Genomic DNA, 72,089 nt, shown 5'->3' on the forward strand with positions numbered 1-72,089 from the left:
TCTCAGCTATTTTAGTCATCCCAGCTGAGGCTCAGAGAGTGGTAAGGAAGCCATCTTACATGTCCAGCTAACAAGAGCCTTCAGATGCCTGCCTCTAACCCAGCTCCATCCAACTGCTAAAGCAGAGCGGAGTCCACGCAATCCACAGAACCTAAAGAGATAATAATAAGTTGTCATTTTACGTGTCTGTTTTGGAGATGGTTCATTAAGCAGCAATAGAGAACTAGAATAGAATCCCTGTAGATACAAAATCTTTGCTACAACTCCCAGCAAACTCCCTGAAGCTGAACTGGCCTAGGACTGCTCTGCCAATAGAGTACACCAGAGGTCACACAATGTCAGTGCTCATCTTTCCAAATATGAGCTGATTCCATTGCTCCAGTGTATTGGAGCATTGAGCCACTTTGTAGAAAGTCCAGCAACCACACGGAGAGGTCCTGATACTACAGGGAAAGGGAGAACATCCCAGATGAATCCCAAAATATCCCAGCCTAGGTATCACCTGCATACTTCTGAGAGACTTAGTAGACACTATGAGGAGAAGAATTGGCCAGCCAAGCCCTACTCAAATTCTTTTTTTTCTTTCTTTCTTTCTTTTTTTCTGGTACTGGGAATTGAACTCAGAGTCACTTAATAACTGAGCCACATCCTCAGCTCCCCCCTTTTTTTAAAATTTTGAGCCAGGGTCGCACTGAGTTGCTTAGGGCCTCACTAAGTTACTGAGGCTGGTTTTGAACTCATGATCCCCCTGCCTCAGTCTCCTGAGTCACTGGTATTACAGGTATGTGCCAACGTGCCTGGGCCTACTCAAAATTCTTGACCTACAAAATTGTCTGATACAGTGAGAAGGTTGTTGTTTTAAGCTACTAAATTTTAGGGTAATATGTTATATATAGAAATAGATAATAGACACAAGAAATTTCCACAAATTTATGCAGCATTACCAATAAAGAATTCCGACTATAAATTGTAAAGCCAAAAGAAGATAATCCAAATTATCGATAAGAATTTTATTTATGTATTTATTTATTTACTTATTTATTTTCTTTCTTTCTTTTTTTTTTTCCTACAGGTGTAGGGGTTTGAAATCAGGGCCTCACACATACCAGGGAAACACTGTACCACTGAGCTATACTCCCAGCCTCCAAAATAAATTTTAATCATCTATGCTGAAGTAAAGACTGAATTGCCTTTCTATTCTTATTGTGGAAAATATTGCAAAACTGTTGTCATATGAAGAAGATATTAAAGAGTAAACAATTGAAGAAGTAGACAAATGTATGATAGAGTTATTTACTTATGATAAAGTAGATAAAGACAGTTAATTAATAAAAACCATGATATTCTTCAATGTTTTGTGAGAGAGATTTGTAGTATTTATCATTTATTTGTGAACATATGTAATTTGCTGATTTTTTTCATTTAAAATCTTTACTTTTTTACCTAATTTTATTTTTTGTACTCTGATATCCTTTTTTTTTTTTTTTCCTTAAAGAGCTTCTGGAAATTTTCAGAATATTTCAAAAACAACTGTTCTTATAAACTTCCAAATAGAAAAAAAAAATACAAATTGTCATTTATAAAATATCAGGAATCAGAATGACTGGACTTTTCAACAGCCCTGGAGGCTCAAATATAATAGAAATATAAAAGCCTTTTAACTCCTAACTGGAAATAATTTCCAACCTAGAATCCAACATACCGTGAAACTCTCAACCAAATCAGAGAAGAATAAAAATATTTTCTGATTGGTGCAAAAATTTTCACCATGTACTCTATTTTAGGAGAGTATCAAACAATGTGTTCCAATATATTTAAAGTCATATAAACAGGATGTAACCTAATGCTGACACACTTTTATTTCCCAAAACGACGACTCTTTGTCCTAGATTGTACCTGGTAGACTTTGCCAGAAATAGCACGAAGACACAGTATAGGTACTTCAGGCAGTAGCAGCCAACAAAGGCCTCTGAAGTGGAATAACAAAGGTCGCCTTATCACTACATTTCCTAAAAAATAAGGAACATTCTAAAGAAAATATGTTTATGAAATTAAGCTTGAAAAAAACCACAAAGATGGCTTTATTATTTTTTTATAATAGCATTATTTTTATAATCTAAAATTCAGATTAGTGGTGCATTAGACTCAAAGTACTTATCTTCCCCCTCTGAACTCTTTTATAGCTTAATCTCAAAGTGACCAGACAGTACACTAGCATCACCCCAGGAAGCCTCTCTGGTCCTCCTTCCCCATCACCTCTTCACACAACCTTCTCCAACATGCGTGAATCTCCTGATTTTAATGATTAGCAATCCCTTACCTTTATTTATAATGTCAATTTTTGACATTTCATCTCTAAATACTGCCATTAAAGTTTATGTTTTTGAGCTTTATATAAATGGAATCATACAATATACTTGTTGTATTTCTGTTTTCTTTTACTCAAGTTGATGTAAAACACAGCCATATATAAACATAGATATAAATATAGATATAGCTATTTTCTCCCTATAGTGGGGATTGAACCCAGAGGCCCTCTACCACTGAGTTACACCCCCAGCCTTTTAAATTTTACTTTTAGCCAGTGTCTTGTTAAGTTGCTGACAGTCTTGCTAAGTTGCTCAGGCTAGATTCAAACTTGCGATCCTCCTGACTCCGTCTCCCGAGTAGGTGGGCATTACAGGTAGATGCCACCATCCAACTGACACAGCTATATTGTTGAGGTGGCTATATTTTATTGGGGGAGGTTTTCATTATGTAAATGTGCCATGATTTAGTTATCTATTTCTACTGTTGATGGATATTTGAGTTGTTTCCTGCTTGAAGGATTACCAGTACACCAAGAGCTGAATCACATTGTAGCAAATTTTTATAATTCCTAAACTGTTCATAGAGAAGAGGCAGAAAGATACATTTTTATAAAATGTAATAACACTTAACCACCCTTATAAATACCAGGTTTACTTCCATTTCCTCAAACATGACAGCATATTTAAGTATATGCAGCTGGACACCTTAATTGCTCCTTCCCCACTCATTTTTACCTATCACTTCCTCTGTGTGTTAGGCAGTATTATTTATTACCTTTCAGATAAAAAACTTGTACATGTTTGTTGAAATAGTTGTTGGATAAATAAATACAACAGCTATTGATCTGCCATAATCATACTGGAAACAGATGCAGGCCTCAGTGTCCAAATAGGGCAGAGTTGCAGAAAATTCCTCGTGTGTGATAAAGTATTAAAAATGCCATCAATTCATTCTAAGTAGTGATCACACTGGTGCAATACTTTTATGAATAGAGAGTTGGAAGGGAGGATGTGGAGGAAAAAAGAGGTAAAATGCAAGTGTGTTAACAGGTAATGAAAGCTGATTTTCTCCTCTCATCAAAGAGAGGTGAGGAGTGGTCAGGCTGGAATTGTCAGTTCATCAAGCTAGTTTTACCCATTGGGCCCTGAAATTGTGTGTAAGTTGTGATAGCTAAATATGCCACTAAAAAATTCAATATGGAAATTCAGAATTGAGATGTTAGTGCCAACATCATATAACACTATAGTTACACTTATGTGTGTGATTTAGTCCCACTGGCATATGATGGAGAGGAAGAAAAGGAGCAGCATTTGCATATGACAGCAGGCTGATAACAACAACAACAGCAGCAGCAACAAAAAACTTCTAGTTTAACTTGTGGTTGGAAGAAAAACATTTTTTAAAATTTGAGTTACGGTTGGAAGTTCTCTGGCATACATAGTGAAATATCCTGCATGGCAAAAGGGAGGCTGATATTATTGTAGAGGTGACAAAGGTGTTGCATTTAATTGTTTAAGTCTGACGAAACATCAAAAAGAATAGGATCACACAGAAAATAGAGCAAGAGGTAGACATGGAAGGGTAGAAATCTACTGTGGATAAACTTCTTGTCTCATTGTTGGGTGAGAACTCCTTGCTCATGCTTCATTTAGTTCTAAAGATTGCAAATTATTACAAAGGAAAATTTTCTCAGTTCTATCCTTTGTTTACTCAGGACACACAGGAATCATGGGCCAAAAAAATTATAATAAGAAATCAATGTGTTGTTGTGCCAGGTGGTGCATGCCTATAATCCCAGTAGTTTGGGAGACTGAAGCAGGAGGATTGTGAGTTCAAAACCAGCCTCAGCAACTTAGCGAGATGCTAAGTAACTCAGTGAGACCCTGGTTCTAAATAAAAAGGGGCTGGGGATGTGGCTCAGTGGTTAAGTGCTCCTGAGTTCAATCCCTGGTACCCAAAAAAAAAAAAAATCAATTTGTTATTAGAAATAATTGAACCTCCATTCCACTTAAAACCACTGACATTTAAAAAATTGGTATTTATCTAGTAATGATATTGCAATATGGAAATATTGCAACAAGATTTAGCTGTAGCATGGTATATTAGAGGAAAAACAATTTGAATTTTGTTGTATCGCTGATGTTTTATGTGACAACAAATTTTGTATGAACAATTTTGTTTTATCTAATTTCATCTTCATATCTCCGAGAAGTCTGGAAAAGTATTTTGGTAGAGTAGTTAACAGTGCTGTAGGTATTTAGGAGTAGCTATTTTGCCAAGATTGAGCAAACTCAAATATGGAATTTGAATTATCTTTAAAAAATGTTGATCTTAAGTTTCAATAATGAGAGTTTAAAATTTTTGAGAAAATGTCAAGCTAAACCTAAACAATGAAGAAAGAGTTTTTATTATTTATTTATTTATTTATTTTTTAATTTTTTATTGTTGGCTGTTCAAGCATTAGAGCAGATTATGCTAAGTGAAGAAAGAGTTTTAAGTAAGGATCATTTTAGTTTTTGTTTTGTCTGTCTTGTGGTGCTGGGGATCTTACTCACGGCCTCATACATGCTAGATAAGAGGGATTGTTCAAACCTGAAATGGATTACCTAAAGTCAGAGAATTTCCTTCTCAGATAAAATGAGGAGGACTGCAAACTGCAAGCTGCTTTGAAATATGACTAGAGGGGCTAGGGTTGTTACTCAGTGGTAGAGTACTCACTTAGCATGCGTGAGGCACTGGGTTTGATCCTCAGCACCACATAAAAAAAAAATGTGCCCACCTAAAACTAGAAAAATACATAAATAAATATTTTATTTTTTAAAAAATAAATACGACTAGAGAAAATGTTTATAGGACATAGGGGAAAATGTAATTTGAATTAATTTTTCAAGAAAGATACTTCTTGTCAGGTGTAGTGGCATAAGCCTGTAATCCCAGATGCTCTGGAGGCTGAGGCAGGAGGATGGTGAGTTCAAAGCCAGCCTCCACAACGGTGAGGTGCTAAGCAACTCAGTGAGACCCTGTCTCTAAATAAAATACAAACTAGGGCTGGGGTTGTGGCTCAGTGGTTGAGTGCTCTTGAGTTCAATCCCCAGTTACTTGACCCCCTCAAAAAAGAAATGTACTTCTCAAATCTACTGTAGGGAGCATAATTGAAGATGACCTCACCGTGGTACAAAATTCATCACAGAATTTGTGGTGATGTTTCCTGCCAGTAATGGAGTATGGCTGCATGATCGGCAGGCTCAATCCAGAGAGGCGTGCAGGATTTTCATGACATTCAACTTTGCCTCAGAGATTCTGCATTGGTTTTTGCATCAGTTTTCTGTTGTCAATAGCACAATACACAGACTGAGTACATTTTAACAAAAAAGAAGTTTATTTTGGCTCCTGGTTCTGGACGAGCAAGGTGGAGGGGCTGCATCTGTGATAGTAGGAGCAAATGTGACTCCATTTTGTTTTATGACTTCATCCTGTAAAACAACCATGCCAAGTAGAAGAGTCATGACTGGGGCAAGTTGTTCTTTTCCTTTTGCTATAGAAACCTTAAGAACACAAAAGTACCTAATGGGGTATTGTTTCTGTAACTAGGGTAACGGGGCTCTGTTTCTGTAACTGGGGTGACTGGGCTAACTGTGATTGGTTAGGCTTCCCTCCGCTTGACTACACTGTCCCGCTTCTGTAACCTGGCTTGCTTGCATTGGCTAGACCCCCTGAACATCCCTTTTGCGGTTTTCAGGCTTATAAGGAGTGCCCTTACAATTGTTCAGGGCTGATCAGGGGAACAGCTTTATGTTCTGGTCAGCTGCCACCGGTGTGCTTCAATTCGATTATACGTGAGTGGTCTGGAAGTCAGTTTATGAAACCCTGGGACGAAGCTTTAACTATAACACATCTAGTCACAGACTTCTTGTTGGCAGAGTCCTGAGGAAGCACAGGGTATCATATGTCAAGAGACTGGATATGAACATGTGTACCTGTTTCATCATCTCTTCCCCCCCCCTTTTTTTTTTTGGTGTTACTGGGGGCTGGCCTCAGATATTCTTTACCACTAAGCAATACCCCCAGCCTCTTTTATTTTGAGGCAGTCTCACTAAGTTACCCAGGCTAGCCTCAAACATATCATCCTCCTGCCTCAGTCTCCCAAGTTGCTGGGATTATAGACATTCATCACCATGTCTGGCTTGGCTTTCTGTCCCTTTTATTATAAACCCACTAGTATTCAATCAGGGGGGCTTTGCCTCACTGAGCTTATCTAAGGTTAATCACCTTCTAAAGGTGCCACCACCAAACATCACAGTTAGATTAAGTTTCTACCCTCTTAATACCTCATGGTTGAAATTAAATTTCAACACATGAGGTCTTGTGGTGACACTAACCATATCCAAACCAGAGCAGCCTTGGCCAAATCTTAAAACTGCATCACCATCTGAGACCCTTATTTTTTTCCTCTCTTTTTTTTTCTCCTTCCTCTCTTAATCCCTTTTTTCTTTTCTTTCCTTCCTTTCTTTGCTTCTTCACAGTTACCAAACTTGCATTGTGGCCATTCAGCCTGCCCAGCCTCCTGTAGCTCTCTCCTTGTGTCCCCTTGTAGGGATTTCTCCTAATAAATCTCTTACACATTCCACCCCATCTTGGCATCTGGCCCTCAGAAGATCTGGACTCTTGCACAAGGATTTTCTTTTGCCCTGGCTCAGAAACATACTGAAAGAGGAAGAAGGAGGAGGAGGAAAACAAGAGGGGAAGAAGGAGGGGAAGGAAGAAGGGTGTAGGGGAGGACAAAGAAAATGAGAAGGAAGAGAGCAGGGGGAGTAGGGAGAGGAGGAGATAATTCAGCAATCTCCTAAATTGTTCAAAATTCTCCTTTTAGTTCTGAATCAAACTTTTTTGATCATCCAAGTCTTTCAGAATTTTCTATTGTGTTTCAGAGAGTGTGTATAAAAGATAAACTGAGACCAAAGTCAACATTTACTCCCAGAAAGTGGTACACCCCTTATTTTGTTAGGCTGCTAGTGTGGGGACCTCAGTCAGCACACACTTAAGTTGAGCTGGGTCAGGATTTGTTATGGTTTTGTAGGTTGGGTCCATCATTAGTGCCAAATGTTTTTGAAGGTGATTAAGACTTGTATAGGAAGAAGGTCAGTACACCAGTCACTTTGAGCTTTATGTCCTGGCTACCAGGATGTATTTCTGGCCTTGGGAGTTCTCTGTGCTTAGTGTTCTGTTGCTTATTTGCTGGAGACTCTTCTTTGCTCTCTAGTCATGTCCTTGGCCTTCAGTACCTTGTGAAATCTCTCCCTACCTTGTTGTTCTGTATCAGCCATTGAGGGATTCTTGCATACAGTGGTGATTTTCCTTTTCTGCTACTATTTCAGTCTTGGATTAGGTAAATACCTGATTGCTTTGTTGGGATTTTAAATTCTTCCTGCCCTTTCCCCAGATTTTAGCCACCATTTTGTACTGGGGAAGGCCTGTGTACCTTAAGGTAGTAGGGGAGGGAGAATGTCTCTCAGTACTCCAGCCTGACCCCAGCCTTTGGTGCTTATAATCCCTGTTCCAAGTGAAGGGTCTTGGGGTCGAGCTGGCAAGTAGTTACAGACTCACTCTGTGGCCACAGCTCCTTGGATTATATTTTGATACATGACTCTACATATTTGAGCATTAAAAGGTGGTTAAATGTTCCACTAGTTTCTTCTGATCCTTCTCTATGGTATTATCTTCCTTCTTAGATAATCTACAAGGGATGGAAACAATAGTAGGGTTTTTTTCTTCCTGAGAATAGCTCATTACTTCCTGGATTCTAGTTCCTTTAGATGTCTCTAGTTTCACAGTTCTTTGATAGTCTTTTTTTTTTCCCCCTCACACTTGCTTTCTCTATTTTCAAGAAGTCTTGGTTATAAAAACAAACAAACAAAAATCAACAACTTTACACAAAGGATAAACATTTTCACAAAGGAGAAACAGCCTAATTAATTTCTTTTTCATTCATACATTTCTTTTAATATTAAAAAATGTATCTTTTTCTTTATAGCTCAGGAAGAACTTTTTTTTTTTTTTTGGTTGATTTTCTTCAAAGGTTTTCTCTCCTCATCATTTTTGAAAAATTTCACTCCTAAAATGTAACATAAGAAAAGCACATGGGCAAAATCTATTTTGTTTTTACATATATTTGGTTAGAAATGAAATGCTGAGAGGGAAAAGCTAGATATCAATAAAATAACTATGATTTTTATAGCTTATCTAACTTGCTGTTATTAAAGTGGGAGCAAATGTTCTTATGAAAAAAAAATGCCTACACCCAAAGTGGAAAGAGAAATCCCATCATAGCTTTTATTATTAATATTATTTTGCTTATTTGTATTAATTCCTCAAAGGCCATAGCTCCTTGCAGATGCTTTCTACAATTACAGCTCTTGTCTGGCTTCTGTAACTGCTTCCTTAAATTATCCCTTAGTCTTAGGGGTAATTATAAGTTTCTGTTCTTACTGGCCCTGGGCTACGTCATCATACTTTGTTGGCTTCCTTCAACATGTCCACACTTAGAAAATGGTCCCTTTATCAAACAATTATTTGAATGTACCATCTACTTCCTGGTGGGCTCTGGACCCATAGGTGGTACTTCTCTGAGAAAAAGAAAGTGATTCAACCCACAGGGAGATAGTGAAGGGCACTACAAAGAAGGCAGAGAGGGTTGCCATAGTTAGATGAATAGTAATTGAAATTGGTATAATGTACATGACACCAAGGAGAGGAAAAGGATGAACAGATTGCCCGCCAACATTTCTTCTTTAATAAACTTCTGGCTTTTAAAGAGGAAAACTGAGTATTAATGTACTGTTTAGATTTGAGGATTATTTTCCAGATTAATTTTTGGAATATTTCTATATATACATAAAAGATCACAAAAGGTAAAGAATCAATGAGACCTTGGTGTGGTGGTGATGGGGGAGGTAAGAGGAGGCTAGAAGAAGACATTATTTTTTCATTAACTTGTTTAATGTTTTCCTTTTGTTTTGTTTTGTTTTGTTTTTTAAACCATTGCTTGAATGAGTAACCAACCACCTAGCCACATCTTAACCCTTTTTATTTTGAGACAGGATCTCACTAAATTGCTAAGGCTGGCTTTAAATTTGCCATCTTTCTGCCTCAGCCTCTTGAGTTGCTTGGATTACAGATGTGCACAACCATGCCCGCATGGCATAAATCAATATTTGAACATATTTAGCATTTTCATTCATATAACTCACTCTATTAACTGTAGGTTTCATATAAGTGTTATAAATTCAAAAATCTCTTTATAAAAGCCTCTGTTAGGCAAAAGGTACTACAAAATAACTGAACTTTTATTGGTTTAGCTTCATTCCTGGAACACAGTGTTTAAAACTATCAGATCTGGCTGGTTGTGGTGGCCCAGGCCTGGGAGGCTGAGAGGTTGAGGAAGGAGGAAAATAAGTTCAAGGCCAGCCTGAGCAACTTAGCAAGAGACTGTCTTAAACAAACCAAACCAAACCAAACCAAACAAAAAACAAAAATAGACAACCAATCGTCCACCCCCCAAACTTCAGCAGCTTGACACACTTTTAATATCTGGATTACAGGTGAGGAATTGAGGATTCAAGATGCATTTCTGTAAGTAGACATGTAATGAAGTGATAATTAACTGAGGTGAAAACTTATTTAAAGGTTTTCACAGTTCCTATTCGTGAAAAACAAAAACAAAACTTACTGAAATTCAGGAAATGACCATAAAAATAATCACTCTTGATTTTCTTTTGCATTCATGTATTCATACTTTATTAGTATTTTGCAAATCCCTATAGAATAAGTCTTTCTGATCGGACACTGGTCATAATTATAGGCCACATTCCTTACCTATTTTCTGAAAGAAAAAAGATTTTACTTCTTCCTTTTATTCTTTCGCTTATTTTCTTCCTCTCATTTGTCCCCTCTTCATCCCTTCTTTTAAATCGTTCACATTCTTGCGTTCATTCTTTCATTGAAACAAGGCCAGGTGCTTAATTTTAAAATCTCATTCAAAATGGTGCCACGTCATCCGCCGGGTCCAAGAATCGAAAGGCGCTGTCATATTTCTCCCTGCCAACGTGGATCTCTTGGAGCCCCACCCTCGGCTCCTCACCTGCTCCGGGGGAAATGACATGGAGGCCACAAGCTCTGGCCTCCGACTCCCTCCCCAACGGCCCCCGCCCCTCTCTTCCTAGCCCAGGACCGCCCCTCCCCTCCCGGATCCCGGCTGGCAGAGCGCATTTATTTGCATATTTCTACCTTTGTTCCCAGCCAGCAGCCAATCAGAGCGCGGGGCGAGGCGGGGGAGCTGGGCGGGACTCCGGCTCCCGCTGGAGCTGCGGCGGCCGCAGGTTCCACAGCGGGTCTGTGCAGCCGCGGGCGTGCCGAGCACTGCAGCCCCAGTCCCTAGCCCCCAGCCCGCGTTGGCGCTGCCGTGTAGCCTCGGCCAGGCCCTCAAGGCAAGGACAAAGAGGCTTCCCGGAAGGCCCCGCTACAGTGGGGCATTTACCTGAAGCTGCCGGCAAACACAGGCTCCAAGATGGTTTGCGGGGGCTTCGCGTGTTCCAAGAACTGCCTGTGCGCCCTCAACCTGCTCTACACGGTAAGTTTCCCGAGCCGGCCTGGGTGCTTTGCACCTGCTTGGGCGCCTCTGGTCTTCCCTGTCTGGCCATAGACTCGTTCGCTTCGTCCCAGCCACCTCCCCCACTTCCCGTCTTCCCACGCTCTGCGCGCCCCCGGCCTAACCATCAGTCCCTGATCGGGACCTGGAGCCGGCGCATGTCGCAGTCTCTTCCTTTGGCTCATTGTGAAGCCGCGGTCTTTCAGGCTAGCTGGCCGCGTTTCTGCCACATTGCTCCACCCCGCCCCCTCACCCACCGCCTTGTTTTTCAGGCATTTAACCAGACCTCCCCATTTTCTCATCCTGATTCCTTTTGCCGCTAGCTCCTGGCTTCCGAACCCATATGGAACGGGTTTGGAGACGGGAGAGCACCCGGGGTCTGAGGACAGTTTTGCTGAATGGCGGGGGCGTACAGATGGTGTACCTCTAGGTTAGCTCTGCGTGCTCTTGTAATTTGAATTGAGGCCACCGAGTAGGTTCTGAGGATATGCGCAGCTTCCGAAGTTTGGTGCTTACATAAAGGGCTGTCTTTTTGTAAATGTTATTGCCAGTTTTGCTCATACTTGATGGTTTTTCCATGTGTTCCCCACCCCTCCCCCGCTTATCAATATCCTAACTCCATTTTAAGAGAAGTCCTCCAGTAAATAAGATAGCCTCCACCCAAGTCGTTTCTTCTCTGCCAACCATCGTAGGCCTCATAGTTTTAACGCTGCAAGCTATCTTTGTGATTTTTGAGGCGCAATTCTGGACTGACAAGAGGATGACAAGTTGACATTTATTGCATGTGTATCATATCCTAGGTTTCATGCACGATATTTGTTCGACTTCCTGACAACCATTCGAGGTAAGGGGATTTGTCTAAATTGTATACACAAGGTAACAGACCAAAAAAGGTTTTAATAAGTTTTCATAGCTGGTAAGTGGTGAATCAGAAAAGAGATCTATGCTGTGGAATCCAGATCTTTCTACAGGCTCTCTCTACTGGGTGAAACTTCCTCTTCTGTCATCATCCCTCCATCATATCTTGCTCCTTTCTATAAATACACCTGGTGCTTTGCAACACCCACCCTGAAAACAAACCCAGCTCCCCTGCATTAGCAGAGAGCTAGGCATCTGTGCAAGCTTAGGTTACGTCCTTGGAATAGAGAGGCTGTCTTGTGGTCACCAACACAGAGGTTGGGTCATTTTACCATTTTTTCCCCCTGTGAACATGATGGCAAAGCTTGGAAGGCAGGGCAAAAACAGGCATAGAGTATGCTTTTCTAGCTAGTTAGTAGGGATCTCCTCAACATAGTTCTTACTTGTCTTGAGGAAAAAAATACTAGAACATCTGGTGGTTCAGCTGCTTGTAATTGTGGATACATGTCAATTTTTTTTTTTTTTTTTGTCAAAATTTGCCTGTTTCACCTGAGGCATGCCTATCATTATTTGTTAAATAAATGCTGATGAACACTTAAGGTATTTTCTTTTATTAGCATGAATGGTCTGCTTAGAACTTTACATTCTATTTTGTGTTCTTATTTGTTTTTTCCTCCTATTGATGCTTCCCCCTGCTCACCAGACATTTACTCTTACAGTGTCTGATTGTACACAGTAGAATGTCTACGGAGTCTATGTAATGTTTATACATACACACACACACACACACACACACACACATATATATATACACACACATACACATACACATATATATGCATGCAAGTTATTTTTAAATCAAGTTCTATTGCTTTTTTAAGATATATCATTTCTAATTGTATTTATAGCATATCAGGACAGTAGGGAGATAGAAAGTTTTAAAAAGGAATATATTAAGACTAATATCTATTCTAAATTATTTTCCTCCAAAGCATATTCTGTTTATTTAATAGCTATGTGGTAAAACTTAATTGGACCCTGGTACCAAAAAAATTAATTGGAAATTCATGGGAATATAAAAATGGTTTGTCCTTTTAAACCCTAGACTTTTTAGATAGACAAAGGGACATTTCTTAAAATGAATTAGTGGCCACTTCTTATGCTTTTGGGAATAGGCTAAAATAACTTTGGCAATTTAAATTGGAGATGAATGACAGGCAAAGTTATACTAGATCTTAAATAGATGTGGGAAATATTCTATAGCTATTATTTAGATTCTGTATCTGCCCTGGTCTCTCTCTCAACATTTTAACATGAAAAAAATGTGAGGTGGGTGGATGTAGGGTTGAACTTGGGGACTTGGAAGGCATTTATTTATAAAACATGAATAAAAGAATCTTTTGTAGGTTCTAATCCTACCTTGGTCTCTGCCTCTAAAATATGTTCAAAGCTGCAGGATTAGGTTTGAGGTCATTTCTAAAAGAATTAGTAAAACCAGGATTGCTTATGGGAATGGCAGGTGTAAAGACCGTGACCTATCCAGGGCATCATTCCTTGCGTGGAAGCGCTTTTCTGAGGAACTAAGGACTCTACAACTGGACTCTGGATTCTCAGGTAGGCTTCTGATGAAACTGAGATTAGTGCTAGATTCATGATTAGCCCAGAAACATGTCACTAGAACATGGTGGAAGGAACATCCCCAAACTTGTCTTGGATACTTGATGACTATGAGAAAGTTTAATGGGTGATTTTTTTTTATTGTTTTTTTTCTGTCTTAGTTATTATTATTAAAGGAGATCCCTAGTAGTGAACAACCATAAGTTATTGTGGTATATGTAAATAATTTATAAGTATAGAATAAAAAGTGAAAGTTACAGTCTCTTAATCCATCTTCATGGTGTTGTCAGGGAAAGTGACTTTCTTCAAAACTTCCAATATTTTTTTTATTTTTTGAGAATTTTAATGTTTATTTATTTTTTTAGTTTTCAGCAGACACAACATCTTTGTTTGTATGTGGTGCTGAGGATCGAACCCGGGACACACGCATGCCAGGCGAGCGTGCTACCGCTTGAGCCACATCCCCACCCCAAAAAACTTCCAATATTTAAAGATGATTAAAGTTTCTTCATTCAACAAATATTGTTTGAGTGCCTACTGTATGACAGGCTTTATTTCCTGACTGGAAACACAGCAGCAAATCAAACAGGGCTTTAAAATCAATATGTTTTTATGAAGCCTCTTTTTTGAGGGATGGGTTACTAGGGATCTAACTCAGAGGTGCTTGACCACTGAGCTACATCCTCAGCTCATTTTTTATTTTTTATTGTGAGACAGGGTCTCACTAAGTTGCTGAAGCTGGCCTTGAACTTATGATTCTCCTGTCTTAGCCTCCTGAGCCATGGGGGTTTACAGGTGTGTGCCACTGAGGTTGGCCAAACCTCTTGTGCATATGAGGTCAAGAACTATATTTAGTCTATAAACATTTGCCTACTGTGTGTACTGTACTAAAAATTGTGGGAAATAAATACATACAAACATGAAGGCTTGTTTGGAAAAGACAACATCTAGTTGAAGAAATTGTGTGTAAGGGTTTAGGTGCCATGAAATTTAGGAATGGGGAAGGTCTTTGTGGGAGGGGAATAAAGGTGTGATTGAATTGGGAAAATATAGAATTTAGTGTGTAATTTCTTTGAAATTATTTAGGATATAAATAAAACATGTTTGGGAAAATGATTTATTTTAATAGTATGTTTTTATATGAATATTTTAGATTGGAAATATTTTGACAAATAGTAGAAAAGAACTTTTAAAAATATACATAGTGACTTATTGGAAAAATATGAAATGTATTAAAATATGTAACATTTTAAGGTTTTTTTTTTTTTTTTTTTTTTTGGTTGTTGTTTTTTTGTTATTTTCTCCTGGTGTTGGATGGAGATCAAACCCAGGGTCTTGTACATGCTAGGCAAGTGCTTTACCATTGAACTACATCCACTGCCCTATATTTTGAAGTTTTATAGTACAACTCCTTGTACTTCTTAACCTGAGAATAAAGATCTATTTTTTTTTTTAAATGAAAGAAAGAAAAGTAGTTGGGTAGCTGACTTTGTTAAATGGAACCAAATTGAAAGTATGACCACAAATGTGTTTACTGTGTTGGGACCTTTAAGAGTTGAACTGACGGATGATTCATATATATGTATGTGTATATATATACACATACATATCTATACACACACATACACATTTGTAAGAAGTATATATGTAAAATGTATGTGAAAAAAATATAAATACTAATGGGTTAATATATATGGGTTTTAATTAAGACTGTAAGGAATAAGCCAGTTACAGAGGCACATATTTGTAATCCTAGTGGCTCAGGGAAGCTGAGTCAGGAGAATGGCAAATTCAAGGCCCAGCCTAGGCATCTTAGCAAGACCCTGTCTCAAAATAAAAACAACTAAAAAGACTGAGGATGTAGTTCAGTAATAAATTGCCTGTAGGTTCAGTCCTCAGTTCTGCCCCCCCAAAAAGAAGAACCCAAAGAACAAATAACTCATGATCTTAAAATCACGAAGGAAATTTCAGAAGTTTATTTTTGTGTGTTCATTCTTCTAACATCACTCCAAGTTTGTCTCTTTTTCCCCCTAAATATTTGATTATTTTGAAAAAAATTCTCACGTAACATCAAAAATTATACTAATTTAAGGCCGGGCACAGAGGCACAAGCCTGTAATCCCAGTGGCTCCGGAGGCTGAGGCAGGAGGATCCTGAGTTCAAAGCCAGCCTTAGCAAAAGCGAGGCACTGAGCAACTCAGTGAGACTCTGTCTCTAAATAAAATACAAAATAGCCCTGAAGATGTGGCTCCGTGGTTAAGTGACCCTGATTTCAATCCTTGATACTTCCCCTCCCCCAATTTTATCAATTCTGAGACACGTTGATTTACATTTTAACATTTCTGAAATTGAGATGCATTTTATAATAGATACAGTGTGCCATGTTTTCCAGATTAAAAAAAAAAAAGACTAATTTATGGAGAGAAAAATCATCAGATTTATGAAGAAAACTCAACTTTTCTAATTCTACCCCTTAGACTTAGGTAGAATTAGAAAATTATTTTATTTCATCTTCAGTTTCTTCATTTATAAATCAGTAATATTTTCTATTCTTCCCTCTTGCAGTTGCAGTCAAAGTAAGATGTATATAAATGCTTTGGATATATTACAGAAATAAAATGAGTTGTTACAGGTTCTGGTGGAAAAAGGTGAATTATTTTACATTTCCTAATTATAAATCAGCATGCTACAATAAAAAGATTTTTAAACTATTGGGATTTTTTTTTTTTTTGGTACGGGGGATTGAATTCAGGGGCACTGAACCACTGAGCCACATCCCCAGCCCCATTTTGTATTTTATTTAGATACAGCATCTCATTGAGTTGCTGAGCACCTCATTTTTGCTGAGGCTAGCTTTGAGCTCATGATCCTCCTCCCTCAGCCTCCTGAGCCACTGGGGTTACAGGCATATGCCCCCAAGATCTAAATTTTTTCTTTTTTCTTTCTTTCTTTCTTTCTTTTTTTATGGTGCTGGGGATTGTGTATGCAAAGCAAGCACTCTACCAACTGAGCTATATCTCCAGCCCTCTGGGGTTTTAAACACATTCAGGCTTCAGTTAAGTCAATGGACTCTAGAAAGGAAAAAAAAGTTCATATCCTCAAAATGAAATAAATCTTTTAGTTCTAAGAAAAAAATTATTAAGCTGTGGGAAGCATAAATTTGGAATTGCAAGGTTTACATTTTAGACTTAGTTTTGTGCATTTTTTTTTTCCTGAGTCCTAATGTGGTCACTAGAATGCTGGAGATTTGTAATTTTTGTTCAGTCATAACTCAAATGAAGAAATACTAGTACTTCAGCCAAAGAAAAAAAATGTACTTACTGCAGTTGCTTTCAAATTATTGCATTTGACATTTTTAAAAGTTCTGGCCATTTAAAAAATTATTCTAGTTTAATATTTTAATGTAATTAGATTCGTAGCATTATCTCTGTCATTCAAACTACTGGATGAATGAATTTAATTGGTTCTGAATATTTACTTGCATTTTAAGTAAAAATGATTCACTACTTACAGAAGGTGGAATTTTCAGAGGATATCATTATGTTGATATTTATAATCTGGTTTTGTGCCAAATATATTCCTAAAATTTTCCACCTTATGATTTAAAAAATACAGTAACAAAAATGTCCTATTCATGCCATTTTTCATTTAAAATGAGCTTACTGACATTCACAGATTTTAACTACAAAATTATTAAAGACATTTCCAAAGAAAGAAATAATTAATTTTGGGGAAAATTCAGCCCATTGTTGAAAAGTGAGGTTTGAACATCTTATTGTCCTAATGTAAGTCACCATGGGTGTCATCATTTCAGACACATTTGAGTTTTTGGTGAAGGCAGGTTGGGTCTGATCCATATTCCTTCTTACATTGAGCTGAATTCACATACAAACCATTTTACCACACTGTAAAAGAAATAATCCAAATCCACTTTTAAAAACGTATGAAAACCAGAGGAGAACAAGTTCTTTAGCAGGCCATTTGAGATTTTTCACCACCCTCTGACCTCCTATGTACATTGCTTTATGCTTGGATTGGCAATACAATTGTGCCCTTTCCTACCTGTTTTTGCTAATACTAGGCTCTTCTCTGTCTTTGGAAAGTTATTCAATAAAGCCTGCTCTATCAGGAAGGAATCTTTATTTTATTTTATTTTTTTGGTACCAGGGATTTGACCCAGGGGTATTTTATGACTGAGCCACATCCCCAACTCTATTTGTTTTACTTTTGAGAGAGGGTCTTGCTGAATTGCTTAGGATCTTGCTAAGTTGCTGGGGCTGCCTTTGAACTTGTGATCCTCCTGCTTCAGTGTTCAGAATCTCTGGGATTATATGTACCACTATACCTTGCAGAAATATTTATTTTCAAATTTTCTCTCTGTTCTCTTAATACTTGAGTGCTGTCCCAGAACAGTTTGGGGAGACAGAGGGCATGCAATTTTTCTTTTTCATGTTTCTTTAACTACTTGTGGATTACAGTAAGAGCTGAGAACTTCTGTCGTCAGATTTTCTTTTACTCTGTCGTTGCTGTTGATTTACCAGTGCTGTGTATTGTAGACAGCTGTGTTCTTGTCCTCTCAGTGAGACCATTATTTTCTGGTTGACATAAAGCATAGCTTTCTCTGTGATCTATATACTCCCTCTTTTTGCATTATTAAGCCTGTAGTTATTTTTTTAAATATATTTTTTTTTAGTTATAGAGGGACACAATACTTTTATTTTATTTGTTTTTATTTTTATGTGGTGCTGGGGATTGAACCCAGTGCCTCATGCACGCTAGGCAAGCACTCTACCATTGAGCCACAACCCAGGCCCCAAACCTGTGGTTATTTTTATTTTGGGGTAACACAGAATTGTTTTCTAAATACTTTGCAAGTCAAATTTACAGAATTGGTTGCTCCTTTTCCAGCTGTTCTTTCTCACATCAGGAAAACTTCTGGAAAACTGTATCTTATTCTTTTTAGCCCACTGTGATCAAAGTTAAATCCAGGGCTGGGAATGTAGCTCTGTGGTAGAGTTCTTGCCTATCATGTGCCAGATTTGAGGTCCATCTCTTGCACTGGGAGTGGGGTGGGGTGGGGTGGTGTTAAATCCAGAAGCATAGTCAATCATTTATTTATTTATTGTTTGCTTCTGGGTTATCAAACCCAGGGTCTCCTACATTCTAGTCAGGCTCTCTATGCTGAGCTACACCCCTAACCCATGGCCTGATGTTTTAAAGCATGTAAGTTAGCAGTAGATTAAAAATTAATATTAAGTAGGAATCGTTTTTTTTTTTTTTTTAATCCACTGTAGAATCTAATTTTTCTTGAATTACTTTTTTGTTCCATTGTTGGACAACCTTTTAAACACTTCTGAGAGTTTTCTGTAGCCTTTCACATGAACAAATCTATTCCAGTAAAGTTATAAATTATACCATAATTTTTTTGGCAGGGGTTCTTTATATTGTGAGTCTAATATGAATATGTTATAAGATGAACCTAAGTCATTTTCTTTTATTCTTTCCAATCATAAATACTAATTGAGCAACAACAGCTGGAAACAAAACAAACCAAGATGCCCTTTATGGAGCTTAATTATATAGGGGCAGACAGATTATAAGTAAATAAGTAAATTATACATCATAAAAAAGTGTCCTGGAGAAAAATGAAGCAGAATGTAGGGAATGAACATGGTGGGGCAGTGGAGTTGGTGGGGAAGAAGGGATATAGAGTTTTACCTATGATGGTTACAGTTGGCTCTCTTGGGAAGACCACATTGGAAGAAAGGTTTGAAGGAGGTAAAGGATAAATGTCTTGAGAAAGTGTTTCAGGTAGAGGGACCAGCCTTTGAAAAAAAACCCTGATGCAGAAGTATTCCTAGTGTGAAGAGTCAGGTGTGGCTGGAACACCAATCCAAAGTACAGTGGTAGAACTGAGGTCAGAGAAATTAAGGGACCTGGAATGTAAATGGTCTGGAGGGTAGTATAAGGACTTGAGCTTGTATACCAAACAAAAAGGGGCACCATTGGTATGTTTGGCCTGAGGGTTGATGATTATCTATCTATCTAATTCTCATAAAAGGGATTGAACTCAGGGGTTCTTTATCATTGTTCTACATCCTCATTTTTTAAAAAATTTTATTTTGAAGTAGTATCTCACTAAATTGCCCAGGCTGGCTTTGAACTTGAGATCCTCCTGCCTTACTTCCTGAGTCGCTGGAATTATGTGCCACTGTGCCTGGCTATGATTTTTATGTAAAAGATTGTCTGCTCTTTTATTGAGAATTGTATTCAAGAGCCTGGGCTGAAGCAGTACAACTAATTAGAAGGATATTGATGTAATTTAGGCCTGAGATGATGGAGACTTGGACCAGTATGGTAGTAATGAAAGTGAAAGAAATAGATTCTGTATCTTTCTTTAGGGTGAGGTCAACAATATTTCCTGATGGATTGGAAATGGAGTGTGAGAGAGAGGGATGAGTTTCAGATTACACGTAATTATGACCTAAGCAACTGGCAGGATAGATACACCATAAACTGGGCCGGGGAAGGCTATCAGTTAAGTAGGATTTGGGATGAAAATCAGGGGTTTAATATTAGATTTTTTGCCAATAGGTACCCAAGTGGAGAGGTCAGGTGGCACAGACTAAGAACATTGGTGTTCAGGTGAGAGGGCTGTCAGGAGATTTAAATTCAGAGAGCTGTCAGCATAGAGAATGTTATTTACAGAGTTGAGATTGAATTAAACCAACAATTTAGTGAGGTTATATAGAAAAGGGCAGCCATGGATTGAAGCAGTGACATTCATCCATTAAGTGGTCTAGGAGACAAAGCAGATTCTGCAAAGGAGTGGAGAAAGGAATAGTTGGTCAGGTAGGAGGAAAACCTGGTAGGGTTTGGCATCCTAGACACCAAATGCAAACTGAGTTAAGAAGGTGGTATTGAACATGTGTGTCAAGTGCTGCTGCTGAGATGAGGACCAAAACTTAATTCTTGAATTTAGCAATGAAGTCATTGGAAAGAGCAGGTACCCCTTTTATTTTTCTTGAGATACCTATAAGCCTGTCAACAGTAAGGACTGTGTCCCAATCATTCTTGCTTTCCTTTGTGCACAGCACAGCCATGGCATATGGTTGGCATTTAGTTAATTGAATGCAGGGATCAGTGCAGGGTTGTCCTGCCTGTAACTTCACTTCTTGTCATTTAGAACTAACTGCTGCAAAGAAGGAAGGGTAGGGTGGGATAGGAACTTTCTTGCCAGCTGTGAGTGCCATTGCAAACTAATTAACCTTGGAGAATGACAAGTCAGGATCCCTCACTTTCAGTTCCCTTTATGTAATTTCTTTTCAAGAGTTACAAGATGCTCTGTATTTTCTGGCTAGTAAAAATAAAAGCAATGGCACTATGGAGAACCATAAGGAAGAAAAATATGTGCAAGAACACTTTGGGGTTTTTCTATGATTTAAAGAATGAAAGCAATGAAAGAACTGAGGTTTTGGCTTTCACACTATTTAGCAATATCTGGATTATTTATAGAGTTTTCACATTTCCATCCAGATGTTTGGCATCATAGAAACACATGCTTGATCTCTGAATTGCTTTTTTATTTTTCCACATTTAATAATTTAGGAAAGAGTTTAGTTTTCAAACGTGTTTACTCATAAATGGTGAAGCATCTGGAGGAAGGTGGTCTGGGACTCTTCTTCCCATGTCAGTGGATGCTGCATTACATTTCGGTGGTGTAGTTCTCCTGTATCTTAATAATGACCTAAATTTTCTTGCCTTATACTACCAATGTAACTTCTCTCTTACTTTATTGCTAGAAAAACATTTTTGAATAATTACAACATCTAATCCAGTGTTTTGAAATATTTTAAGTTTTTTTTTTTAGCAATTTACTTACTCTAGTAGAACTTTTGTGCTCAGAAAAATGTTAACTGTTTAAGAAACATTCAAATCTGATTTTTCATCTTATTTTTGAAATGTGGATATTTGATCAAAGAATGAAAATCACTTTTATAGGTTATGTATTATGAAGAATAATCTGGGACATTATCAGACTGAATTTCTTCCCCCCAAGTATTGTATAGGCTGGTGAATAAACATTTGCCCATCCTTAAAGTATAATGAGCCATATCTAGAACTTTTTCATTCAGCAGTGTATCTTGAGTATCTCTTCAGTACTAGGCACATAGCCAGGTGCTAGGAATATAAGATCAATATGTGCCTTGATTGAATGGCACTTAACATGTAGAGGGCCCCTTAAAGGAATTCAACGAATGGGGGTGGGGATTAATGACTAATGAATTACCTCTAGGAGTCATCCAGGCCTTTCACATGCTGGAATTTAAGAGCCTAGGTAGACTTTATCCTAAAACAAGAAACAAAGGGTAGCCAGCCCAGGAATGACCTAGTTGGATTGGCTTTAAACAAAGACCACCATGTGAGTGTTTTAAGTTTATTTGCTATTGCTAAAACAGAACACCACAGACTGGATAATTTATAAAGAAAATAAATTTATTCCTCACAGTTCTGAAGGTTGGAAAACTCAGGATTGAGGGGCTGCATCTGGTGAGGGTCTTCTTGCTGCATCATAATATGGAGGAAGGTATCACATGGCAAGAGAGTGGGTATATACAAACTCAGGTCCATTCTCTTCTTAAAAAATTCCTTCCTTCCTTCCTTCCTTCCTTCCTTCCTTCCGTACTGGGGATTGAATTCAGGGGTGCTCTACCATTGAGTTATATCCCTAGTCTTTTTTAAATTTTAGGACAGGGTCTTACTAAACCTTGCTGAGGTTTACCTTGAACTTTAGCTCTTCCTGCCTCAGAGTCCCAAACCCTGACACTTGGCTGTTATAAAGCTTCTAATCCCCTCCTCAAGGCCCCCCACCCTCAAGAATTCATCTAACTCTAATAACCTCCCCAAATCTCCACTTACAGATATCACCAAAACATGGATTTGAGGATCCTGTTTCTAACATTTCAAGTTTTTGGAGGACACATTCAAGACAGCAATAGGAACATTTCAGTTGCAAGAATAGCTGCCCAGCTATACCACTGCTTAAAATGGCCAAGTTCATTGTTTCCATTGAGAAATAGGTGAGGAGGTGGGCAACCCCCAGGCAAGGTACACAACCCAAGCATGCTGTCAGGTACCTAGTCTCCATCTGTTTTTCTGTCCAGTCCTATTTGGCATGTGCCTTTCTTAGGCACCAGAATTTGTTCATGCCAGAAGAAAGATGATGCTCTAAAATGCTTTTCCTTCTGAGGTTTTGTCTTGCTGGGGAGTGGGGCAGATTTATTGAGGTGTTATTGACCATGTAGACTTAAAGTGTAGCATTTGGTAAGTTTTGGTATATGTGTGCGTCTGTGACCCCATCACCAAATTCAAGACCTTAAACATTTTCATTACCCACAGAAATCTCCCCATCTTTTTTGTAATTCCTCTCTTCTCTCAACCTCAATTCCAAATCTGTAGATAACTACTGACCTACTCAGCAGTAAAATTTAGGATGGAGGTAAAGTTAGTAAGCCAAGGGAGTGTGTTTGGAGAAAAAATATGGCCTAGGATGTTACTGTGGCTCATTAACACCTTTTTTTTTTTTTTTTTGGATCAAGAAGCTTTAGAGAGCTCTTCTATAAACATTTTTAAAAAGGTTTTTAAATGGACACGTAGCAATTGTAGGTATTTAATGTGCTACAGTGTAACATTTCAGTTCATATATATATACAATGTGTGATGTTCAGATCAAAGAAATTGACGTCATCACCTCAGATGTAGATTGTGCAGATCATTCAGAATCCTCAATTAGCTATCATGGAATGTTCAATTAATTGTTGTCAACCATAGGTAATGTACTGTGCTGTAAAGCATTAGAAGTTATTTGTCCTATCCAACTATACCCCTGACCCATTAGTCATCTCTATATTTCTCTTCCCTTCCTCACCCCATCTCTTCCCAGGCTCTGGTAATCACTCTTTTCTATTTCAGCAAAAAAGTGAAAGCACTAGGATAAGAAATATATGTGCTAAGTTGCAAAAGTGACGTATGTCCACTACAAAGGTTATTCTTCTTCTGGGCAGCAATTGTTTGGTTCTCTTTAATTCTAGAATATTCTAGAAGTTTCTTCTTTATTTGAAAGACAGTGTCATGGTTTAACATTTTAACACTTAATGCTAGATAATAAAGAACCTTGTGTATCTATTTTTCTTTTTCTTTTCTTTCTTTCTTTCTTTTTTTTTTAGTAGTATTTCAAGTATCAATCCAAAAGGGGCATGAACACATAGTTGATTAGTTTCAAACATTTTTTGTTTACTACAGTGACCTCAGAGATAAAGTCTCTCCATTCTAAGGAGAATGTCTTCCTCCTCCAGCCTAGGTAACCCAGTGTGTACCCTTGTGTTTGTGTGTGAATGTAGGTGTATGTGGCAGAATTTTTTATTCAGATAAAAGAATAATAAAACACAAAAAGGGTAAGATAGCATTTGGTAGTTAACTAATGGAAAGGTCATATGAGAAGAGGGATTTATTGTTCTTTTACACATTACTGTGCAGTCAAATCTCATAGGAAGTAAATTAAAAAGATGCTATTCAAACATTGATCTGGGATACAGAGCAAGAACTGCAGTTTCTTATATATTGTAATGGCATTTTTGATATTGTGTTAACTATTTCTTAAGTACATTGCTAGGCACTAGGATATAGTCCTATGTGGAGGGAAAAATGCACCAAACAGGAAGTTTGCTACAACTCTACCACTGCATCATTTGGATGTCACCTTGCTACTGTGATGCCTTCACCTCTAAAATGAAGGGCTACATTAAGATGACTGACCAAGTACCTTTGGGTCCTGGGGTTCTGTGTTTTTGTGCTGTCTTACAAGTATTGGCTGAGGATCTCTATATCCCTTTCATGAGATTCTATTTATTTACCTTCAGAATCTACTCTTGCATGAGCTGGTAGTTTTGCCGCTGCTACATACATCTTTGGGATTAGCTTGGCGAAACTGTAACAGCTTTACACATCTTGCTGTGGTGTGCCTTTTCCATTACAGCTTTTTAAACTCTCTCTTAAAGCTCTTTTTACATGGTCAACTTTTCTTTGTTTTAAAGAGAAAACAGGAAAGGTCGGTGCTTCCTGCTCATAAAAACATCACTATCAAGGAGTTAACAGATCCATAATCTGTTTTTATCAGTATTCTGTCTCCCAAAGGAAGGAAACTATTTGTCATGGGTCTAAATTTACTTTCTATTACAATTGGTTTCATAAGGAAACTGTTATTATAATTGAACAAAGGATTCTTTGCAGTTCCTTTGTCTACCAAGTTACAGTGACAAGCTTAGACTTTTTAATTATGCAATTAGGATTAATTTATTTGAATCAATAATTTTTAGATCACTAGTTTGTAAGAATTCTTTTAACTTCCCCTTCAAAATTGCAAACCAATGATAACATGTAATTACCACTGCTCAGAAATAAATTGTTTCATTATTATCTTTAAAAGGATCTCCTTTAGTAAAAGTTAACAAAATACCAGTAATCAAATCTTAGGGGCATATTTAAAGTTTTTATGTGCAATTTTTAAATTAAAAAGTTAAACAAGTTATGAACATTTGGGAGATTTTTGTTGTGTCATAGAAATATCACTCTTACACAAATACATTGTTTTCAATTTATGAAAAATATTTGGGGAGTTTAATGAGAAAATGGATCACCTCAAATAAGTTCATGTTGATAAATTTCACTGTTATAGTGATGGAAAATTTGTTTTTGGATTAGACAGTTGACTCTGTTCTATACTACCTTTGATGGCTCTTATAAATGACTTGTGTGTTCATACTTGAGACCAAGTGTGATGGACTTTTTGTCACACATGTGTGGAGACTCAAGAAATTATTTCTTGCTGCTTTCAGGTCTGTATGTACCACCATCATTTGAAAGCTTTTTTTTTTTTTTTTTTTCTAAGTAGGAGCAAATTAGAGGAGGGAGTGTGGGCCACACTTGATGATTCAGATTGGAATTGACACAAAATATTTGAAAGAAAAGCAAGACTATCTTCATTCAAATTACTGGGTATGGGAAATGGGAGGAACGAAGGCTAGATGAGGAAAAAATGGACCGATTTGTAGAGTAAAGCCAAAAAGCAGAATTTAGACTTGGTGTTCCTTTAAGAAGCAGTTTTAAATTTTTTTTCTAGTTTTAATTAAAAAGTAATTGATATGCACAGAAAATAACATGCTAGAGCCCTGTGAACCCACCAGAGAGACTTCGCAGATGCTGGTACTCTGCCAGGCTCCTGTTTTGAAAGGTGAAGGATTGCCGTGGTGCGACAGGGCCCCTTTCCAGCCCCTGCCTGTTTCCCCCTCTTCAGGACTTCATTGTCCTGAAGTCAATATCTGTAGGTTTATGAAATCTGTGACAACTTCACATATTGAACTCCATAGAGAGAATATTGAGTGTTTTTTGTGTTTGAAATATATACAAATGGTATGTTTCATCTGTATTTGTACAACTTATCTGGTTTATGTTTTAGAAGTTTATTATTTCATCGGAATAGATTAAAATGTCATTTGGGGTTCTGTTGTGTGATGATACCAGAGTCTATGAATCCTCATCACGAGTTTGAGGTTGTTTTCAGCTTTTCACTATTAACAAACAAGGCTGCGGCAGAATCCTGGTGTATAGCTAGTTGGTGAAATGCATGGTTCTCTTGGGGATTAACCTAGAAACAGAATTGCAGCGTTAATATGGGATACACATCTTTAGCTTTCCTGCCAATTTTTTTCTATAAAGTAGCAACAGCATTTCATACTTCTGTTTGTAAGGTTTCTGGATCCCCATGGCTTTGGGGTCCTTGGACCTAATTTTTGACAATCTAGTGCATGTGAGTTCATGTACGTGGATGTAGCTTTTGATTTTCTGATTTTTAGTGAGTGTTAACATCTTCCATGTGTAGTCTTTTTGGATTCTTCTTCAGTGGATGACCTCTTATTACCTTTGACGACTCTTCAGGGTGCTTTTTCCCATTTTAAATTGATTTGTAAGGGTTGGAGATGTTTAGTCCTAGGCTTATCCTATATTTGTTGTATCTTTCATTTTATAAAATTTTAAAAAATTAACATGTATCATGGTATACAGTGGGTAATAGTACAGAATCAGCAGCCAGAAAGCCTATGTTTATATTCTACTTCTATCCCTTACTTGCTGTGTAACCTTGGGCAAGTTACTTAATATCTCTGTGAGCAATTTGTTTTCATCCGGGAAATGAAAGCTGTAGTACCACTTACTTCCTAGGGTTGTTATAAAGATTAAATTGGTTAATAAATGTAAAACACTTAGAATACTTTTTTCATACATCAAATGTCATATTAGTGTGTACCTTTTTGAGTCTTGTTAAAAAATATTTCTTTAACCACAAGGTTATTACAATATTCTCTGTACTTTTTTTTTTCTTTTAACTTTCAAGTTATGCTTCTTTTATTTAGGGTTAAATTGATTGGAGGAGGTAGGGACTAATCCTATCCTCTTTCACAATGGAAAGTAATTGTCACAGAGCTGCTAATTGAAGCCGTCTCCCTACTGATTTAGAATTCCAGCTCTCTCAAACACCACACTGTTGACTTATTTAGATCTGCCTGTCCTGGTTTTAATTACTGAACCATTAAAGTAAGTTCTGACTTTTGTTAGGATGGTTTTTAACTTCTTCACTTTTGATTTTTTTTTTTTTTGTACCAGGGATTGAACCCAGAGGTGCTTAACCACTGACTCACATCCCCAGCTCTTTTTAGTTTTTATTTTGAGACAGAGTCTCATTAAGTTACTCAGGGCCTTGCTAAATTGCTGAGCCTGTCCTCGAACTTGTGATTCCCCCTGCCTCAGCCTGTGGAGTCCCTGGGATTATAGGTGTGCCACCGTGCCCAGCACTTCTTTGGCTCTTTTAATTTCATTTATGTACTTATTTTTACTAATGTTTAAAGAATTAAGCATTCCCAAAAGATGCAGAATCAAGCATAAAGTTTCCAGAATAGGATGAAAAGTCAAAGGCAGAGTTCAGGACAGTTGGATTTAATGACTTAGCAAGGTGTGATTTGCCCGCAGGAACATTTCTTCTACCTGGAGCTGGTGACATGGTTGAAAAAAGTATAGTAAATATGGGCATTTATCCTTAATGTTCAGAGTGTTCCCAGCTCATTTGTGCCATTCTTTACACCACATGAATTAAAACCCTACTGTTTTGCCTAGAATTACTTTGAATTTGTGGGTTAGAAGGGGATGAGTTAGTGCCCTATTGTGAGTGTCCCTTCTTGTATGCACAAGATATAGCTCTTAATTTAGATCTTCATCATGTTCTTCAATTCATTTCACAATTTGCTCCAGAAGGTCTTATGCTACTTTTGTTAAATTTATTTGTATGTACCTTGTACCCTAGGGGCCTATTACAAGTTGAATCCTAAGAAAAATATTTTTAAAATATTTTTGTTGAATGAGCATGCTATTGACTTTTGCATATTGATCCTGTTATAGCAATTTTGCTGGTTCTTATCAATTTTAGTAATTTGCAAATGTTTAGGATTTCCTGTTTACATATTTGTGCTAATTTTTGAATAATGCCAGCAGTGTTTCTTGTGCCCCACACATTTTTTTTTTTCCTGTTCACTCTTTCTCAGTTGTATGAGACCTTGCTACAGTGCTGTGTAGAAGAAGTGAACTTATTCTTGAGTTTTGAAGGAAGTATTTGTTTTGTAACTGAGTGATTTTTGCTCTGAAATTTTGATAGCTATTTGTTACGGAAATTTTAAGGTATTTACTCTTATTCTTTTTCTTAAAAATAATTTTGCTTAAGGTCCATTGTTATCTTTGTAAGTTATGTTTTATCTTTTCTACTATGTTTCTTCTTTGTGTTTTGTTGTTTTTTTTTTTTTTGTGGTGGTGCTGGAATTGAACCCAGGGTCTTGTGCATGCAAGGCAAGCACTCTAACAACTGAGCTATATCCCCAGCTCTGGCTCTTTTTTGAGTGCATTTTAAAAATATGTTTTTGTTTTTTTTTCCAAATCGTGTTGTTGTTGCTCCTCCTCCTCCTCCTTCTTAAATCTATTTAGTTAGCTTAAGTATATTAGCTTAAGTATATATAGTTCATTTATTTCTTTTCACTTAAAGTTCTTGGAAACTCTAATTGTTCTGTGTATATTGCCTCTCTCATAGTTATTTATTTTTTTCTCATGGGTTTTGTGTTTTTTGCTAAGGTTAGCAATGGTCACACATAGGTGTATATAATTATTTTTTTAACAAAATTTGGGGGAATGGTGTTGGAGTTGTCATTTGATAATGTCCCTCCTGAGTCATTTTGGAATTGCTTCTATGAGTTTTTCTTCCATAAAATACCATCACAATCTGTGATCAGCTTTTATTTGAAATACTTGGCATGAAAATTTCTGCATGCATGGGGTAGTATGCATTTAAACTCCAAATATAGAGTGGTGCTTCTCTTTCTTGTAGATTTTGTGAAGAGTCTAAAAAAAATCTTTGCTGTCTTCCTGGATGTTTAGTTGTTGTTTTTCTATAACATTTTACACTGAGAAAATAGCTTCTTGGAGTTCCTAGCTGTGTGGTCTCAGTTCCACTTCCTAGTTCTGCTTGGCTTGAAAGCAAAGTCCTTCTCCTTCAAGGACTGTTCTGATCTAGGAGCTCCTTCCCCACCCGCTCATGGGCCCACCTCACCAGTTGCCTGCTTACAGCTTGAAGTTTCAGTTCTTCTTTCATTTCTGATCTCTGGGATTTCCCATGGTTACTTCGAGCTCACATATATATTTCAATAAAATGTTACAATCTTCTTTGAGGTTTTGAAATATTTGTAGCAGGAAAGATTCTAGGGTAACTCAATTGCCCATGTTCTTACTCTCTGTGGTAGACTGAGTGCTGATTGCCTTCCGGGGAGTCCACATCCTAATCCTTGGAACCTGCCAGTATATTACCTCACATAGCAAAGGGGATTTTGAAGATTTGATTGAATTGAGACCTTGGAGATGAGGAGGTTATTCTGGATCATCTGAATAAGACTTATATAATCACAAAAGTTCTTATAGGTGGTAGGCAGAATGGTCAGAGTCAGAAAAGGAGATGTGCCGAGAGAAGTAGATTGTAGTCTGAGATTTGAAGATGCCACACTGCTGACTTTGAACGGGGAACAGGGACTGTGTACCAAGAAATGCTGGAAACCTCTAGAAGCTAGAAAGGGTAGAAAACAGATTTCTCCTGGAACTTTCTGAAGAAGTGCAGCCTGACTGATATAACAATGTTAACCTCTCCAGATCTTTTGACCTCTGGAACTGTAGAGAATAAATCGGTGTTGTTTTAAGTCACTGCATTTGTGGTAATTTATTCAAGCAATGATAGGAATCTTAAATAGTTTTGAAAGATTGCCTGGTAGGAGTAATGAGGATGTACTAAAACCTGTTGAAGAAACAGCAGAATCACCTTGGTGAGGAATAACTAGAAGGGAACACCTTCTTCTTTTCTCTATTGTTGGGGGTGAGTGGGGGGAATCAGAGCAGAGATCCTTGTGAATGTTCTAGATAACATTTTAATAATAGCATACTGCCTAATCAGAGAACTGGACTAGTACTCCTCTCCACCCTTGGTTGAAAAAAATTAATTTTACAGAGCAAGATGCTATAGGGCTACGTCTTAGGTCTTGGGGAGGCTGAGTCCAGGAGGTTGGGGCCAGCCTGGGCAACATTCAAGACCCTGACTCTTAAAAAAAAAAAAAAAAAAAGTGGTGAGGGGAGTAGTTTCTCATTAATGAGCCTGTTAGTTGGCCATTAAGTGAGAATTGACCAGATTTCTCATTTGCTGAAATGCTGCTATTGGTTTCAAAGGTTTGGTTAATGGGGAGGATGCTGACAGATACTGGAGTATTTCAACATGGCCATATAGTTGGGATCACATTGATAGTAAAATATCAGACAGTTTCTGTCACAGAGGTTCCTGACTTGTCCAACTCCAAGGTGAAAATTGTTTTGTATTTCTTTCCTAGAGCTGTTGGGGCAAATTATCACAAACCTTATAACACCAGAAATGTATTTTCTCATAGTTTTGGAAAACAGAAGTCTGACAAGGTACTGGCAGGGTGAGGCTGCCTTTGAAGACCCTGAGGGAGAATCTTTCAATGACATTGAGGGCCCACCTGATAATGCAGGATAATCTCCTCCTTTTAAGATCCTTAATTTAGTCACATCTTTTGCCATATAAATAGTGTTCATTCTTTTACTACATAAGATAATATTCACAGTGGGATTTTTTTTTTTTTTTTGTTTACTCTCTACTTTCTCACTCTTGTAGTCTTTCACCTATTTATCTGGATTTTTTTTTGTGGGGGGAGGGGAGGAGATTATTGTCCTATATTCTGACCCATTTAAAAAAATGTGTGATGTAACAATTAGTCTTAGTACCATTGTAATTTTTCATTTTCAAAGTGCTGACCTTTGGGCCAAATCTATTCTACTGCCTACTTTTTTTTTTTTAATAGCATATTAGCAAAGAACAGTTTTACACTTTTAATGGGTGGAAAAAACTGGTGATACATGAAAATTATGTGAATTCAATTTTCAGTGTTTAAAAATAGAATGTTATTGGAATATAACCCTTTTTATTCATTTATGTATTGTCTCAGCTTGCATACAATATTATTTGCATACAGTAGCAAAATGGAATAGTTATGGCAGGGACCATATGATCTGCAAAGCCAAATACTGAATCTCCTGCCATTTGAAGAGAAACTGCTGACTCCTGTTGTAGTTGGGATGTTTGGTCTCTGGCTTTTAGAACACAATTGGTATATGCTATTTGTTGATGAATAATTGGCTTTTAATTTAGCATTTAAGAATATTTAACCTTTAATATTTTTAATGTTTAAGAATTTCACTTACATAGTGGGGATTTTGTATGGTTTCCCAAAGGATTCTATGGCATTAGAACATTTTTTGATATCAGATTATTCATATTTCTGATTTATTTATTTTTTTTTGTCTCCAAGACTAAGATGAAAAATAAAGTGGTGGTCTATGAAATAAAGAGTTAGTAATTCATGAATTTAATAGAACTTGTAAATAAAGCATCCAGGACTCTATTGTCCAGAGGGATGATTAATTGTTTTTTTTTTTTTTTTAATTATTTGTTGTTGTTGTTGTTGTAGATGAACAATATCTTTATTTATTTATCTTTATGTGGTGCTGAGGATCAAACCCAGTGCCTCACATATTCGAGGCAAGCACTCTACCTCCATCTACAGCCCCAGCCAAGGGATGGTTAATTTTATGTGTCAGCTTGTAGATAGGCTCTGGTGCCCACTTGTTTGTTTAAAGCCTACTCTGGAGATTGCTCTGAAGGCATTTTGTAGGTACGACTGACATTTGTAATCAGTGTTGGTAGGCCTCATCCAATTGGTGGGAAACCTTAAAAGCAACCTTTGAGGTTTCCTGAGGAAGAAGAAATTCTGAGTTTCCACCCTGCTGGCCTACCCTACAAATTGCTGACTTGCCAGTCCTGACAATCGTATGAGCCAATTCTTCAAAATTTCTCTACCTCTGTCTCTCCCTTTCTCATATTCTCTTGACAATTAGATATAAACATAGATATCTCCTCCTGCTTCTTCTATTTTTCTGGAGATCTATAACTGCGAAGCTACCCAAATATGTGCAAGTTTTGACCATCTCCCTTGTTTGGTACCAAGATGCTAAGCATAGCCCTGTCACCTCCTGAAGGCGAGGCCCGTCCCAGCATCTCCAGCCCTTCTTCCTTCACACCTCCTTCAGGCTTCTGCCTTTTACACCTCGTGAAAGGAAATATGGTATATTTGGAAATCACAAAGTCAAAAATAAGCTCACTTGTGAAGGGGCGGAGGACTTTTTCTCCATCCCAAATTGTTTAAAGTTGTGAGAAGACGGGTGGGGATGATAAAAATGAAACAGAAGCAAATGGGCCTGCTGATAAGGAGCAGTTGAGGAAGGCACTAGACAAATTTCTGGAGTGCCAAAGTTTGTGAGAACTTTTTGACTCCCCTGTTCCTCTAAAAATGAATGCTTTGTGTGTGTGCCTGCTGCAGTGGAGACCACCAAGTCTGTAGCTCCGAAGCTTGATTTTATCATGTTACAGATGCTTTCTTTTATTCTCAAGTTGTTCCTATATGGCAAAAATACAAAATTACAATTTTGGATTAAAATACAAATAAATGTACAGTATTTAGCACTTTTGCTAAATAGACCAGTAATTGTATAATTTGTCTAATAAATCAGTATTTTACATATGAAAGTTCTGCATTTGAGCAGAAAAAGATCCATTGACTAAGTGGTAATTTTTATATTTCTAAACAGACTCTATCAGGCCTTTAAGTAGTGCTACAAAATATATTTTTTAATATTTTGATTCCTTCAAACTTGGTATTAACTCATCACCATTGCTCCAGTACGTGGTTGATGACAAGTACATGGAAGGTGCTTGCTCAGGTTTCCTGCTCTTCAACCCTTCTCCATCTCTTCCCTGATACCTGATGAAGCCCATCTTCTATCAGTTAGCCTTTGTTATTTTAAAGAAATGACTGTAACTTTGAATTTTACAGGTTCAAATCAATTAGACATGTGTTCAACCTCTTTACCTGGTGATTCAAGTATAAAATAATTTCTTCTTGCTCAGAATGCTGTTTCATTCTAAGTAGCTAAAAATATCTTACATGCTTTTCATCCTTTTGGAGATTTAAGCATTTTCTGCCTGTCTCTATAAATTCTTATGTATATCTAAAGCATTTCGTTTCAGTGACAGTTCTAGGAGCAACTTTTAAGTGTTCCCCAGGGATCAGGGCCTTTGATGAGCTCTGGAAATACATGGAGGGTAAACATGGGACCTTATTCTGAAGTGACCTTACTCCTGGAGAGAGGCTTGGAAACAATGTTGAGTGTAGTAATGGAAACAGTCTAACCAAACTCAAGGAAAGTACATTGCCAAAGGAGGGAGAGATTCAGTCAGTCTTTTGGGAGCTGGGAGGGCGGAGAGGGATATAGTCCAGTTAGCAAGTTCCATGTGAAGTCATGATTACACTGGACTGAGGTATATTGACGTCTAGGAGTATTATGTATGCCGTTACTTCATAAACTTAGGTAGCAGGTGTTTAGGTTTAAGTAAATCAGGTGACTTCTGAGGCTCCCTGTTACTATTATAGATTATTGTTAGTCTAAAACATATTGAGAATTAATATAATTTATTTAAACAATATCCACTGAAACCCTTTGTATGTCTTCTAGGACAGTCATCCCTCCATATTCAGTCAGCTGTGGATCAGGAATATTCAGAAAACAAATTGCATCTTGGGCAAACATTTTTCTTGTCATTATTCCTCTAACAATACACTATAACAATTATTTATGTAGCATTTATATTGTATCAAGTATTACTTAGAGATGATTCAAAGTATACCAGAGTGTGTTCAGAGGTTATATAAAATTACCACACCATTATATATGAAAATAGAGGATCCTTAGGTTTTGGTATCTTTGGGGGTTCCTGGGACCAATCTCCTGTGGATACTGAGGGACCATGTACTGAATATTAGCAATTATTTGAAAGATAATAAAATCTAATTAACCTTAAAAATGTTGATATTATGAAAATTGACATTTTCTCCCTTCTCTCTCTCTCCTCCCTGTGCCCCCCTCCGTTTTTTTTTTTTTTTTTTTTTTGCAGTTGGTTAGTCTGTTGCTTATTGGAATTGCTGCTTGGGGCATTGGCTTCGGGCTGATTTCCAGTCTCCGAGTGGTTGGCGTGGTCATTGCAGTGGGCATCTTCTTGTTTCTGATTGCATTAGTGGGGCTGATCGGAGCTGTGAAACATCATCAGGTGTTGCTATTTTTTGTATCCTTTTTTAAAATTGGGACTTGTACACCAGTTGGGTTGCGCTCTTATTATTGATTACTATTTTGGTGACTACAGCTAATATAATGTCATTATTAGAAAATTATTAATTGGCAGAAAGCAACTCCCAGGAAGCTTGGTGCACATTTGTTCTACCTATATTAGGAACATTTCTGAGGGTTAAGTTATTGTATGTTTACATGTCCCCACTCACTCCTTGTCGCTTTGGACCGTATTCTGCAAGTTCATTATAATCTTACTTATGTATTGCTAATTTAGTTAAATTGAAGTGATTCGGTGAACCTCTAGGTTTTTTCCAATATAATACAATGTTTGAGAATTTAACAGCGTATGTTTTAGACAAATTAAGGAAGCTTATATGTGTTTTATGTTTTAGACAAAAATTAAGAAAGCTTATATGTGTTAGTCTATATTTGTTTTCTGTTTCATGTATGTAAAACTTTTTGTTTAATTTGGATAAAATTCTGATAGAAGTGTTTTTATTTATATAATTATCAATTTTATTTTTCTGTATACATATCCTTCTCAAACTTTCTCAAAGCACCATTTGTTTTATTTTTTGGGTGAACTGCTGCCAGTGCATTTTAAAGTGTGCCAGGACCCACTGATTAATGCTATTTTAAGAGTATTCAGAAATGTCCTTAACATTTAACTTTCAGTATATGATTATTCTCCTTCTTGTATTTATTGTTCAGTTTTCTGTCTCTTGTGCTTGTTTAGCCCTGAACCAGGAGCAACAGGTAAGCAAATACTTTTTCCTGCTACTTTATTATACTATTTAGTCTGAGTATGAAAAAGGGGGGAGAAATGGTTGGAGTGTAAAGCATTTCTTCTTGCCCAGAATGCTATTTCACTCTGGAGAGCTGTGCTTTCCTGTTCCTGATTGTGTGAGTGTGACTGATTAGAGTTGACGATACCAGGAGGTGTGCTGCATTTTGTATCCTTAGATCTCACTGGGTAAAATTTAGCACTGTTAAAGCATGTTTATCTAGCCTTTACCCACCACTTTGTAGTGAAACATTTGCTCCAAAATATTTGTGGTTCAATTCTAGCAACTACTCTTTTCAAGCTCTAATTTGTAGAGAAATATGGGTTTCTGTCTTGGAACAACAGAAACTCTATCTCATTACATTCAGAATTATGCCTTTGAAGCAAGTGCTTCTTTTAACTTGCATGTGAAAATTAAGACTTCTTCATTCGTAGAAATAGCGCTTTAGTTTTTGAAAAGTTTTGATGGTCTTGTAGGGTATTTTATACACACTCAATACTAAAAGCTGTGGGCTCTAGCTTTACACATTGATGCAGAGATGACACATTTTAATGCATGTTAAATGCATTTCCTAGAGTCAGCTTCTGGAGGTTGGTTGGAACAATACAGCAAGTGCTCGAAATGACATCCAGAGAAATTTAAACTGCTGTGGGTTCCGAAGTTTTAACCCAAATGATACCTGTCTGGCTGTAAGTCCAAAGTTTACAGTATATATAAAGTGTGTGTGTGTGTGTGTGTGTGTGTGTATGTGTGTATAAATTCATTATATACAAATGAATAATAATTGTCATAAAAAATAGACTTTCTGATTATTGAGGCAAGCCCCAAATGATTATAGTTAGGCTTCCTTACTGAAGCTTCTGGCAGGTTGGTGTTTTTAGTGTATACCCAGGGCTGGGAACCAGCTATGTTATGGTCATGGAGGTGCCTGTCAGTTCTGCTACCAGACAACCCTGGTGAATCCAGTCTATGTCCCTGGACAGTTGGACATGGCTGGGAAAGACTTTTATTGCCACCTCAATATGAGATGAAACTGACAGTGGCTTTTAATAATCATAAGTAATGGAGCTTGTCTAGTCTAGGCCACAAACACTCTGAATCAGCGTATATACTCAAGGTCATAGACATTTTGCTTGTGAGCATGCTCCCACTTATGTAACCTGTTGGCAGTGTGCCTTCTTTGTTTGACCTGCATATAAAAGGGGCCTATGAAAAAACTGAGGGGCTAACGGGAACTGACTGGGGAAAAATGGAACTCGCTATAGGCTGGAGGATGTTGCCACCTCTGAATAAAGCATGTCTACTGTCCTAATTGAGTTTTATATCTTCTACCTGCTGAGCCCCGAACCTTACTTCCTGGGTCTGAGCCCCTCCCACAACACTGGTGCTAAATTGTATTTCAAAATTGCTTTACATATAACTATCGTATTTCATATACATTTTGTAGCATTTGCCTCTTCTCAAAATCCTGAGAATGCTGAATATTCCAGGGCCCCATCAGATAAACAAGCTTTGGTTTATCACTCCTACTTCTTTCTCATTTGACTGTTCCTTCAACATGTTGTAAAAGAGCACTGTATGATCAGTCTTAGACATTTAGAGGAGGTATATAAATAATGTGGTTTTTAAAGCATATCAGGACAGGAGAAGAAGAATGATCTATATTAAAGTGGGGTTCTTAGCCGGCTATACACTTCCAAGGTGAGGAAATACAGAACTACCCTCTTTTCTCTCTTCCTTCTGTTAAGCAGTAGTATTATAGAATGCAGCCTAAATGTGGGGGTGTCCCCCCCATCTTGTTCTCAAGTCCCAGTCACAGGGGGAAGCAAATACAGGGCTTCCAAATGTACGAGAGGAGACTATCTTAAAAATTTGCATACTACTAAAACACCAATGCCCAGACATGTAACATGCCCAGGCCCTAAATTAGTGTGCGTGTGCATTTTGTATATGCTCTTTATAAATGTAGTTTGAAATAACATGTCTTTTCTTTAATTGATGCAGAGCTGTCTTCAAAGCAGCCACAAGTGCTCGCTTTGTGCTCCAATAATAGGAGAATATGCTGGAGAAGTTTTGAGATTTGTGGGTGGCATTGGCCTCTTTTTCAGTTTTACAGAGGTATGTGCAAAATCCTCAGTATTTTCTCCCTCTTGTCATAGGGAATCCTGTTTGGTATGTTAAGAGAATATGGTATTGCACCTTACTGTGGGCCAACTGATTTTTACAATGTAATAAAGGACCCCTGGCTTGTAATCAGAGTATCCCATCAATCTAGCCTTAACTTTATGACAGTGTGAAATATCTGATCTGTTTTCCATTATGTAAAATTTAATGGGCAAATAAGATAAGTCTGAATAGACTGAATTATCTCTAGGGTCTCTTCTTTGCATGATAAATTTCAATTTTAAATTAATTTTGGAATAGGTTGCATATTTATATTATTTAATATATAAATTATGTGTGTATAAATATGTGTATGTGTAAAAATATATATCTAAAGGAATGCTTTGAAAAATTGCCTTGCAACTTTACCTTCCATTCTCCTATGTTCCTGGCTTTCCAAAACTTATAGTTGTCTCTGTTATTAATTCTTCATGAATATATGTTTTTACTATATTAATCTATCCATACTAATTATAACTTTTATATAGTATAAATGTCTATAAGAAAAACCACAAAAATATTATTTGATAATTTTTAAATAATATTATTTCCTTAGTGTTTTCTAAAGAAAATTTATTTATAATTCTTCTTTTTTTTTTTTTTATGGTGCTAGAGTGAGGTTTCATACATTACTCATGTAACTGGATACTGAGTCATCATCAGCCCTTTTTATTTTTTAAAGCATTTTCTTTTTTTTTTTCCAATATTTTTTTAGAAGTTGATGGACCTTTTTTTATTCATTTATTTATTTGTGGTGCTGAGGATCGAACCAAGTGCCTCACACATGCTAAGCAAGTGCTATACTACTGAGCCACAACTTCAGCTCCCTTTTTAATTTTTAAATTCAATTTATATTTTTGGGATAGGGTCTCATTATGTTGCTCAACCTAGCCTTGAACTCCTAGGCTCACGCAGTCCTCATGGCTTAGCCCTCTAAGTAACTGGGACTATAGATGTATGCTCAGTGTCTTTTCTTTTAAACTCTCAATATCTGTGCACAAGTTTTTCTTTCTTTCTTTTTTTTTTCCTTTGGTGGTACTGGAGATTCAACCCAGGGTCTTGTGCATGCTAGGCAAGTGCTCTTCCCACTGAATTATCTTCCTAGCCCTGTGCACATAAAGATGCTTCTGAGTTGACATAAAGATTAATTTTTTTAAAAAAAATTTAACTCATAAATTTCACTTCAGTATTTTATGGAGATAATTATATGAAACAAATATATAGGATATTTATTTGTAGCAGCAAACCTTTGGGTTAGCTTTGTCGGTCTATCACTCTGGAGCACGTGGTTAAGGAATGAACTTAGGAGCTGCATTATTTGGGTTGGAAACCCTAGAGCAGCTGCTTATTAGTTGTGTGGCTTTGGATAAGTTTCTTAAGCATTTTGTGCTTTTGTCCCCTCACTTTTTAAAATGGGGATGTGTGTGTGTGTGTGTGTGTGTGTGTGTGTGTATACTCACAATGGCCCATTATAAAAAGATGGTGGGACTCCTATTATTGCTATTATGAGATGACTATGTCTTATTCCTGTTTTAAACAGATAACAGAATTACATGTACCCAGTAATTCTTTTAATTAAGGTTGAATATGTAGCTATAGAACTATGGTAGGCTGTTTGTAAGAGTGAACATGTATCTTTAAAGAATATCAGAAAAATCCTGAGTCTTTTGTATGGTTGTAACTTAACAAGTTTGCTTAATTTTTCCTTTAATATGTCAGTATACTAAATAATGCCATAGTCATCTTGTACAAAATGTTTTTCTGTATCCTATCTTTTGCTCTGTGATGATATTTCTAGACATCAAATATAATCCAGTATTGGGATTTTTAAAAGGTTTTTGGTGACTACTATATTGTTTTAATAGATTTCTGGGAAGAGTATCAACTTTTGGTTCAAGCACTAACTAGGTATTTTCATTATAAAATTTTTTTGACACTTTGATAATTTTTTTTTAAAAAAGGTATTGCAATTCCATATTTTTCTTTTGAAAAAGTGACTACTGAATTTGACCATATATCCGTATGTGTTTTTTTTTTTTTTTTTTTTTTTGGCTGTATTTCTTTTGTGACTTGCTTATTTACTTTTTTGTCTAATTGAGACTCTTTGAGCTGCATGTAACAAACTCAAAAATAGCCTATGCAAAACAGGGGATATTTTTCCTCAGAGTCTCAGAGGGGAACTTGGGGTGGAATGTTTGTGGTGAGCATAGGACAGGCTGGGCCTTAAACTGGGCTCCTCCTGCCTGCTCCCCACTCCATACCCCTCCTACCTCCCTTTCTGACTCTGTGCCTTCCACTAATTCCTCTCTAGCCTCCACTTTGTTTCTTGCATTGCTTTGCTTTGTTCTGCTTTCAGTTCCTTTGGCATTTACCTAACTTTTTGTTGTTATTGTTTCTGTTTTTTCTTACAGAAAATTTTTCTTTTATTGTAGTTAAATCTATTGCCTTTTCCTATATGGTTTAGAACTTTGATTTTTATTTCTAGAAAGGCTTTTCTTGTTTTGATATTTTTTTTGTGAATGTGGAAAATGTACAGATAATGTATGAATCTCATTTTTGTATATGTGGTGTATATATAACATATATATATATATAAAACATATATGTTATATATATATATGAAATATATGGTTAATACATTATATGTGTGTGTTTTATAAATTCTATTTTAATTTAATTCCCCTCTAGAGTGAAAAATTAACATTTTCCTATTATTAAAAAAGTAGATAAAAAAGAAAAGTTGAAGCTTAATATTCTATCTTTAAAGCTAGAACTGTAGCATCCTTTTGCTTCCTTGCTTTGTTCTCGGGCTGCCTTCTTTCTGTATTTCTGACTTTGTCCTTCCTGCTTCCCTCTTATGAAAGCCCCTGCAATTGCATCATTAGCTTATCAGGTTATTCTCTCTAATTCAGTCACATCTGTGAAGTCCCTGTTACCCTGGGAAGGAACATATTCCCAGGTTCTGGGGCTCCTGATGTGCATGCCTTTGGGCAACAATCGTGCGGCCTACCCCAATGTTCATACTTTAATTTGTTTTACGGCTTCTCATTTGGTTTACTTACTTCATTTGAAAAAAAAAAAATAGAAATTTCTTCTTTTGAACAAACAAAAAAGCAAAGTTTTTCAGGTTTCAGAGTTATTTTATTGATAAATAGAACATATATATGCAAACATAACTTTTGTTTTCTTTTTTTTTTTAATTCCAGATCCTGGGGGTTTGGCTGACTTACAGATACAGGAACCAGAAAGATCCTCGCGCTAACCCTAGTGCATTCCTTTGATGAGGAAACAAGGAAAATCTTTCGTATTCTGATTGTATTCACTTTCTCTAATTTGAAGTAAAGCTAGTTTGCCCATTTAACAAAAGAAACAGTATCTGGAAAATTGCATTATCAACAGTGGAATTATATATTTTTATTCTTATGTTTCTGTAGATGTTATTCTTTTTCCATTGCTGAACAAAGACTGAAATCTGTGGTCTCCTCTGGCCCTCAGTGGTACCTGTAATCTACTGTACTCAGTGTCTGGCACTGTCCACCGTGGCCTTTCCTAGCATTTTTACCTGCAGAAAACTTTGTATGGCACTACTGTGTTGATCATATTGTGAAACTAAATACACATCTCACTGGAATAATTGTATGTAGCACTGTGCTGTGTAGATAGTTCCTACTGGAAGGAGTTGAAGCTTATTATAAAGCCAGAATGTAAGAGATTCTGTTATGTTCAGTTCAATAAGGGAAATCTAAATCCCAAGATTTTTTGTCTTTTTAGGAAAGACGTGTTGTGGTGAAAAGTGTTGATATAAAAGTGATAATTTAGTTCTAGTAGTCTTTAATGATTACACCAGTGTATTCTAGATATAGCTATGTCTTTAGGCAATTGTACTTTAGTTTTTGACTTTTATGTGTAAGTGCAAAGGAGAAGTGGTCTCATGAAATGTTTAATGTAGAATGTTTACTTTCATCTTTTAAAAATGGAATGAGTTTGAATAATTCAGAACATATATGATCTTGATATTCTTTTTTAATAATTTGAAGTGCAAAATACTGCATTTTTAAACAAGTTACTATTACTGCATTGGCCCATGTAGCAAAAAGATATTTGATTATCTTAAAAATTGTTAAATAACTTTTTCATGAAACTTCTCAGTATTGTAACAGCAACTTGTCAAATCAAAGCATATTTGAGTGTGATATTTCCCCTAATTTGAACTTAAAATGGTGTTGTAGTCCCTGTATATTATGTTGAAAATTAAAAGATGGAAACCTTTCTTTGTGTATGCATGTTTAAATTAAAAGGAGGTAATGGAAAAATTGATAAAGAATTAAGTTTGGTAGAATTATTTGTTTTAGATTCCCTTTGGCATACTTAGAGCTGGATGTTGCTATTTTCATACACAATCAAGCCTTGGGAATGAACTTTCAGCACGAGTGTCTGTTGGTAGTTATCCCCAAATCTTTTCTTGAAATATTTCAATGGTTAATATTTTCTGCATGCCGAGAAAGATATTTTTCTTTCTTCCTTTTTTTTTTAAAGACCTTTTTGTTTTTTAAGAGAAGTCATTTTTATTTATTTGGGAAAAATACATAAGTTCCTATCCCTTTTAACTTCACACTTTCTTGGCTTGCATTCTGGATAGCATGTAATACTTTTTTAGTAATTGTCTTGATAGGTTTTAGACGAAGAAAGATGGTAAATGGTTGGTCTGTAGCATTTTGCAGCATTTTATAGGTATGCCATTCCCATGACTGCAGCATTACCTAATCTTCCAAGAAAACAGAACTGTGCTATTTCTATAATGTCATCTTAAGCTGTGGGCACCCCCTCATATGAGTCCACATATACTGTAGGAAGATATCCTAAGTGACACATGAAGGGAGGTTTTTTAGTTTTGTCTTCCTTTAAGGTGTTCTGTATTTTCCTATTTGTCTTGTTTCTTTTCAAAATTCTATAAAGTTCTGGAATTTCCTAATATAATGCTTCTCTTGGTACACATGATTATATGTGGGAAAAGTCTATTGCAGAGAAAAACCAGCCCAGACCATGGTTTGTGCTCTGATTGCAAGTGCTTTGTTTGGATCAACACACTTAAAAATTAGGGTCTTGATAGGTTAATCCCCTCTCCCCCACCCTGTACTGAACCCAGGGACTCTTTACTACTGAGCTATATCCCCAGTCCCTTTTATTTTTTAATTGAGACATGGCCTCACTAAGAACCTTAGGCTGGCCTTGAATTTGTGATTCTTTGCGATCTGAAGAATTGCTGGGATTATAGGTGTGAGCTTTCTTGTCTTGCTAGGATGAATCTTTGGAACTTGTAACTATAGGATTATAAGAGTGGGTAATAAATAACTGATGATTAGTCACTCAAGAAGTTTTCAAGCGCTGGGGCAGCCCTGTTAAATGAATCTGGCTTTCTCTTCTTTCAGGCAGATCTGAAGGTGATGGATTGATTACCACCTCTTTCATTCATGTCTCTTGTGATCTGTTTGTGTCTTTTGTATCAACACTGCTCTCATTCTACAGTGTCTCATAACATCCACTGGGAAAGACCTCTGAACATGTCCATTCAGAGTCCATTATGGTCCTGCATGGCCCCGCATAGCCCCTCCGGAACCAGTGCAAAAGCAGTTTCAGGCTGATCCCAGGATTACAGGAGGGTCACTGCTGTTTGTATAAAAACACAACCTAAAACACAGTGTCAGAGGAGGGCATATTTCAGGTCGGGGTCTGTTCTCGAATTGCAACAAACAGCTGTAAGGCAGACCCAAGACCTTACATTTCCTTTCTTCCAAACATCACATTTCTTTAAGAAGGAACTACTTTAAAAAATTTCTCTGATTCCCTGTTTATATTTTTCCATTTACAGAAATGTTCCCTAGAACATTTATTTACTCCAGTTAGTCTTGATGTTGAAGGTGAAATTTTAGCTAAAGAAAATAATGCTAATACAAAAGAAGAAAGAAAGGTTTGGCTGTAATTTCTAAAGTTTGAGCTTATTGTGGATAAAATTTGTCTCAGATACTCTGTTATCTGAGCACCAATGTGTTTGGTATGAGAACCAGTTCTGCATGTCCAACCTTAATAATATGCTGTTGACTGGAATCTTTCAAATACGGAAAGGAAACCAGAAGTGTGGCATTTAGTTCTTAGTTTCCTTGAGCCAAAACCTCCTCCTAGAATTCTTCTAAATATTTAACTCTGTTTGAGTTTGTACCCTCTTTTGAAAATGCACCAAATACACTAAACCTCTTGCTTTTTTAGCTGAAAAAGAATCACATTTAGTAATTTTTAGAAGAAAAGTATGCATTGTTATTGTACAAATATGATCACTTACATATGAATTTTGTTTTTAGAGGTGAGAGGAAAGTTAAAGGCTTAACTCTTCTAGATGTCCGGATAGTGAGGAGATTTGTGTGAAGTTGTGTGTGTGAGACTAGTGATGATTTTTATATGGGGCTGTCTATGCTAACTGGCATTAGGATATGTGTTAGTGAATGTGTTCTAACAAGTTTAAGGGAGCAAGCATCCTCTCACCCCGTGCCTCAGAGAGTCAGGGAAGGGAGAAGATGGGGTTTGTCATGGTGTTGTTTTCCACAACTGGGCAATTGCCATTGAAATATTTCTTGAGACCTGGGAAAAGGAAAAGTCAGACTCCTCTACCAAATGCCAGGCCATTTCTCATCATTCTCCTTAGGAAAATTAGTTTTTGGAATTCATTTCCAAGTGACGGTTTGTGGGAGTTAACTGTGAGTTAAAATATCTAAGAATGGACTTTGATATCCCTTGAAGGGTGAAACTGCTTTTGCTTGCTTTCAGTATCTCGGTTTTTACAAATAGGTGAGATCACAACTTGACAAAGGCCTTTTAATAAGTTCAGCTGATTTGATTTGGACTTTGAAGTCCTTGGATTGAAAAAAGTTCTATTCCTGCCTTAGAGCTTTTTCTGTTTCCCCCGGTTCCCATTTCATCCGTGATCACTAAATAGGAAGATCTTGGCTACATAGGATCACTAAATGCAATAAAATAGCAAAACAAAATAGACATGGACAGTCACAGGTGACCGTTCGAAGAATACTGCAGTTCTAAAATAGGTTAAGCCTGTTGATCATGACTTTATGGATGATTTATGGTACCAACATTTTTTAAAAAGTTAATTCCTCCTTTTTCCCCCCTAAAGTGTGTTTTGTTTTGCGTACGGAGGATTGAACTCAGGGGCACTCCACCACTGAGCCACATTCCCAGCGCTATTTTATATTTTTATTTAGAGATAGGGTCTTGCTAAGTTGCTTAGTGCCTTGCTATTTCTAAGGCTGACTTTGAACTCCCGATCCTCCTGCCTCGGCCTCCCAAACCTCTGGGGTTACAGGTGTGCACCACCATGCCTGGCTTCCCCTAAACTATGGGACTTCAGATGAACCAAAAAATGTTTTTACTGTGGCAAAAATAGATAGAGTATAAATTTGTCATTTTAACTATTTTTAAGCGTACAGTTAAATAGTATCAAGTACTTTTATACTGATACACAACTATCATCATCATCCATTTCACAAACATTTAATCTTCCCAAACCAAAACTCTACAAACATTAACAGTAGCTCCTGACTCCTCTTTTCCTCCAGCCCTGACAACCACCTTTCCAATCTGTCTCTGAAGATCACTCTAGGTAGTTATGTAATTTTACAATTTTTGTCCTTTTGTAACTTATTTTACTTAGCATAAGTAATATCTTCAAGGTTCATCCATGTTGTAACATATTCAAGGATTTCATTTTTTAAGATTGAATAATATTCCTTTGTGTGTGTGTGTGTATATGTGTGTGTGTGTGTATGTACATAGTTTTACATATGCTATACTTTGTTGATCCATTCATCCATTGATGGGCACTTGGGTTGCTTCCATCATTTAGCTATTATGAAAAATGCTGCTCTGGGCATGGGTGTATAAATATCTGTACCCTGGTTTCAATTCTTTGGAATATACACCCAAAAATGCAATTGCTGGGTTGTATGGTAATTCTGTGTTTGCTAGTTTGAGGAGCCGAGATATTGTTTTCCACAGTGGCTGCACCATTTTACATTTCCCACTGTGGTGTTAACATTTTTATGTAGCTGCTGGACATAATATTCTCCAGTCTCATGGTACTTTTCTGTTTCTTAGTATACAGATTAGTAGGCAGAGATAAAAGGTTAAGATACACTCTCACTTGAAATTTATTTAAGCACAAATGAAAGATGGTGAAATGGCAGTGGAGGAATTTGGTAGAAAGAACAGGCATTGCTACTGTTTTCATGAGTTTATGAAAACCATTTTAACGTTTGAATCTTCAACACTTTAATCTTGTATGTACACATTTCCTGTGGTTGCAAGTGTACCTCGAAAAGTTTTTTTTTTTCTGGTGGGGGGGGCGGTTTTGTTAAATTGCTCAGGCTGGCTTCAAACTTGTGATCCTCCTGCCTCCCTGAGTCGCTGGGATTACAGGTATACATCACTATACACAGCTCAATTCTGATTTTTTAAAAAGCACAATACAGGATTAAAAGTCGGTAAAGCTGTTTCCCTACTTGCTGCCTCACCTTCTCACCCCTTTTTCCAAACATCACTGACCTCTGATCTCTGCCTCATCAACGTGCTATCACTGCCCTTTGCTCTTCTCACAGACCATCACGTGTTGGCAAAGAAGAGGATTCAGACTGAATTTATTCTAGGCCAGTTCTCTAGACCTTGAGAGAGCAAAGCCCATTCCCAGGATTTCTTTAGGATGTGCTTAGGGTTACAGATGGTTCGTTGAATGACCTTTCCACTGACTTACTAGCCAGATACTTCCTGAGACCATTTGGTGAATAAAATTGAATTCCTAAAATGTATCCCTAGGAGTTAGTGCCCAGGTGGGGAGGGTTGTCTCTAAGCAGGAAACTGGCTTTCTTGGGGTGCTCTATGTGGTTTTTCACAGTGAAATGTTTGCTCTTTGATGTTTCTGTTGATTATGCTCACACTTGCTTTTAGTCAGTGAGAACCTGGGGTGTGGCAGAATGACAACTTTGTCAACTTTGTCTTTGGTTTTCATTGTTTGAACTAGTTTTATCTTATTCCCTCCTTGATTTTTTTTTTTTTTTTTTTTTTTGTGTGTGTGTGTGTGTCCAATAGTTTTATTGGTGAATGAACCAGGTAGCCTTTTCTGTGAAAGGCCAAGTTGGTGCAAAAAAAAAAAAAAGGTAAATTCAGTTTGGCTACCCCTGTAAGGATTTATTTTTTAGAAAATCATGGCTCATTAAGGTAGATAATGATATTGTTTTTATACATGTATACTTGAAACCATTAAAAAAAATAGAGGCTGTAACATTAAACCATAATCTAATCTGCATGTCCATCTGGGCTTCTGCATTCTCTGGTCTTTTGAAGTCCCTGGTTCCAAGTCTCAAGGCTCGAAACAAAGCAAAGAGCTTGAAGACTTTGCTTTTTTCTCTACAATTCAGTCTTCAGCAACTTGAGAGCTTTCTTCATGTTGTCAAGCACTGGTGGGACAAAAGGTTAGGATAATCAAGTATCATCACAAATTGTATCAGGTTTTAAATAACAAATATAATCAATCTCCAGACACAGTACTCTATTCCCTGCTTAACAGGGTGCCTTTAAATCATGGAATGAATTGCTGGTAATATACTGTAATTTTTTTTCTAAAATTATGTGCCATGGCTTTTGTGACCACCCAGTTTTCTAGTGTGCTCATTCCTTCTCAGATCTTTTCTCCAACTCTTCTTACAAAAGAATCTCTTCATAAGCTCTATTGGAAGCATATAATTTTGACTAATAGAAGTACATTTTAAACCATGTTCATAGGAAATATCCATTAGGTGTGTGAAGCTACTGCAAATTGTTTTAGAATTGGGTGGAATATAAATTACAAATAATAGTAAACCAAGTGTTTGACACAGATAAATTAATCCAAATGAACACCCTATTAGCATTGGGTATGGTGGTGCACGCATGTAATCCCAATGACTCAGGAGGCTGAGGCAGGAGCATCCCGAGTTCAAAGTCAGCCTCAGCAAATTAGTTGAGTCCCTAAGCAACTCAGTGACACCCCATCTTTAAATAAAATACAAAAAGGACCTGAGATGTGATTCAGTGGTAAGAAACCCCTGAATTCAATCTCCAGTACCAAAAAAACTCTACTGTCACTTCATTTTTAGATAATGAAACAGGCTTAGATGGGGCTAAGCATAGTTTGTGCAGGATCACACAGCTATAACAAGTGCTGGAGCTGTGCACCAGAACCCAAGCTTCTAACTTGTATCCCTTTAGCAGCAACTCATGAATATGAGATCTGGGATCTGGTGACAGGATATCCACATGAGAGACCTACACTGAGCAGCTGCTTATTCACACGTTCCACAAATATTTATTACATGTCTGTTCTATAGGGCATTATAGGATACATGCTGCTAGCTCAAGAATGGTCAGGACTTGCAATGTGCTTCCCCTTGTCTGCACAGCTCCTACTAGAGACATTAATGAACCATGAGGAGTTGTTCCGTGGATAAGGCACAGACTTTCTGCCCCAGCAAAATATTCTAAGCCAGTGCTCTCCAGTAGAAAACCCCTTGCTGTGGACTGAGTATTTGGAATATGGATGGTATAACTGAAAAATGGAATTTTTAATAGTAATTAAAAATTTAAGAGCAAAAAAAAAATTACATAGCAACAAGTGGCTAATGGCTAACATATGGGTAGTGAGGTTCTAGGCAGTCACAATAATTGATCAGTACTGGTTCCCAGGATAAAACCCAGTTTTCTTCCCAGTAGGAGTAAGCAGATGTCATAGCCAGGTATATTCTCCCATTTAGGTACCTCATCTGCCTCAAGTGTGTGCCTGCATCCCCCTCCCCCACTCCCCTCTCTCTTCCAATATGGCAACTGCTAAAAAAAGTGAGTATCTTGGCTATTCCTTGGATCATCTTGCCCATTGATCTTTAAATTGAGCCTGACTTCAGCTTCAACAAGCTGGACTATATTATTTCGGTTTGTGATTTGGGGAGAAAAACTATGCTAATTATTGCAACTCTTGCATCAATTCTGTGAAGGAAGGGGTTATGTGTTAGTTAGTGTGCCTGAGAGATAACCTGAAGTCCAGGTAATGTGGTCATGGAACTTTCCTAGAGAAAAAGATACTTGTTCTAAAGGGTTCTTCTTCACTTGAGATAAAAATAAAATAAATTGAATTGGAATGAGAGTGATTTACCTCGTTAAGGTCAAACTGATTCTGTCTCTGCTGTACTTAGCAGAGCTCTCTCTCACTTCACCTGTGCCCTCTCATCCCACCACTATAACCAACCTCGTTGTGCTACACCTGGACAACATCCAAATTGGAAGTACCACTTACATAAAGCTGTGTCCGAAGGTTCATAAGCATAGAGACGATTTGAATATCTTCCGGTGATGTCAGCTCTGACTGTCAGGGATGGGTCTGCAGAGATAAAAGGAATGGGATTTTTGTTTTGTTTTTTACAAGTAGCTTTTATTTCACGATGAGCCTAAGTACTCAATGTCCTGTTGAACACCGTGTGTTCTGCATCACGCTCCATCCCGTCTACTCTGCTGCCCAGCCAATGCAGGGCTGGGAGCATTGGACAGCTGTGCTGTGTTGTTTTTGGAAAAGGATATGAAACCTGTTGTTCTGTCTAAAGTGACCTGAAAATAGGATTATATATATTTGGGGGATGATGTTTTATTGGTGAGAATATTAACATCCATTCCTACAGAATTATTGTAAACTTCTGGAATAATTGCATTGTAGTTGACATGTTTTACCAAGAGCAACCTGGATAATTAGAAACTTACATTTAATGCTGGTTTTCATTTTCTTTTAACAAATGGAAGAATGCAAGCCCTTAAGAACAGCAAGGTCAAATAAACACTAATTGTTCCCCACTATTTTTTACTTTGTTGTTAATTAGCTGCATTTTAAAGATAGAAATTTGAAGGGCTGGGACTGGGGCTCAGTGGTAGAGCGCTCATCTAGTATGTGTGAGGCACTGGGTTCTATCCTCAGCATCACATAAAAATAAATAAAGGTATTGTGTCCATCTATAACTAAAAATTTTTAAAAAATAGAAATTTGAGTCTTTTGTGTCTATTTATATTTCTTAGATTTAAATCTATTTTGTCATGTTTTATATGTAGCTTGAAGTTAAATGGTTAATGAGAAAAGATCTTAAAAATAAGATGCACCCAAAAGAGGTCTGAGTGCCATTCTACCAATGAGAGAAACATGGTGCTTCTTTCTCAGATGTATTGTGGCAGAAAATGAAAAGTTAAAATTAGCTGATGAGGAAAGAAGTTGTCTGTGTAAATAGGTTAAAGCTCACACTAAAGAAAATATGCTGTGAAATGCCACATCCACAGGAATGCCTTGCTAGAGTTTAGCAGTGATCTTGACTGTGTCGAAGTGGCAGAGTAGTGTGAGGAGGAAAGGGATGTGCAGCACTTGCACAGTGTATTGAGCATGTTTTATCTTGTCACTCTCACTTACCCACAAACATAATCCTGGGGACGTATTGGCCATCAGGAGAAAGATGTTTGTCAGTTGTTTCATACTAAGATTTAAAAAAGAAATGCAGATTTTAGTTTGCTTACTCTTTGATTATTTTCAAACTTTTTAACTCAAGATTGTGTTTGTGCCTAGCCTGGTGGCAAATGCCTGTAATCGCAGTGGCTCGGGAGGCTAAGACAGGAGGATGGCGAGTTCAAAGCCAGCCTGAGCAAAATCGAGATGCTAAGTAACTCAGCGAGACCCCGTCTCTAAATAAAATACTAAATAGAGCTGGGGATGTGGCTCAGTGGTCGAGTGTCCCTGAGTTCAATCCTCAATACCAAAAAAAAAAAAAAAAAAAAAGAAAAAGATTGTATTTGTTAGTGGGCTAAGAACAGACGATATCTGCTCCAAAGAATTTATGGATATAGGTAGGGAGATAAGTTACGTGCATGAAATAATAAGAACAGAATGTGATGCAGACCATGAGGTAAAGAATTGAATGGATGTGATATGGAAAGACCAAAGAAGTTCAAGAAGGAGTATCTGGAAGGAGTTGTGATGTTGTGGGGGAAGAAATCTTGGATGAGGTAGGAGGAGATGGATTAAAGGGAAAAAAAGCAGAAGATATTTTTGGAGAAATTATAAAAACCAAAAGGATTTTCTTGAGCATTCATCTGTCGGTTTCTATTTAGAATGTTACTGATTTAGCAAGACACAGTGCTTATTTTTAATGAATGCATAGTCTTTTGTGAGATCCAGGTAGGAAAGTGCATCCTGAGGGTCCAGTGGGTGAAATGTTATGATGGGATATACAGGGTTTTGGATGACTGGAGCAGGACACCGATCCCAATATGAAAGTTCCCGGGGACTTTCTGAAGTGGGTGAGGAGGAATATTAAAGTGAACAGGGATTAATTATGTGGGGGAAAAAGATCACTCCATGAAGTAGGTCAGTCGGTTAAGTGCAAAGGTATGAGAGGAAAACATGGCATTTTTCTTGTATGACCAACGCTTGGTCATAGTGAAGCATTATGGACTCTTGAGAGCAGTTAAGTTGCTTCTGGGGGCATCTTCTGACTGGCCCTGTTCACCATGCCACAGAGTTTTCATTTGCTCAGAAACACTTACGAGCTCCTGAAGGGATGCTTGAAGAGGCACCACGACCTGTTTGGTCCTTAGAGTGATTGCCCTGATAGCCCTGTGGGATCAGGTGAGTTTATCTTGTAGGCAGGAAGATGCTTAGTAACACTGCAGTAAGCTAGGTGAAGTGAAAGGTCATACACTGCAATGTATAATGATAGCAGGAACATTTAGAATGTATGAGCAGAGAGCTTCTTGACGACTACAGATGAGGAGAGTGTGATCCAGAAAAAGCACTGCTTTCAGTGAAATAGGGAATAAAGACAAATGAGCTATTTGAAAAACCTGAACCAAGGTGTGGAGCATATTGAGTTTAAGCTAATTATGAGCTATCTGGAATAGGGTTGGATAGGCAAGTTGGAAGTTGGTGCATGTTTAGGTAAGATGTAGGAAATTAGTGTATAGGAATCAATTTAACTCAAGTATAGTTGATGATGTCCACAGAGAATACAAGATATAAAAAAAAAAAGTGGGTTATCAAATAGAGATTCATTGAGTCATTCACGTTAGGAGTAGAAAGAGGAAGAGGAGCCTATGGAAGGGAGATGAGAAAGAATTATTGATATGGATTGTTCTTTGAAGAAGCCAAATGGTGATGAGGAAGAGAGGCTCAAGGGAACATATGCTTAGTAGAATTAATTTTGTTTGTTCACTTTCAAAAGGAAAGTGGAGCTGGGCATGATGGAGTATGCCTGTGATCCCAGCAACTCAGGGGAGGCTGAGGTAGGAGGATGGTAAATTCCAAGCCAGCCGTAGCAACTTAGCGAGGGCCCAAGCAATTTAGTGAGACCCTGTCTCAAAATAACAAAGGGTGGGGATGTGCCTCAGTGGTTAAACACCCTGGAGTTCAATCTCTGGTACAAAACCAAACCAAACCCAAAAGCCCTTTTTGTCTCCCCCTGGGGAAGACAGGAAGCTTGAACATCAGGAGAAGTGTCCGTGGTGAAGTCAAGTGGGAATGCATGAAGCTACAGTGTGAAGAGGCAGGATCTAGATTCAGAAAGCCTGGGAACTGGCTTCTTCACATGGCAAAGGGACAGTGATTAAGAAGCTAGAACTTCTGGGGCACAGACACAGGAAGTACTTTGCAAAATGTAATTACCTTTCCATTATTACAGAAATAGAAAATATCCTTGCTGCAGGAGAGGTTTTTTTGTTTGTTTGTTTCTGACAGGCTAAGGTTATTAATTACTAAATAAAAACATAGACATGCCAGATAGATTATCAATAAGATGAAGTATCTTTTTTTTTTCTTTCCAATCTATGAGATGGGCTATTTGGAAGAGATCCCAGTTAATGCAGTATGACTGAGATATATAGAAAAATGAATCACCCTTTTCACATAATGAACTGGAGGGGGGGATGTTAATGATGAAAAGCGAACTCACAACTAGATTGAGGAGGACAAACTGCTCCGCCAATTTCTGGATATCTTTATTGTCAGCAAACACTTTCTTTAAAGCTACAATGTAAAGCAACATCATTAAATAGTGTCAGCATGGGTTAAAACTCTTGTTTTCTGTTGTGTTTTTAAATCAGTTGTGTTTTCATGTTCTGCCAGGCTGGGATGGACCCAGGGCCTTGAACATGCCAGACAAGGTGCTCTACCACTGAGCTACACCCCAGTCCCCAAGTTGTGTTTCAAATGCAATACACCTTGCCCTTTCAGTGAACGATTTGTGAAATAACACCCAACCATTGTCTCCCTTTGCTTTTTTTCCATTCACTCACCCATTTACCTTTTTTTAACACATATTTACCGACTGCCTACTATGTGGCAGGTATAGTTTTATGCTCTGGGGAAGATGCAATAAAGAGAAAAGCATATGCTTTTTCTGTAGAGAGAGGCTTGTGTGAGGGACAGACCAAAAACAAGTACATAAACAAATATTTAGTAATTTCAGGTGGAGATGTGTACTTTGAAGAATAAGTGAGGCAAGGGGTTTAAGAGATAGGGCAGACCTCTCTGAGGAAAGACATTGAAGACCGGGTGGTCCATTATGTGGGTAGTGAGTTAAAATTTGGGGGGCAAGTCACTCTTGGCAGAGGAAACTGCAAAAGCAATAGCCTCAATATGAGAGTGGACCAGAGGCTCAAGAAATAGCATAAAGTCCAGGCTAGATAGAGGACTCTGAGAGCAAGGGAGAATGGTGGGAAAGGAAAGGTAGCCTTTGGCTAGACTGGTCAGCACTTGGGGTTTAATTCTGCCTGTGAGGAGAAGCCATTTGAGCAAAAGAGTGACAGGATTTGCTTTGTATTCATTAGCCTCTCTCTGGTTTCTGTGTGGAGAACTGACAGGAGGGTGATGAGTTAGTGGCCGTTACAGCATTCTAGAGCAGATGTGATCTTGGCTTGGGCCTTGAAGCAATAAGAAGTACTTGGAGGGCTGGGGTTGTGGCTCAGTGGTAGAGTGCTCGCCTCCTGTGTGTGAAGCCCTGGGTTCAATCCTCAGCACCACATAAAAATAAATAAAATAAAGGTATCATGTCCATCTACAACTAAAATATATATATGAAAAAGAAGTGATTGGATTTGGTCAGGACCAGCTAGATAATGTATCCCAAGGGCAAAATGAAAATGCAAAACCTTTTGTTCAAGAATTGTTCATAATTTTAAGACATTGGTAGCAGAGAACTAAATCAAGTGTGGGAGCCTTTTAAGTTATGGGTCCTGGCACAGGTTGCACGTGGGTGAAGCTAGTGCTGGCAGAAGGTCTTTGAAGGTAAAGTCAACAGTATATGCTGATGTCTTGAATGTGGTACATAAGAGAAATCATGAAGTCGAGATGAATCTGAGAGCTTAATGTTCAAAATATGTATCAATGATGAACACAAAATGTGTAAATATTTGAGTTACTTTAAAACATGTTTTACTACATAATATATACTTCTTTATATATATACATACATATATTTATATATTTTTATATATAAATATATAAAATATTATATTTATATATTTATAAATATATATGCACATACACATACATATATATGTGTATATATATAATAATAATAATTAATTTTTTTTTTAATAACTGGAGAGTGAACCCAGAGCCTCACTCTTGTGCTAGGCAAGTGTTCTAACATAAAGCTATATTCCCAGCTCCAGCCCTCTCTTCTTTCTTTCTTTTTTAAAAATTTTTTTTAGTTGTTGATGGACCCTTAATCATTTATTTATTTGCGGTGCTGAGAATCGAACCCAGTGCCTCACATGTACGAGGCAAGCACTTTACCACTAAGCCACAACCCCAGCCCTCCTTTCTTATTTCTACTGGTATAAAGATAGGTGATCCGAACCCTGGTTCTACCTAAAAGCTCATAAAGAAAATCATATTTAGAAGAATAAATACCTTGGCTGTGTGGGCATTCATCCAAGTGATGAATAATCATCAAGGGCTTGTTACTGTAAGAGACAAAGGGTGATTTTTGGTGGATAGGATTTCATATAGACCTAGGGTCACTAGATGGTGCTCTTGAGAGCCCAGAGAGGGCTCTGTTTAACCATTGTCTTTACCTCGTCTTGGATTTGTATAGAGCTTCTTCATATGTCTGAGTCCAGATGAGTAGATCACCCCAACCTAAAACAAAATAAACCAGCATATTTCAAACCACTATAATTTCAGGCCAAAACCTACTGAGAAGCAATAGTGAAGACTGGAATAAATATATACTCAAAACAACCTTGAGAAAAAAAAACCTTGAGAAAGTAGAAGTAATTATGAACTAGGATAAATCTAAAAGAAACAGAGTAAAATATATTCTGTGCATGCATTTCAGCACCAAGAGTTAGGAAGTCCTTCCCAATGAAGTAGGAGCTGAAAGCCAACGAGAGGCTGACTCCCACCTCTGGAGAGGGTCTGTGGCAGTTTGGGTTGAGAGTCCTTTGTGTCCTTTTTAGCTCCAGGTTTGACTGTGGTCTCTTTGGCCAGACTGTAGGAGAGGGCCACAAGGAGCAAGAAGGCTGACATTGAAATTTTCTCCATGGCAAATCTATATGGAAAACAAACAAGAAGGAATTAGGACTCTTCAAGATCTATAGATTATGTCACAGAATCTGTGTGTAGTGGAATAGAACAGAAACAGGCTCTTCTGAGACTGGACTCGTGAGATTGGAATAAAAGCTAACTCCCATGGGATTTTCATAAGAATACACAGTATGTGATGGGCACAGTGGTGCATGCCTGTCATCCCAGTAGCTTGGGAGGCTGAGGCAGGATGATTGCAAGTTCAAACTCAGCCTTAGCAATTTGGTGAGACCCTAAGCAACTCAGTAAGAACCTACCTCTAAATAAAATATTTTAAAATGGGCTGGGGATGTGGCTCAGTGGTTGAGCACCCCGAGTTCAATCTCTGGTACAAAAAATAAATAAATAAAAATATACATTGTATGTCGGTCTCTGTCTCTTCCCCTATCTATCAATAGATATAGATCCATAAGAGAAACAGATATAACTTAAGGAAGGAGATAACTAGTTAGATGTATAAACTCCCCCCCCCCCCCACACACACACAGTGCTGGAGATTAAGCCCAGGGCTTCATGCATGCTAGGTTACTATTAAGCTACATCCCATACCTGTCTATATATACTCTTGAAAAAAAGGTATAGTACCAGAAGTTATTTTAAGCATTACTACTTCTTTCCCACTTCCCCAATGCCTCATTATGTAGGTGAAGAATCCAAAGTTCAGAGAGATAACATTTGTGAGGTGGGTCCAGCACAAAAACTTCTAGATCTTTTCATTTTACAGGGCTGGCTTCTTCTCTCCTCCCTAAAACAATTACCCTAAACAGACTGGTTTCTTTAAGTTAAAATGGGTACATTGCCATTGAAGAATGAGCTATAAATAAAATGATCAATTCCTTATTTCATTTAGAACCTGCCAGCTTTGTCACTTAACTGAAGATTTGCACCCACACAACTCTCTCCCTGGTGTAATGTTTACTCAAACTCTGTATTAGCTTTGAATTGACTGAGACAATCAAAGTCAAATTCCTTCCAGTGAAACATTCTTTGTGTGGGTCTTCAGAGATGGGTCGTTGTGGGCATACACTGTAGAGCAAAAAATATTCTGTGAGATTCATAACATGAAGAAATAAACCCCAGGGGTGTCTGTGAAATTTCTTTTTTCCTTTCTGCTAGGCAGGCTTAGATGCCTGGGAACAGGAATGTGAATGACAAGGTAAGTTCCATGAGTGCTGAGAGAAAGGGTGAGCTTAGTGAGCATAGTGGTGGCGCCACAAGTCAGTAAGGTTATCTTGGGGCCAGAGCATAGAAAGCCAGAGACTTGGGATTCTGGTAAAGCCAAACACTAATATTTCTTAAAAAGAAATAGGGAACCATGGCACCTAATACTTGGGTAGTTTTTTAATTAAGTCAGACTCTTCAAAGGAAGCAGGATGAATCATTGTTGCTTAGTGTTTGTAAGCCGGGAGTTTCAAACAATTTGATAGCTCAAGTGGCAATGTTTCACTAAGCATTAGATGATTAGAAAGAATGTTGCTGGGCCAGGGTTGTGGCTCAGTGGTAGATGCTTGCCTAGCATGCTCTAGGCCACTGGGTTTGACCCCAGGGCCACATTAAATAAATAAATAAAAATAAATAAATAAATACATAAAATAAAGTTGTGTCCATCTACAACTAAAAATACCAAATCCAAGAGATGTGTTCTGTTAAACTAAACAAGTGTTAGTAGGCAGCCACATAATATCTTAGAAAAGACATAAGCAAAATTCAGGGATATAATTTTTTTCTTTCTTTGTTTTTTCAATGCTTAGGATCAACTCCAGAGCCTTATTCATGCAAGAACTAGGCAAGAACTCTGTGAATAAGCTATATTCCCAGTCCTTTTTACTTTGAGACAGAATTTTGCTAAGTTGCCCAGACTGGTCTTGAACTTGTGATTCTCTAGCCTCAGCCACCTGAGTAGCTGGGATCGCAGTATGCACCACCATTCCCAACTTAATTTCTTCATTTTTTTATATTCATAAAGATGTAGAAATGCCAATAATAACTTTTGTCTTCTAAAGGTCTACAAAAATAACTCAAGTATAATATAAGTCAACAATACCCAGCCCTCTTAATATAAAAACTACTTTTTAAAATAAAAAAAGAACTTCCTTGTGAGAATCACTATACTTTTGAAATATTGGTTCAGAAATGTAAACTACTTTGAATTTATCAACAGACATTTGATTTTGGATTTTATAATAGCATCTATGAATATTTGAAAAAATAATAGTAAATTGGGGGCAAAGCACTTCAGTCTGTTGACAATTCTCATATACCTAGTTCACAGGAGCCCTTGCAATAGTTCCACGGGTTATAGGTTGGAACTATTGGTAGATTACATGTGTTTTATGGCAGGATGACTGAAGGAAGGCTAATATAACTCCTGCTGTGCAAACATCCTGCTCTGGGTGATTTTCTCAGATTCACTCCACCGAGTTTTCATAACATGAAGAGACTCTGCTCCATATACTTTCTGCATAAGCTCCTCAAAACACAATGCTAACTTTGGAAGATTTTGATAATTTGGAAACACACATACACAGGAACATGAACACACACTGACACTTTGTGACACCACTTTTTACTGGTTGCTCCATCCTGGTCTTATCTTTAACAAAAAATGAAGTTGCGGGAGGTTTCAGAGTCTCTGTTATTACATATTATATCCAGCAAAGTAACTCACTTTCTTCTAACCGACAAGCCCATGAATTTTAAGATTGAAAACAAATAAATGAACAACAACAAGAATGTCTTTACACCAGACCAAAAAAAAAAAAAAGAAAAGAAAAGAAAAAGAAACTCTTTCTGATTTGTAATAATATATTCCACAGGGGCAATTTGAGCTAAATTTTCGCATTGGAGTAGCTTTTGGGTCTTTGCTTAGCCAGTGGGAAAGAAGCAGAGCATAGATAGTGACTGAATGGACATCCATGGGCCCTGTCTCAAGCTTCAAAACTCCTATAATTCACCTGCTTTAAACCTCTTGTTTCTTAATGGAGAAATCACCACTTTGAACCTGCTCAGGAATGTTAACACTACAGCTTTAGTCAAAGGTCCCAGTAAGCCTTTGGTGGAAATTTCATTTTTCCATCTCCAAACCTCACTTCAGGGCAACCCAGGAAACTTGCATTTCTCTGTCGGTTGATAGTCTGCAAAGTTACAGAGCAATCAGAGGCCAAAGCTCACTCTAACAAGAGCCATTCCAAAGCTGTTGACAAGAGCCTTACCTGGTTTTCCCCACCCACCTGCCTTGTGAACCGGCTGGGATGTGTCCAAGCTTCTGAGTGTGCCAGGACAATTCAGAGCCTCTATTTATGCACCCCAGCACACCTCAATCCCACCCACTAATCCTGCATTTACATGTTGCTAACTCGGAAGAAAACTCTCCTTTCCCCAAGCAATTGTCTTCCCTGGGTTAACGAGTTTCTTGTTTGTAACAACAACATTGCAAAAGGTATGCTTTTCAATATGCATGTTTTTAAACTATTTGTGAAAGTATATTGTTAAGAGTTTTGGAAAAGACAGGCAGAGTGCCAAATCCAGGTCAGCTTTAAATGAAGACATTTGATTTGTCTAAAGGCTGATTTGTCTTTGTGTGATTGGATGGTTTGTGGTTTAGAGAATTTTTTTTTTTCCTCCACCTTAGGCAGATTGCCTTTATTTAGCTAAAAACACGAGAGATGATTCATAATTCTAACCCTGGCAGTCATACAACCTGCCATACTCCATTACAATACAAATTATTTTCCACAATACAGTTCCTTCCTCTGGTGTGTGTGAATGTGTGTGTGTGGGGGGGCAGCACATTAACTACAGCATAAAAAATACAAATTAAGTACCAATTGAATATTTCAAAACTGAGAAAGTTATTGTAAAAGGACATTTGACACTATGAACTTGTAAAAACTACATTACTGATGAGTGTATATAGCAATTTCACTCCAAAGACTGAATTCAAAGGTATTTCACAGATATTTTTCTATTTATGACAAACTTTCCTTGTAGGCATATAGGAAACTACTTACCTAATTTTTCAGACTAGAAACTATGCCTGCGACTTTATTTATTTATTTTTACTTAAGATTATTTGATTACTCACTGAGGATTTTAAGACTGGAACTCAAATTTTCTTTCTTTTTTAAAAAAAACATTTATTTATTCTAATTAGGTATATACGACAGCAGAATGCACTTTTGATTTACTGTACATACAAAATAGAGCATAACTTTTTATTTCTCTGATTCTACACAATGTAGCGTTGCACCATATGGGCAGTCATCCATGTACCTAGGGTTATGATGTCCATCTCATTCCACCATCTTTCCTGCCCCCATGCCCCCATCTTTCTCTCCCTCCCCTTTGTCCAATCAAATGGAACTCAAATTTTCTGTTAGAAAATTTTAATCCTTCCTGAGTTTTCTTCATGAAGTTATATGTAATCCCTAAAAGCTCAGAGTGGAGAAATCTTTACCAGAAAATTAACTTATGAGATGCAAATTCTATAAAGTAACTTTTAAAATGAGTTAGGATCATTATATTTTAAAACACTTTCATGCACGAATCTTTTCCCTCAATTTTCTCAATTTCTGAATTCTGTAGGCTAAATGTCATTCCCAAATGATGAATTTTCTTTGAATTCTAAACAAGTGTACAGAGATAATTTCATTAGGAGTTTGACTGAAAGCAGTAATTTGAGCTAAACACTTATAACTAGAATGGCTCTTATACAGACCCTTAATCTTTTCAGTCCTTAGAATGTTCAATTCAACTCCCCCTCATCTGCAGGTGAAAAAAAATGAAAACATCAAAAAGTTAATAATCTTCCAAAGGTCTCACAACCAGTTTAGGGCAGAACTGGGGCCAAAGCACAGGGGTCTTCTAATCAGTCATATGCAGAGAGTGTATGGCATTTAGAGTCCACAGATTCCAGAATGTGAGCATTCTGCTGCTTGGTCACTGGATGACAGCACAATGTCCTTTAACATCTCTGAAACTTTACTGTCCCTATCTATCAAAGAGATGATATACACGACTGTTCTGAACATCAAATGAGTTAAGAGAAAATATTTGACCTCTTTGGACTGCCATAACCAAATATCACAGCCCAGAAGGCTTAAACAACAGAACTTTATTTTGTCACAATTCTAGAGACCAGAAGTCCAAGGTGAATGTGTCTGCAGGGTTAGTTTCTTTTGAGGACTCTCTCCTTAGCTTGTGGATGTCCCAGTGTTCACCTGATCTTCTCTCTGTACCTGTCTCCTATTTCCTTTTCTTGTGAGAACACCATATTGGATTAGGGTCCAGCATACTGACCTATGAGTTCTTCTCGCTATATAGTCACATTCTGAGGTACTGGGGCTTAGGATTTCAATGTATAAATTTTGGGAAGACAAATTCAGCCACAGAACTGGATAATTAAAAACATTTCTGACTTGTTAGAACTAATTATTATTACATAATTATCTTATTGTACTCTGCGCCTAATCTCATTAGTGAAAAGCCAGTATGTGTCATAATGACTCAGGTACAGCAAGGAGGAAGAATACACCTTACACACACTGTGGTGGCTGTGGCATCTTTGGCATATCTGTCTTCATGCTTAACAGCTAGGGTTTTTTTTGGGGGGGGGCGGGGTGAGGGCAGGTGGGTACCAGGAATTTGTATTTGTGTCATCATACTTTTAAAGGTTTTTATTCAAGAACATTTCTAAAGTAATTTTCTATTTTTGAATGAATTCTGGACACTAATAATAACTAGCAGATATTGAGTAACCAGTATGCAGTGGACATTTGACTATATTGTTTCATTTATTTTCTAATTCATTTATTTCTTCACCATAATCAACAATTCTATGTAGCAAATACCATGACAGGCATTAAAAATACAAAGGTTAAAAAGATCTTGTCAGGTAGCTGGGTGTGGTGGTGCACACCTGTAATCCCAGTGGCTTGGGAGGCTGAGGCAGGAGAATGGCAAGTTCAAAGCCAACCTCAGCAACTTATCAAGGCCCCAGCTAACTTAGAAAGATCCTTTCTCAAAATATAAAAAAGAGCTGGGGATGTGGCTCCGTGGTAAGGTCCCTGGATTCAATCCCTGGTACCTGCCCCCTCAAAACAGATATGGTTAATTATTAAGGTATCTAAATGCTTACATAGATCATTGTAATTGAGGATTGTATGACACGCAAAGGGGAAAGCAGGCATATAGAAAGAAGTTTGATATTATCCTTGCCTCAGGGTTACTTAGAATATGACTGAGGAATTCAGACAGAATTGCACTAAAAATTATTTGCAGAATAGTATTCATTAAGGGACAAAAAGAGGTATAGACATCTGGTGTTAGTATTTTTCAGAGGAGGTAGATATTCTTATCCACTTGAAGACTCAAGTTGGTGGTATAAAGCAAGATTACCAGGTGAAGACAGTGACACATAATTTGTGAAATACCTTTGTGGGATATTTCAGGGACCAGCCTAAATGGAGTGAGATCCGTCTGCATAGTTTGTAGACAACAGGTGCAAAGGTGTTTAGGGGCTATCTGCCTGGGGCATTTAATGTTACTCTGAGTTTAGACTTTATCCTCCAGAGAAAAAGTGTGGTAGGGAAGAGGGCAAGTTGTAGATTTAGATTGGTTTGAATTCAAATCTAGTTTTATAACTATTACAGGTTTTATTAACCTAAGAAGGTTACTTAATCCCTTTGCTTTGGTCATCCAACCTGTCAAGTGAGGATGGGAAGGTCTACAGTTTATAGGATCTGTTCAAGATAATATAATAAAGTGCTTAGAACATAGATAGTACTCAAAAAATAGTAGTTATTAGTACAGAATGTATCACTTGCTTCTCTGCATTATGATCATTGAGGTCTCAAACTATAATAGCATAATCTTTGATTACTCTTTCATAATAGACTTCATAAGGCTTAAGCTTTCAACACATAATTTTGTCATTTGAAAAATTAAGTTATCATTTTTTCTTTAAAAAAATTAAATAAGCTCAGATGAGTAGACATAAGTAACCCAAAGCCACAAAACTGGAGATTAAAGGACCTAAACTTTTCTCTAATTGCTGATAATCAATTCAATGTTCCTTTCCATATATCAAGCTACCTTCTGAGTTTGTTTATTTATTTATTGGTATTGGGGATTGAGCTAGGGCCCTTTCCCTGTGAGCTACACCCCAGACCTTTTTAATTTTTATCGTGAGGCAGGGTCTCACTAATTTGCTGAGGCTGACATAGAACTTGGAATCCTCCTGCCTCAGCCTCCTGACTCACTGAGATTTCAGGTGTGTACCACCATGACCAGCCCATCAAGCTAGCTTCTGACCTCAGGAATTAATGAAAGAAACCTGTAAATGCATGCTAACTCCACAAAATCCATAAGTTTTATGCAGAGAGAAGAGCATATGAGTTCTTATATTCAAGGGGTTTGCCTCAAAGGAGACTGGTCAAAAACATATCTAATTGAAGACTAAGTTTCTGAATAAATGAGTTCTCCCCACATTGTAACTTAGGGGAAAATAGACTCATAAAAATTTGTGTTTTGGCATAAGGAAGAATTGGTTGCCATTTGAGTTTTTCTTCTTAATGTCTGAGGAGGGTTTTTGTGCACAAAAACAACTGTTTCCAGCTTCCTGGGTTTTAACTGGTACTCAGTGTATTAAAGATGAAACTTTAAAATGTATTCTTCTAGCCGGGTGCAGTGGCACATGTCTGTAATCCCAGGAGCTTGGGAAGCTGTTACAGGAGGATTGCAAGTTCAAGGCCAGTCTCAGAAACTTGGTGAAGCCCTAAGGAACTTAGCAAGACTCTGTCTCAAAATAAAAATCAAAAAGGGATGGGAATGTGGCTCAGTGGTTAAGCGCCTCTGTGTTAAATCTCCTGTACAAAAAAGAAAAAAAAAAAAAGGTATTATTTCTAAATCTGGAAGTTTAAAATTTACAGAATATAATCTATTTATGAAAAAAGTAAATTGGTATAAAATTTAAAGCTACATTTGTTTTTTAGAGATTAACTTGACTTCAGTAGATTAAATTCACCTAAATTTACTAGATTACATTTTAATGACCTATATTCAAGAGAATAAAAAATAAATTCAAAAACCATATTCAAATTTATAAAGATAACGAAATTCCTTTAAATATTTCAAAGTATATTTATGATTTTAATACTAGCATATCTAATTATCTTGAAACTTCTGAATGCACAACAGAGCAGTTTTGTAAACATAATTAGCAAAACTTTTCAAAACATTTTAGCAACTCTTCTAAATATCATAAAGACTGCTTTATAGTAAATCAAGTTCTAGTAATCAACAATTATTTTATTCTTTTCAAAATAAACTCCAAGTTTAAGGCACATCTTTAAAGTCACAAGACTAATTTCAACTTGTCTAAAATATAACCCTCTTTTTTTTAATATGTTTAATTTTTCAGGTTTTTTGAATTTAAAATTATTTTTTTTATTCTAATCAGTATACATGACAGCAGAATGTTCTTCGATTAAATATAACCCTCTTATATTTTACAAATTCTTAAATACTAAACATATCAAGATTATTTCAATATTTTCAAAATTAAACTTAACACAAATGTCTTCATGCTTTGATTTTAAGAAATTTGACCAACTCTTTTTAAAAAATTTTTAAATTTAAAACATTTGTGTGTGTGTGTGTGTTTGTGTGTGTGTATTGCTGGTATTGGAATCCAGTTGCCAATGGATTGTGAATGGTAGGCACTCTACCACTGAACTACACCACAGCCCAGGTCTTTTCTGATTTCTATTCTTTCCAGTGCCAAGCAAAGGAGATGCAGATTTACTCCTTAGGTTATCATCATTCCTCTCTCTGTAGTATGAGACCATGGTATGGGTCAACAGTTGAGAACCAAGCATTGATATATTGTACATAATGTCATGCAGCTAGATGTGTTTCTTTTGAGAAAGGTGGAGTAGGAAGCTCAGCATCAAACTTGGATAAAAACCATCTATTTAGGAGGGTGAGAAAAAAGGTATGTGCAAAGCACCAAAAGTAGGGAGAAAGTATGAGGACATCCAGAGTGTGCCATGGCCCTTAGTCCAAGCTTAGAACCTGTGAATCACAAAGCAACCGCCAGTATCAAGTGAAGGTGAGGCTTGTAGCCAGGTACTTGGAGGATACACCTGATTGTATAAAAACCAGTTGCCTTAAATCCAAATTTGTGATTAGTGCCTGGGATGGAATAATGAAAAGCCAAATCCTCTTGTGCAGTAGTATATTATCTTTGGGGGTTTGTATTAAGGTGACTTCATTCCCCAGTTTGCCCAGAACAGCCTGAGTTTAAGCCTGTTGCTGAGCATAATTGAGAAGCTTGCCTTTCATTCTCAAAAATTTCATGATTTGAGCCACATAGTGTTGGTGAAATGTGTTGATTTTTAGGAAATGCACAAGTATAGGTACATGCATAATTAAATTAATCCAGAGGGGTTTACTTAACTACTAAACCCAATCCAAGGATCTCTTCGTGGGCTTCATAGATACTAGGTTAAAAACTTTTGCTCTAGTATTTATGCTTCTATGCTTACCCATTCCCAGTGATCCCACAGCCTCACAATTTGGCATTTATCTCTCCATACTTGTTTTATAGCATAATCTATTTCTTCCTGGCTGTCAGAAATTTTATACTATATACTGAACTGGATGAAACCTAGTCTCATAGCTATTGTAGTCTTTTGTTTTCCCTGAATACAGGCCTATGCCTGAAATGCTTTTCATCCTAGTGAAGATTCACTTTATAAAAGATGAGAAATAAGAAGTAATTTAAAATATGTGACCATCCAAAGAGGCTGAGTGGTTTTCCTATGAACTCTAATCTTTTTGAAGATGTACATTTATAAAGCAGATACTAACATCATGTTTTTTGTTTTTTTTTTTTTTGAATTTGAAATAATCTCTGTAAATAGAACTTCCCATCAAAGTGAAATGCTACTAATGAGGTCAAACAGGCCAGAAAAAGATGTCTTTTATTGTTTAACCCTGAGTCTAATAACGACTTTATCCATATATGAAAGGGAGATTTCACACATATTAAGCTAACGTGTCCTTAGCAGTTGGAGTCAGATCTTGGAGTCAATATTGTTAGATGACAAATACACTCCTTGGGGTGGAGCACTGAGTAAACTGGGGTTGTCAGAAGCTGTCTTCTCTCCCTAAGCCTGGAAGTGACCTAATGAACAGCCTGATTCTACCTTGTAAGATAGTTTGACTTCAGTTCTATAAACTTTCTTCTGATATTTTTTTTCACCTGGTCTCTTTAAAAGCTATTATATTATAATTTTCTTATCCAATATGAACAGTTTGGGCTGGGGCTATAGCTTAGTGGCAGAGCACTTGCCTAGAACGTGAGGCATTGGGTTCAATCCTTAGCACCATATAAAAATAAACAAATAAAATAAAGGCACGCTGTCTATCTACAACTATAAAAAAATAAAAATAAAAACAAAATGAAATGTCTTTGGTTGTGACTAGCATTTTCTATCTTATTATCTAGCCTTTGCTGAAAAAGCAGGTGTTTTAAAACATAGTGGTAAATAAGTACCCACATAATTTGGAAATGAGTACATTATATATCAACATTATCTTGGTAAACATAATACATGTTATGATAGATCATGTAATATAATACTTTAAAAACTTATGAAGTTTTCTTTCTTTTTTTGTACTGGGTATTTAACCTGAAGACACTTTACCACTGAGCTACATTCCCAGCTCTTTGTTTTTTATTTTGAGATAGGATCTTATTAAATTGCTGACGTAGGCCTTGAACTTGCAGTTCTTCTATCTTAGCCTCCCAAACTGCTGGTGTTACAGGCATGCCCAAATGTATCTGGCAAAGTTTTATTTAACAAGCTCAAACTATTAATTTTAATATTTGAATCCAGAAAACACACTTTACTGTTACATAAATAAACTCAAAACGAAAGTACTATTATGCTTATATTTTGCTTATCTGTCAAATCCTAATAAGTAATTTCCCAAGATCTCAAATTTTTTGTGCATAATTGAGTATATTTCTTGGAAGACCATAATTATTTTTCTGCAGTCTGTAATTCCAAATTTACTTTTAGTGTGTGTGTGTGCTTGTGTGTATCTTTTATACCAAATGATTGTTACATTGAATGTCCAAATGAAAGAATTGGTTTTGGTGATGGGTGATGTAGCTCAGTGATCAGGTGCATACTTAGGCTAAATTCAGTTTCATAATTAGGAAAAATTGGTTTAAAAAAATCAGTTTGGGCAATCTTTGGGTTTTTCAAAAACTGCTGTGATTCTTAAAGTGATATAAAGTTGATTGATGATTAATGAAGTTACAATAGATAGGAATGAGAAATTCTGATGCGGCACAGTGGGGTGGCTTTAGATAGCAATGTGGACTGCATATGTCAAAAAGCTAGAAGAAAGGATTTTGAATGTTTGCACCTTAAAAAGGTGATAAATGCTTGAGAAGATACATTTAAGCTCGTTATACAATGTATGCATGTATTGAAACATGTGGTACCTATTAATATTGCATAATTTAATGTTTTGTATATCACTTAAAATAGAAGAAATAGCCACTTTTTTTTTTAAATCACAAATTGAACTTTAAGGAACACTTTTCACTGTCCTTTTTTGTGTTTTAGCCTTAAAGTTCAGTACCAATTGAAGAATAACACGTACTATGTTCTCGATACTCTTCTGTTTGCCTGTGTTTCCCATATGACTCATTCTGTAATGACTTTCTCCTGATCCTCAGCAACAGGTCAGCCCAGAAAGCAAACACAAAGAAACTTGCCACATTGACTTTCTTCCTGATTTCTTTAAGACCTCGTCATCATTTCAAGTCTAAGCTTTGCTATGTTCACTGTATAGCAGTTTTTCCTAATCTGTCCTTACAGGGAAGGATTACATTTATTCATTATTTATAGGCTTTTAGACTCTAGATGATGGGGGGAAATGGGTTTCAATTCAGTGAATATTTAGGATGCAATTTTAGAAGTGTATCTTCATTACAGTTAAACCAGTTTTTTATTATTCCCATTTTAGGTTGGGTTACCAGATAAAAGGTTCTCCTAGTACAAGTAATTCTACCAACTGATTACTATAAACGTTAAACTATTCCGTGAACTTCCTGAGGCTGCCAATGTGGTTGAGGGATATCTGATCGCATTCAAGGCATGAAATAAACATATTCTACAGATTTACATAAGGAAACACTAAGGTGGCCTTTGTTTACCAGAATGAGCACTAAGATGATTTTTGGTTTTTAAGTACAAACTATGGGTAGAAAAAAAACATTTTTAAAAAATTATTTCAAATGAATATATAGGCATTATATTTATTATTTTTATTTATTTATTTATTTTAATTGATTTTTAAAAATATATGACAGCGGAATGCATTACAATTCATATAGGCATTATATTTATAACTTAGAGTTTCATCAGAATTATTTCATTGATTCAACTCAGGCTCTTATATTACTCTGAAATGAAAATGTGATATATCTTCAATGAATATCATTTGCCGCTCAGATTAGTTTAGAAAACTGGGATTAGTGACATTCTTTGTTTTCTTTTTAAATTTTAAGTTGTAGATGGGACACAATATCTTTATTTTATTCATTTATTTTTATGTAGTGCTGAGGATCAAACCAAGGGCCTCACACGTGCTAGGCAAATTCTCCAACCACAACACAGCCCCAGGAGTAACTGACTTTCTGAAGAGGGGAAAAAGAAAGAAATCAAACTGAAATTTGTCCAGGAATTCTGAAAGTACATATTAGTTAATATCGTAAATTGTTTTAAAAATCTATACCTATAAATTATGAGGATTTATGTGATACTCACGTATTAGGCATGATATCCTAAAAATATACTTGGCTCTCGTGTTCTGTGTGCTCTTTATTCTGTGTGGTGAATGGTTGCCATGGTAAGTATCTTTCCTTTCAGCACTATTTGTCTGCTTTTATCATAAGCTTTCCCAGCGTAAATTTGCTTGGTGGGGTCACTTGTGTTTCTACTACCGGACTATGGAAAAATGGATGAAAGGATCAAGAACAATTGCTTTGAGATTACTAAAGTCTGAATTTTAAGGGAGAATTTTTTCCATAAATTTCCAATTAGAAGTAAAAATGAAATGTATATTTTTATGGGATATTGGTATAAATTCTGTAACATTTTGAACAGGACATGCTACTGAATTTTTGGCAAAACTCCTGCCCTTTGTTGATTGACTACATGTTCTCAGCTAGAGTAAACCATCGACCATGTATGGAAATGATATAGTGTTTATATTGGCATATGTGATCCAAGAAAGATTAAACTTAAAAAACAAATCCTCAAAGCATATTGTACCAGAAACAATACTGCATCCTGTGACATCTTGTCACTTGGAAACATCGTGGGTTTTGGCGGAACTGGAGATCAAGACACAATTTTAGGAAATGACAGCTTTTAGGAGAGGGCTTTGCACGATCTTCTGAGGTTCTGATTTTGTGATCATTTTCCCTTTTGCAAGAACATTTCAGGTTAGGCAATAGCTCCTCAAAGATTTATTAAGCTCAGAAGAAGGAAGTTACCAATGCAAAAGTGGTGCCCAGGCAATTAGGCTAGCTAATTGCCCAAGGTCTGGGGTGCTGTATAAACATAAAGAGCTTTATGTTTTATTCCCAACCACAAGCCAGTATCAAAGATATAGCTGCAGAAATGCATTATTCAGTGAGTCTTGTTAGCTAAGTTTCAAGAAAGAAGTAGTTCCAGGACTAAGCCTGAATTCAATGTTTAATGTGACAGGAGAAGAAATTAGATAGTACTTCTTCCACTTCACAGCGTGACCTGGAAGACCCCTTCTTTGGCCTCGTTTAAACTGTCAACATCTGTCCCAGCAGCTAGACTTTTGTGTCCTCAGCTCTTCTCTTCCAAGGTCCCTGTGTGCTCACTAGGCAGAGTGTTGTGCTACTCGGGAAATTGTGTAAACCAAAATTGAATCAGGATCCTCCTGTGCTGGTCATCTGTTAGCCCAATGGCACTAGAGCCCTGGAGAGAATTATCCTGCCTTTATGTTGCTTGAATTAGGGCTGAGCATTGTCTCTTTGACATCCCAGGTTTCCCTTTTAGAGGATGCAAAGGGAATTACTTCACAGAGTGTGTGGATCATTCTTCACATTCACCACCTGGTGCCTGGATCTGGTTTACTCTCAGCGTGTTCTCATGGTTTTGTTTTTCATTTCTAGAAGTTATATCGGGTTCTTTCTCAGCCCATCTGTTTATTTCTATAGCATTCTACCTTTATTGCTTCTTTCCTTTTAAAGATTTCTTTAATAAGTTTAAAAAGATTTGAATTAGAAGTGTTAGACAAATCTATTTGTTTTTTCTTGTTGACTTTCCCTTGGGGGGATCTTTTTTAAAAATTTTTTTGCAATGATCTATGCTTCTTATTCCCTGCTGGAGTCCAGCATGTTGGGTAGTGGGCAGGTACCATAAAGCCTTTCTGAGTTGATGTCTGCTAGATACCTAAATGGCATCTCTATCCCATGGCTGGCTTTCTTTCTTTCTCTCTTTCTTTCTTTCTTTCCTTCCTTCCTTCCTTCATTCCTTTTCTTTTTTTTTCTTTTTTTGTACTAGGGGTTGAACACAGGGGTGCTCTACCACTGACCTACGTCCCCAGCCCTTTTTATTTTGAGACAGGGTCTCACTAAGTTGCTGGATGCTGGCCTTAAACTTGTGATCCTCCTGAGTAGCTGGGATTACAAGCCCTTGCTACCATGCCCAGCCCCTATGGCCATTTTTATGTTAATTGCAGTACTTTAAAAGGTTATTAGACAACAAACATTTCTATGCTCACACCTAGTATAGACTTACAATTTTGTTTCACTAGAGTATGTCTTATTTTATTTTGATTTTTCTTGACTAAGTTTCTGCAAAGGCAAGTTTCTTCCCTAGGTTTCTTGTTATGTGATATTATGCAGCCCCTTTCCCAAGGTACAAAATTTCAGCAGAGCTCTCAATTTTAGTTTTTTTCTTGCACGAAAGCCACTTTTCCTGAACCTACTTGACTTTTTTTTTTTTTTTTCTTTTTTTTAATGTTGGAATCAAACCCAAGGCCTCACTCATGCAGGGAAAACACTCTACCAGCCCCACCCTTGCTTTCTTCTTTACATTTCCGGATGTTTGCTGCAACTGTCAGTCCATTGCAGTAGGGAATAAAAGCAAGAGAGTCTCCTGAAATATCTAGGTCTGAATTGATTTGTGTTAATACAAGCTCTCGTGATTAATTTCACCAGGTACTTGTTCCCTGGAAAAGAGGATCCAGAGAGATAGTACAAAGAGTGTTGTCTGAGGAGTGATTATTGTCATGGTAACATAGGAGTGGTTTTATTTAAAGTCTTGGTGGAGCCAGCCCTTCCTGTGCTTTACTCATATTGACTGGGGAGAGGGAGACTATAGCAGGATGCAGGGGAAGTGGGGAGCAGGCGCTGAGTCTGGGCCAAGTGGGGTGGTGATTGCAAAAGCGCTGAACAGCAGATGGGTGCCCAGGTAGAGGCCTAGTGCCTGGTGGGTGGGAAGGCAATAGCACTTAATTCTTTCTGTACAAGGGGAAGATCTCTATTTCCTGCTTTTATATATTTATTCTTGGAATAAGAAATGATAACATTCAGGATATGTGTGCACTAGGGTGAACATTTAATCAGTAGGCTGACAGGATAGAGGGCAACTTGGGAGATATCTCACGATATATCATCTTTATTCCAAGAAAACTTAGAATTTAATAGTTAATATTTTTAATATACTAAATGTATTATCGTGTGTGTGTGTGTGTGTGTGTGTGTTCATGTGGACACCCAAGGGATGTTCAAGTATCTTTGGTGATAAATTATTAGTAAAGGTGAAGGAAATTTCATTCTATCAAAGAAAATTGGGACATTCCTGCCATACCCAGGCACTTTTATAGGCACAGAAGATTCCACAGTGGATAAAACAAAGCAAAACTCCTGACCTTGTGATATTTAAATCCTGGTGCAGAGAAGTAGACAATGAAGTAAGTTAGTAAAAAATATATGTAGCATTAGAAGGAAGTAAGCAGGATTGAGAAAAATAGAGTGAGTAAGGGGGACATGGAGTACCAGTGGTGGGCATCCGTAAAATTAAATCAAGTGCTCAGGTAAAGCTTCATGGGGGAGGTGAGAGAGCCTGGCAGACAGAGCAAGGGCAAGAGCACTGAGGGAGGATGTGCAGAGTGGAGAGACCATCTGGTTGAAGTCACATGAGCTGTGGCAGGAAGAGTAGGAGATTCAGCCAGAAAGATACTGGGGGCCTTGCAAACTTCACAGTGTAGCTGAATACAAGCTTTGTGATCTCCATGGGATAGACTCCTGGGCAAAAGCTCTGTAATATCTGGGTGAACTGTTACTGTGAATTAAAGAGTAGAGCAAGATTATAACTGGGTATTGTTCTCAGGGTCAGCTCTGGAAGTGGCGGAGCCTTCAAAGTTTCTCTCTGGAGCCCACCTCATCTCCAGCTTCAGCAGACTCTTCCCATCCTGCATCCCAGTAACATCCCCTCAGCATCCTGTGCTCAGCTGTGATGTTCTAAAATCATCTGATAAACTTGCCCTGGTCCAGGACCTGGCCAATACTGATTTACTATAGTTCCCCACTTGGTGTCTCTAGAATGCCTGAAGATAATCTATCTTCCAGTCTTAAAAGAAGTTCGATTCCTTGTACATCTATGAATAAATTGACTCACAGCTCACCCGGTTCATACTTGAGTTTGTTAAAAAGAAAGTACTGTAGTGGTACCAGTGCTATAAAATTTGGGAAGTTTGCATAAAGGAGCATATGATTGAGGAAGGACAAAACACAAAATATTGGCAAAAATTAGGGACCTATGTGATCTATTACAAAAAGTGATGTTTCAAAGCACAGTACAGTGGATCTTCTGTTTTCACTGGTTCTGGATTCCCAGTTCAATCCGCTACAAATAAAAGATGTTTGAAAATCGTCTATACTAAACACGTACAGATGTTTTTCCTTTTCATTATTCCCTTAAACACACACACACACACACACACACACACACTCAAACACAGTGTAACAACTATTTACATAGCATTTACATTGTATTAG

General features: G+C 37.2%; 2 protein-coding genes across 2 annotated transcripts; one reads left to right on the forward strand and one right to left on the reverse strand.

Annotated features, from left to right (window-relative positions):
- The first annotated feature begins 10,661 nt into the window (after nucleotides 1-10,661).
- On the forward strand, nucleotides 10,662-41,532 carry Tspan13 (tetraspanin 13). The gene is made up of 6 exons (XM_027932741.3): nucleotides 10,662-10,936; nucleotides 34,143-34,310; nucleotides 34,991-35,071; nucleotides 35,676-35,789; nucleotides 37,105-37,218; nucleotides 40,470-41,532. Exons 1-6 carry the CDS (start codon nucleotides 10,874-10,876, stop codon nucleotides 40,542-40,544), a joined length of 615 nt encoding a protein of 204 aa, XP_027788542.1. The 5' UTR covers nucleotides 10,662-10,873; the 3' UTR covers nucleotides 40,545-41,532.
- Nucleotides 41,533-46,728: 5,196 nt separating this feature from the next.
- Agr2 (anterior gradient 2, protein disulphide isomerase family member) lies at nucleotides 46,729-54,922 on the reverse strand. Its single transcript, XM_027932756.2, has 7 exons — nucleotides 54,784-54,922; nucleotides 54,454-54,517; nucleotides 54,290-54,342; nucleotides 52,326-52,399; nucleotides 49,796-49,859; nucleotides 48,647-48,730; nucleotides 46,729-46,778 (listed from the first exon to the last, which is right to left on the reverse strand). The coding sequence occupies exons 1-7, from the start codon at nucleotides 54,920-54,922 to the stop codon at nucleotides 46,729-46,731; spliced, it is 528 nt and encodes a 175-aa protein (XP_027788557.1).
- Between the last annotated feature and the right edge of the window lie 17,167 nt (nucleotides 54,923-72,089).

Source organism: Marmota flaviventris, chromosome 1 (assembly GCF_047511675.1).
Source record: "Marmota flaviventris isolate mMarFla1 chromosome 1, mMarFla1.hap1, whole genome shotgun sequence".
Classification (NCBI taxonomy): Eukaryota; Metazoa; Chordata; class Mammalia; order Rodentia; family Sciuridae; genus Marmota; species Marmota flaviventris.

What these genes read in the sequence shown, in the direction of transcription:
- Tspan13 (XM_027932741.3), top strand. Translation starts at nt 10,874, where the DNA reads ATGGTTTGCGGGGGCTTCGCGTGTTCCAAGAACTGCCTGTGCGCCCTC. An exon ending in CCCTCAACCTGCTCTACACG is followed by an intron (nt 10,937 to 34,142) that starts GTAAGTTTCCCG and finishes TTTTTTTTGCAG; the next exon opens with TTGGTTAGTCTGTTGCTTAT. An exon ending in CCCTGAACCAGGAGCAACAG is followed by an intron (nt 35,072 to 35,675) that starts GTAAGCAAATAC and finishes TGCATTTCCTAG; the next exon opens with AGTCAGCTTCTGGAGGTTGG.
- Agr2 (XM_027932756.2), bottom strand. Translation starts at nt 54,922, where the DNA reads ATGGAGAAAATTTCAATGTCAGCCTTCTTGCTCCTTGTGGCCCTCTCC. An exon ending in GCCACAGACCCTCTCCAGAG is followed by an intron (nt 54,518 to 54,783) that starts GTGGGAGTCAGC and finishes ATTTTGTTTTAG; the next exon opens with GTTGGGGTGATCTACTCATC. An exon ending in CTATACAAATCCAAGACGAG is followed by an intron (nt 54,343 to 54,453) that starts GTAAAGACAATG and finishes TGTCTCTTACAG; the next exon opens with TAACAAGCCCTTGATGATTA.